This window comes from Lotus japonicus, chromosome 5 (genome assembly GCF_012489685.1).
Source record: "Lotus japonicus ecotype B-129 chromosome 5, LjGifu_v1.2".
NCBI lineage: Eukaryota > Viridiplantae > Streptophyta > Magnoliopsida > Fabales > Fabaceae > Lotus > Lotus japonicus.
In genome coordinates, this window is record NC_080045.1 from 63,245,385 (window position 1) to 63,306,332 (window position 60,948).

The 60,948-nt window shown below is 35.1% G+C and overlaps 8 protein-coding genes and 1 long non-coding RNA gene across 13 annotated transcripts in view; 4 read left to right on the forward strand and 5 right to left on the reverse strand.

Annotated features, from left to right (window-relative positions):
* The window catches only part of LOC130718300 (uncharacterized), a 6,104-nt gene extending 5,466 nt beyond the window's left edge, over positions 1-638 (reverse strand). For 2 of the 4 annotated variants that reach the window (XM_057568854.1, XM_057568852.1), the window contains exon 1: positions 430-636. The gene's annotated coding sequence lies outside the window, so the exon portion shown is untranslated. Of the gene's footprint in view, positions 1-429 lie in introns of all 4 variants that reach the window. The other 2 variants (XM_057568855.1, XM_057568856.1) reach the window with 2 other exon arrangements.
* Positions 639-4,000: 3,362 nt separating this feature from the next.
* LOC130718544 (uncharacterized) lies at positions 4,001-5,003 on the reverse strand. Its single transcript, XR_009012709.1, has 2 exons — positions 4,665-5,003; positions 4,001-4,268 (listed from the first exon to the last, which is right to left on the reverse strand). It is a non-coding gene; the product is annotated as an uncharacterized LOC130718544 (long non-coding RNA).
* An 8,883-nt stretch (positions 5,004-13,886) lies between these two features.
* Positions 13,887-17,593, forward strand: LOC130720983 (uncharacterized). The gene is made up of 7 exons (XM_057571699.1): positions 13,887-14,239; positions 14,354-14,471; positions 14,812-14,900; positions 14,988-15,034; positions 15,150-15,238; positions 15,697-15,830; positions 16,812-17,593. Exons 1-7 carry the CDS (start codon positions 14,123-14,125, stop codon positions 17,448-17,450), a joined length of 1,233 nt encoding a protein of 410 aa, XP_057427682.1. The 5' UTR covers positions 13,887-14,122; the 3' UTR covers positions 17,451-17,593.
* Positions 17,594-20,568: 2,975 nt separating this feature from the next.
* LOC130717354 (primary amine oxidase 1) lies at positions 20,569-24,334 on the forward strand. Its single transcript, XM_057567557.1, has 4 exons — positions 20,569-21,924; positions 22,320-22,830; positions 23,078-23,191; positions 23,406-24,334. The coding sequence occupies exons 1-4, from the start codon at positions 21,293-21,295 to the stop codon at positions 24,096-24,098; spliced, it is 1,950 nt and encodes a 649-aa protein (XP_057423540.1). The 5' UTR covers positions 20,569-21,292; the 3' UTR covers positions 24,099-24,334.
* A 273-nt stretch (positions 24,335-24,607) lies between these two features.
* Positions 24,608-29,000, reverse strand: LOC130717353 (amine oxidase [copper-containing] alpha 2, peroxisomal-like). Its single transcript, XM_057567556.1, is given in 6 exon segments — positions 24,608-24,996; positions 25,129-25,667; positions 26,136-26,249; positions 26,336-26,720; positions 28,211-28,827; positions 28,829-29,000. Coding segments are annotated over 6 exon segments (2,013 nt in total). The 5' UTR covers positions 28,982-29,000; the 3' UTR covers positions 24,608-24,791.
* Positions 29,001-33,164: 4,164 nt separating this feature from the next.
* LOC130717355 (thermospermine synthase ACAULIS5-like) lies at positions 33,165-36,174 on the forward strand. Its single transcript, XM_057567558.1, has 10 exons — positions 33,165-33,558; positions 34,214-34,280; positions 34,393-34,487; positions 34,585-34,687; positions 34,787-34,875; positions 34,967-35,123; positions 35,224-35,299; positions 35,395-35,453; positions 35,611-35,747; positions 35,832-36,174. The coding sequence occupies exons 1-10, from the start codon at positions 33,407-33,409 to the stop codon at positions 35,902-35,904; spliced, it is 1,008 nt and encodes a 335-aa protein (XP_057423541.1). The 5' UTR covers positions 33,165-33,406; the 3' UTR covers positions 35,905-36,174.
* An 8,497-nt stretch (positions 36,175-44,671) lies between these two features.
* LOC130718605 (uncharacterized protein C24B11.05) lies at positions 44,672-46,473 on the forward strand. The gene is made up of 6 exons (XM_057569223.1): positions 44,672-44,836; positions 45,058-45,221; positions 45,327-45,452; positions 45,545-45,754; positions 45,898-45,963; positions 46,051-46,473. Exons 1-6 carry the CDS (start codon positions 44,788-44,790, stop codon positions 46,228-46,230), a joined length of 795 nt encoding a protein of 264 aa, XP_057425206.1. The 5' UTR covers positions 44,672-44,787; the 3' UTR covers positions 46,231-46,473.
* A 1,995-nt stretch (positions 46,474-48,468) lies between these two features.
* On the reverse strand, positions 48,469-49,292 carry LOC130718066 (photosystem I reaction center subunit II, chloroplastic-like). The gene has a single exon (XM_057568523.1). The coding sequence runs from the start codon at positions 49,219-49,221 to the stop codon at positions 48,586-48,588; it is 636 nt and encodes a 211-aa protein (XP_057424506.1). The 5' UTR covers positions 49,222-49,292; the 3' UTR covers positions 48,469-48,585.
* Positions 49,293-50,125: 833 nt separating this feature from the next.
* Positions 50,126-58,338, reverse strand: LOC130718065 (linoleate 9S-lipoxygenase 5-like). 2 transcript variants are annotated; one of them, XM_057568521.1, is made up of 10 exons: positions 58,181-58,338; positions 57,876-58,066; positions 56,798-57,093; positions 52,956-53,196; positions 52,496-52,834; positions 52,311-52,396; positions 52,097-52,204; positions 51,612-51,916; positions 51,254-51,517; positions 50,126-51,058 (listed from the first exon to the last, which is right to left on the reverse strand). In XM_057568521.1, the coding sequence occupies exons 2-10, from the start codon at positions 58,039-58,041 to the stop codon at positions 50,290-50,292; spliced, it is 2,574 nt and encodes an 857-aa protein (XP_057424504.1). In that variant the 5' UTR covers positions 58,042-58,066; positions 58,181-58,338; the 3' UTR covers positions 50,126-50,289. The 2 variants fall into 2 exon arrangements, with proteins under 2 accessions (XP_057424504.1, XP_057424505.1); XM_057568522.1 differs by having other exon boundaries at positions 57,876-58,063; positions 58,181-58,329.
* Positions 58,339-60,948: the final 2,610 nt, after the last annotated feature.

A 60,948-nucleotide genomic window follows, 5' to 3' on the forward strand; every position in this document is an offset into this window, starting at 1 on the left:
ACCATAGGTTACAAAAGACAAAACACCCTGTAAGATATAGCAAGCGATCCATCACATGTTGGGGCTCACCATGCCATTATTTATAAATCAACAAAACCATAATGCTTGCAGCTCAACACAATCAAATAGTCCATGTATTTTCAGTTCTAACTCAATTTCTCATGTGCATTGCCAATTGATGCTATTTGGTCATTATATCATTGCTGAGGATGAATGTAGTTTGTGTTTGGGATAAGTTACATTCAACGTCAATGGAAAAGAATGAAACAAGTTGTTGATTCAAAAAAAGAAAATATAAATTTGAACTTGGAATTGAAGGGGAAAATCTTGAAAACAAGAAACTAGGATAAACAAATTGAACAGGTGAGAAGAATTAGAAGATTATAACTTTAGAAATTAGGGTTAGGAAAAAATCAGCCATGCCCATACCTGTAGAAATTAGAACCGCAGAGGCACAGCCAAAGGCAGGGGCGCACGGCTGGAGAGTGGCACGTGGTGGTGCGGCGGCGGCGGCCGGCGTGGTGGTGGCCGGTGGTGGTGCTTGGCCAGCTTGGGAAATCAGAGAATGAGAGCGTGAGTGCAGTGTGTGCGTGGTGACTGTGAGAGGAGAGAGATCTGACTAGTAGTGACTATAGTGTGAGAGAGAGAGGAGTTGGGGTCTAGGGTGCAATATTAAATTTTCAGGGGTTCAAAAAAAATATATTATAGGGGGTAGGTTAAACTTTTTTTCTTTCAGGGGGTTCAGTTGAACCCCCTGGGCCCTACGTGGGTCCGCCCCTGAACACAACCAACCATTAAATTGAAAAGTAAAGGGAACAAACCATGAAGGGAGAAATGGAGTGGTGGACAACCTTCTCGACGTGTGGCGCCAGCGGTAAAGGAGTTCAACGTCGCCGGAGATTTGGCTGGAAGGAGCTAGATGAGGGAAGGACGGACACAGCGGCACTACGATGAGGGAGTAGGAATCATCTATTCAGGAGGTCTATTGTATGATAATACGACGTCGTTTGTACATTGAATGATTAATTTTTAAAATTATGATCATACACATAAGATTTTTTTTAACCAAACAGGCAAACATACACATAAGATTAATCTCATTGAATTTGAATTGTTTAGTCAAAGATCGGACGACTATAAAGTCGTGAATGTAGTTAGTGATTTTAGTATTTTTTTCCAAGCCATCCAAATCAGGTGACTTCCTCCATAAACTCGTCGAAACATTTATTCAACTATAAAATCAGCCGATTCGAACCTGTACTATTACATGTTTGACCCAACTATAGGCTTGGATTGAACAAGTAATCGGTTTTAGGTTGGACAAATCAATCTATATGTCCAAGCCGAGTTTTAGAATATTGAGTCAAATATGATAAAGTGTATAAGTATGTAAATAAAATTTTAAGAGGTTGATTTAATTTAATTGATAAAAGGAATTGTTTCTGATATAAATTAAAAGCGAACTTCAAATTTAAATTTTTAACATTTATTTTAAGTATTAGCTTAATAGATCAATACTCCTCAAGATTATTCTTTTTTTTTTAAATGGTCCTTAAGATTATTCCTAAGTGCATGATATTTGCGGATGATATAGTTCTAACTGAAGAAATAAGAGAAACAGATATGCTAAACTTATGATTTGGAGAAAAACTATGAAATCAATGTTTTCGGTTAGCGCAAGTAAGAGAAAGTATATGCATTGCATATTTATGTAAGAAGTAAAAATTGAAAATGACATTATACCACAAATTTTACACTTTAAGCACCTGTGACCTAATATGCAGAACAATGAGGAAATTGAGAAAGAGGTTACACACAAAGTTCAAGCTGACATTACTCAGTGAGATACTGCTTTTCTTCTTGTTGTTCTGGTATTAATTTGATTGATAAAGACATTACATAAAGCCTCTGTTCTCTCCCTCTTCTAATTCCTTTCTGGTGATATGATCAATATAATGCTTCCCATGCAATGGCTTAGAATTGATTTGTGGGTCTTCTGTGCTTCACAAAAAGGGTACAAGCTAAGCAGTGAAGAAGTATCATTAAAATGGGATAGAAGCAAGTCACTTCTGAGACAGAAAATGTTATCTGATATGACCGATACAAACACAGCGGCACCTACAGATTCTGACATGCCATCTATAGGATTTTAAACTGGGGGTGACAGTCGCGTTGCGAATTGCGAACAAATACGAGTTGATGCGCCAACAATTGCGGCCATAGTGTCTCGACTCCAATTATTTTACTTGCAAGAGTTAGGTTCTTTCTCTTACTTGAAAACTAACCCATTTTTGTGTATGGTTGAAAACTCTGTTTTCTGGGAGAATAGCTTATATAGGTAGATTGTACTAACTGTTTTCTGGATTGGCTGCAAATTGTCTCTGAATGCCCCTCATCATCGGCATTATAAGGTTGTAAGTTGTAACACCTTACATTACAAGTCTGTAATGCCCCTATTTATGATGCTTCTGAGATGAATGAAAATTTTGAGGCAAGCTTACACATATCATCATCAAATGACAACATTACCATTTTTTTTTGGTCCTAGCCAATGGATTGAACTCACTTTATGGCTTGCATATCTTAGGTGTGAGACTCAGGGTTAAAGTCACATTAATTAGAGATAAATTAAGTCCTCATGAAGTATAGAACTATCTTCATCCTTATATGAGATTCTGTCACACTCCTACATCTGTTTATTTTTCTTGTCCAACCCTAGGTATGCTAAAGTCTCGCATTAACTAGGTATAAAACTAAATAATGCTTATTTGACCTAGGAAGATATCAGTTTAGTCCTATAAATTGTAGGTCTCTCTTAATGGTTGCCATTTGCCAACTAAAGAAACCACGAGGTCTCTTCTTACTTTTTCTTAGCCCAAGATACATATTCATAAATGATAATATATACAAATAGTCTTCTTCTTAATCAATAGTATCCTTCTTAATGTAAACTTTACGCACAGACCCACACTTTCTATATCAGAAAATCAATAAATTATAGCACTTGATTTCAACGCCTAGAATAGATGGCCTTGTGAAATTATTAATGACCTTTTGAAGCCATAACCAATAACTGTATCTCAAGCACAATTATGGTAGTATAACAATAGCTCAATTCTTCAATTTGTCTGGTCTACAAATCATCAAAAGTAGCTGTATTTTGGCCATAAGCAAAATGAGCCTACTTACATTATTACTACAAGATATTATATTTTCAGTATTAAGACAAGGAAAAAAAGGGGAAAGGAAAACCAAGAAAAAACTAAAAGAATGATGATAAAAACAGACATGTCATTTTAATTAAAAAATGTATTGAATTATCCCCTTATGATATAATTGTTGCCTTGCCCTTTAGTGACTCTAACTTAAAGTCAAATTTCATATTGTCAAATGATTAATTACAATATCACACCACCACCTCCTCTTCCTCATCTTTTTTATAATTTGTGAATGCCCTTTCTCTGCAGATTACTCTAGTTAGCTGAAAATGATTTCAACTCAATAAGCTACTAAAGAAATTATTTAGGTCCCAAGAGATTGGTACAATATGCATGTCAATGTCACTATTCGCTACACCATTATTGTCAAGGGGATTGAATGACTTTTCCATAAAGCTTGTTATATGATTTGATTTGAGTGAGGAGGCCTATTTTCTGTAACCTAATAACTTGCTACTGATTTTTAGATTGACTAGGTTTAAATGCCTATATGCCTTTACAGGTCAACTTCAAAGAGGGAAATTAAAGGAAGAAACTACCTTCTCAACAGCTTAAAATAGACACCTTAACAACACAAAACCTTACTGAAAAAATTAAATTCATAATTTCCTCTTGAAATTTCAGTTTAAAATATGATGATGTAAGTAGTTTTTAAGTGACAAAGTTGATTCTGAGGAAAATTAAGTTAATCCAAACATGATATAAAAGATGGTAAAAAACTTGTGGAGGAAACCTCGAGCATTCATGAAAAAAGGAAGATTTTTAAGTAAGAACTTAGCAGATGCTTTGAAAACAAAATTTGAGATTCATTCTATGTTTGCTGGTGCTACAAAAGTCAAAAGAAAATAAAACACTCTGGTATGGACATTATAAATATTTTATATATTTACATTACAATCCTCTTCTTCTCAATCCTGTAGTGTGCCCATGGCCCTCAATGTTTGGATGGTAAAGAAGTTGAATGTGATTCCACTAGTATAGACCAGAGGACATGAACATCTTCATAGGGGCAAGACTTGACATCTTCATACAGAATGTAAAGCCCTCTTCCTGAAAAGAAATGTTGGGCAAAAAAATGAGAAAAATCAAGTGGGAGTGTGAGGAAGTGTAGCAAAGGGAGTAGTGTGTGTACATGTAAAAAAAAACACTTTTTTTCCATAATTCAAATAGGAGTGCAGAAAGAAAAGGACATGCAATTGGTCTTTTCTTTACTTGGTTTCAAATCCCAATGAACTGGTGTGTGTGGAAGAGATGGAAGTGAAAGAAGGAATTGCAGAATACTTTTGGTTGATTGGTTCAATTCAAGAATAAAAGCTTTATGCAAAGTACTACTCAAACAATACAAAAAAGAGTACTCAAGACAAGCATTGTTCTATAAAAACTAGCTAGTATGCATAACAGAGAACAATGAGAATGCAGATATGAACAGAGAGTTATGGAACATACTCTTCTTCTGAGTAGAATTCAATCTGAACCAAAGCTTCTTCAGTGGAGAGAAGAGGGATTGCAGCCACCCCATGTGTTGAATTGGGTGTGGCTCATGCAAATGAAGTAAAGTGGATTGAAATAACTATAGCCTAGAGGGTAGGGGAGAGATAAAGAGGAAAGAAACCACCACTAGGCTTTGCTTAGACAAGGGTGAACAATTTTTCAATTTCACTTCACATTTTTAGACATTTTAAACTCCCTTGTAGGCCATTCATGAATATAAATTTGTTGCTGGTACAGTGCCCTTTTCAACCCCTTTTCTCTCTTGTGGAAGAAGAAGCCACTCCACCAATCACATGTCCACATTCACCACAAAATAGAAGCGTCTCTTGTTAGCTATTTTACCTTTCCTTTATAGTGTCGTATTCTTGAAGATGCATTTGCTTGTTTTCACCATCATCATTAAGCACATAACTTGGTGGTACTAAAAGGCACACGTTGGATGATTTCTTATTGTGACACGTAGGTGAGTCCTCTTGCATTTCAAGCAAGTACATGCCTCCTTTTTTAGGGTATCCCACAAGGCTTTGTCTCATACATGGCCACCTGTTGCCATAGGGTGACTTACAAGAGTGAAAATTTCTGGATGTCTTGCTGACTCAGATTTGACATGTCAATCCCATTAATTACTTTTTTTTTTTTGTTTAACACATATATCCCCACGCGCGATAATTTTGTTCGAACCACTCATCATCTTGGTGGAGCTAGCCAGCCATATGCAAAAATTGAACTTAAAACATAACTTAAGGAGAATTACTGATATATCATTTGAACCAATCATGTGTATTACTAAATTGAATTTGAATAATTAAGAAAATTGTTAATACTTGGAAAGCTATTAGAGTAAAAGTATATGATTATCAATTCAGCATTCAGGTACCCCTTTATCTTTAGCTCAGTCACTTTTTTGCAGCATATGAAAGTTTAGAGGGAGCGGTTGTTGTTCCATTCTCAAATTAAAATAAAACATGTTACACGCTTCCATTTCCATACTCACATATGCACTAATAAAAGTGTATTGCTTAGATTAATATAGTCCAATTCGTTTACCATAATATTAGTATAATATAAAAATAAAAAAACCTAAACTTATATCAATGCTCTACCAATTGAACTGAATCCCACCTAACTCTCATTGTTGGACAAAAATTGAAAAATCGATGCAGAAAGAAGCATTCCATCCTAAAATTGAAGCATGGAATTTTTTTAATAATTTAAAAAGAAAAAGGTCAAATGCATACGCATTTCTTTTATTTGAAAAAACTTGGGACCATGTTGTTTTTATTTCACGTTGCAGGGAGCTCCATCACATGTTCCCTGGACGAAAGTATTTGTTACTTCTCTGTTAATTAATTTAACATTGCAATTAAGGTGAACTGATCATATCCAAACATGCAGGTGACAATATGTCTTCTCGTGCAGTTACCAAGAGTGTGTCACAATCAATAGTTGTGAGATTAATTTTTGGCCTCATTGTCAGTGCACTAAGTTGTAATAGGCCAACTGAGATTTTCGTTCGTAAAATTGAGAATCGAATCTTCAACCACTTAAGGGTGAAAGGATGAACCACTATATCAACCATGACATGAGTTTAGTTGGACTTATTTTATGAGAACATTTAAATTCTGGCACTCAGTTCTTTTCATTGCTAGGTTTTTTTTTGTTTTGCTAATCTCGACATAAAGAGAACCAAAAAAACTGAACCGGAACTCATTTATGAGAACATCACTGTGAACTAATTGCCCTCAATACCTTACAAGCCTAATGGGCTTAGTTCACAGAGTCAACTTATATGAGAGACTAATATTTTTTGTGTCCAAAAAGCCAACAGAACTCTTTTTTGTTTGGTCTTTTTTTGTAAGCCTGGTTTATGTGGATTTTTGAGTAAGCCTGATCTGTTTGGGTAGTGGTTTTTGTTATAGCATTTAGGAATGGAACTACTAGCCTTTGACCAAAAAAAAAAGGAATGGGATTAGTTTCCTTCTTTATTCTAGCAATAATTTTCACCTTTTCTACCACAAGTACAACCTCATCACCTCCCCATTTCCTAGAGTTGACATACATGGAGGAAGCAATAGCAGGGACAAAAGTGAAGCTATAGCCTCAAATACCCAAACAAGCACAACATTTTGAAGAGAGTGAAGTCAAAATATGTAAGTGAAGCTAAAGAGGGGCTATTGACTCCTATTCCTATATGACATTAATGAATGCATAGGTGCAATGCTACAACCAATCTGACATAATTTTTAAAACCAGACCGGGCCGGTTCTCTTCCTGCAGCGAGATCTCATGCTCCTCAACCATTTGCGACCAAAACCTGACAATGCAGCCTTTCCACATATCAAGTTGTGGCTACGAGATTTCTTTCAAATGAATAAGAGTATATTTGGATAAATGTTGAAATTTGGTTTAAATCTATTTGTGAGTTCCAATACTAAATAATTGTTCTGTTAGCCTAAAAGGGTATGTTTGTTTAGGGAAAAAAGTAAGAGAAAAAAAAAAAGAGAATGGAAAAGAAGAGAAAGGAAGGTGAAATGATTTTGTTGTTGTTGTTTGGTTCAAAAGAGAAATGAAAGAAAAGAGAGATATATATATTGGTGAAATGACATAAATATTCCAAATAAAATGATATATTATAAAGTAATGGAGGAGTTGATAGTAAATTTGAAAACAATAGAGTGAATAGAATCACCACTTTCTTTATTTTTTCGTCCACAAGTGGTGAGAAAACTATAATTGGACTGAACTCACATTTTCTCTTCTTTCCATCTAGAGTGACATGACAACCTAACAACTAATGCACATTTTCCATAATGTTTTCCATCCCTTGCAATATTTTCCCTTCGTTTCATACATTCCAAGCACACCTTTTTTTTTGAAATAAAGCACACCTTAATTAAAACTCATTTTAAGTTGATTGGTTTCAACTTCTTTCTAAAATAAGTTTTTTTTGGTAAGTTGAGAGGGGAATGCCCTGAAAAAAAACTATAGAGCACTAAGGCTACGAGAGGGCATAGCCTCGACCAAATTTTGATCTAAAAGGTTGTGACACCGCTGTTAAGGGAGAATCCATAATATGAACATCAAACTCTGAATTGTGCACAGTACTCTAGGCCAATGAGTCAAACACTATTAAACTAATGAGGGATAAATCTCGAAGATGATCTCCTCAGGAGGCAAAGTAAGACGCTGAATACTTTCCACCATCTCTTTATACGGTTTCGCGGTTCTACTGCCCCCTATCCCCAAGCAATATTAAGTCAATGACAAGTAAGTCTAAGTTAGTGGCGGTTAAAAACTGCTGCTAAGTATGATCTCGATTGGATGATTGCGAAATTAAAACTGTATATAGCCATGATATTTTTGTTTTTCTTTTTAACCAACCTAATCTAATTATCCTCTAGATCTATATATGTACTATTGAACAACCTTAATTGACACATTTGCACAATAATTTTAGATTTTCAAAATGGAAATTGAAAAACAAGGGATTTTCAAGGCTGGTCCATGTTTTCAGATGCATTATAGCATAAAGATCACATGGGACCAGTGATCACCCTCTCACGTTAAGAATCCAGTCCACACTTTGCTGTATTGCTGCATAAGCATCAAGGTCAAGTTCAAACAGTTCTTCACAGCATCATCGATTCATTTCTTGGGACAAAATAATAGCCTGCTCCAATTACATTACCACTACATTAAAATGCAAAAAGGTTGATTCCAACAAATGATATTGGTGGGTTCTTGATACTAATTACCCTTTTCTTTCTTTTCTCTTTTTTTTTAGCTTTTGCAACGGTTGGCTACGAACCAAGCTTTCAGCTGTAAGCTGTAAGCATGACAAAATGTTCATAAATTAAGAAACTAACTTAGGAAAAGTTATATGATGTCAACTTCAGTTCATCCGTTAGAAAAACCCACCAATGTCCACGTCAGACAGCTACTGTTTTACTTTATGCAACGATCAATATCAGCATATATGCCATGCTTATGAATAAAGGTAATTAACAGATCAACGTAGTAGTTAATTAAATTAGTCAATGTTTTTTGTTTTGGAAAAAGAAAATATATCAAGGGATATATATGGCCGTTTAGGTTCAAAATGTAGGAAATAACTGGTTGACGTGAGTTCAAGTTTCTTAATTATAAAAAAAGTTTAACAAGCATGACAACCTTTTGACTTTTAATAATAGTCTAGTAGTAACCGTTGATCAATGATTATTTGGTGCTTTTGCGGTCGTTAAATTTTATTTTTACTTAAACATAAAAAATTTGCTTCAGATAATTAATTTTCACCATGCGAAAAAGTCACATTAAATCAAGTGGAAGTGTGGAACTCCATCATATTCCTTGGCAAGGAAATAACGCAGCCAATGACTTTATGTAATGTTACCAAGTTTATGTGACCTCATCATTTGACTTGGAGGCGATTCTTCTTTTCTCTCCTACTTGTATTGGGTTGAAGTACCCCTTATACTTCACTTCAATATATTCATTTTGCTTATAAAAAAAAAAAAATGTTAATTTCAAATATTTCTGTTTAGTTTTGCTTATTATTTTCCAGTGTAAAAAAAATCAAATCAAGTAGAGTGGACTCACTTAATTAGATATAGATTTTTCTCTATGAATAAGACTTAATCCCAGATCTTAATTAATTATACTAAAAGAATAATTATGACTATAGATTTGTACGTAGCTCAATTAATCAACATGGATTCAAGTTACAATGTTTAGACTTTAGAATATGATAAAGTTGTCATCAAAGACTAATTTGATCAGTAAGTTACTTGTAATTTCCTCTTTTGACCTAAGTACTTGCCTGTCTCTATTGATGAAAAAAAAATAGTATAACTTGTAGATTGATTGTCGGCCAGTAACAAAGCATCAAACGAAAATCCTTAATTAGAGCTCTCATTAACACAAAATCATCACTACAATAAAGAATCATCATATAGTAAAAAAAATAGTGTAGTCTTTGATGCTAATACGATATTTTTTTCACTTTTTAGGGTCGTCAAAACCAATGAAAAGCTAACGTAAAATGTAAAAAAAAGTTAATTATAGTATTGGTTAAGTTGACGTTAAGCACTAGCCAGACCAACACTATTCTGCATTGGTCATGACCGATGCGAAAATCACTAATCATCTTAGCATACAACCATTGACTGAAGCTAATCTTTGATGATTTCTCTACCAAATCGTTCTTATAACTCTGACCCCTTCATTCCCTCAAACCTCAAATCCCATCCATCTCCCTTCGCCACCCTCCCTCCACAACCTCATCCGTCGTGACACCACCTTCCCGACGCCACCTCCACCGGCGCCGCACTCCTCGATTGATTCATTCAACACCAATTCACTTTCTCCCTAATCCTTACCCTCTCCTTCTAACGCCCCTCCCCCTTAAGCCACTATATATGCCATGGCACCACCTCCGCCCCTCCCCCTCCACCAGCAACTCTCTTTCTCTCTTCCCAACCCACCTTCCCCCTCCACTAGTTCCACTGTGACGCCACCTCTGCCTCCGCCACCGGGGGCGGAGGAAAGGGGACATTGCCCATCCAAGTTTTTGAATTTTGTTTTGGACATATCATATACAAATATGTGAGTTGTATAAATCATTATAGACATGTTATATTCTTTGTTTTTGTCCCTCCTTGTTAAAGTAGTCGACCCCTAATATCAAATTTATGCATGTGTATATGTGTATTAATCTCAAGTCTATTAATAAAGTTTTGCAGTATGATAGTTGGAAATTGGTACAAATTGTATGTGTTGTAGGTGTCTCTTAAAATTTGGTGCATGTACACAACCGCTAGTGTCCGCTACCAATTCCAATATAAATGTGATCTTTTTGTACCCGAATGAAATCCTTTTTACACTTCCATAATTTTTGTCCATTTCCGGTTATAAAATCAGACACCAGGCCGTGCCCCCCCCACCCCCCTCTCAAAATTCCTGTCAAGTTGACTTGGTCACCTCTATTATTTTAGCAAATATTCACTGTCCCTTTGATCTTCAACACAGTGAATAGTACTGTTTAGAGGGAGATAGTAAAAGGAACATGTACACTTTGAATTTAAAGGGTGTAATGATTCAATCATTATGTGGTTCTAGTTTAAAAAGTGGAGTGTGTGCTGTGCAATATTATGAATCTCTCATTATGTTCACAAGTAAAACAGGGAGGGAGAGAGGTGGCGTTTCAAATTTTCAAATCAGAGAAAGTGATCACAAGATTTTTCTCAAATAGGGTAGGTGGGTGCCAAGAAAAAAAAATCCACTTTAGTAAACTTTGGCCACGTGGGAATGATTTCAAGCAACTAGTAGAAAATCATATGAATAAAGAATAATTAAGAGTCACCAGTTAGCTCAACTAAGCCAAACTGACCCCAGAGGAATATTGTATTGAAATTACTAAACTTAGCTAAAACTTCAAATAATAGTTTAATTACTTGTACAATCCAAGTGTCAATTTCTTATAGTTTGTTTTAAAAGTATAACATTTTTAGAGAGAGAGAACAGAATCTCTGAGATATTTGAATGAGGACAAATGAAACAAATGTCACACTAAATTCCACCTTTGTAAGGAGTATAGTATTAATTTAACTAAGCAGAACGATAAAGCTTACAGATTTAGCTTTGGAAAGCCCAACTTAGCAGCCTAAATACCGCTTTAGCTTGGTTAATTGCTTTCCCTTATCCCCACAAAATGCACTGTTTTCTTTCACTTCACAGACGAGTATATGCTCAATTTCATTTGCTTCCTTTTATACCTTTTTTTCCCCTGTTTCTATAAATTAATCTATTCTATTACAACAAATATTGACTTTGGCTTTCGAAATTGTCAAATTGGGCTACATACTTCTAGGCTCCCAATTAATTAACTAAACAATGTAAAAGGAGGTTACTACTAAACAATGTAAAAGAAGTAAATGTTCATTTAAAAAAATGAACATATGTAGAGAATGTTTGGGGCATCAATTAATCTCTCTTAATTTCTTTAACTAGTTATTTGGTGGGTCAGCTCCGTGAGGACAACGGAGCTTGAAGTTCTATGAACATGGGGGTTATTTAGTGTTTCATTTATTATGTGTTCGTGTGGAATGACAAGTATCAAAGTTTTGACTTATGGAACCAAGTTACTAATTTTTTTGTGAGCTTGAATACAATGTTCTCTGTGCGTGTCTGGCAACACAGTTTTCATAGGCGTTTACTATAGTATAGTATATTCCAAGCAAAGTATAATAAGGTTTGCATGAGAACGAGTGATTTATTGATGTGATCATGCATTAATACTTTCTACGTCCAAGTTTAAATCATATCACGAGGCAGGGTTTTTATTTTATTTTTTCCAAGTAGAAAATTAACTAGAAAAGTCTAAACTTGATCGATCGATGTTTCTATGACTCCATTGGTGATGTATGCATGCACGATACATCAATCAATAACGAATTGAAGGAAACAAATTTAGGTTCATATGTTCGAGGATGTATTCTTGTAGCTAGCATTTGGTGCAGAGGAAAAAAGGGGATAGGGGGTTTCGAAAAGAAGAATCTTGTATCAAATCTAAACAGTGAATGGTGATGGCAAATGAATATTCCCTTTAACCATCTATGCAATAAGAACAATATGAGACTAGAAAAGTGGAATTCACCGTTTTCCACTTCTATATGCCATTGCCAACACTATACACGCAAAGTAACACAAAAATACAATAATGGGGGAATTGAGTAGCTCATTGTCATAGGCGTATATAGGGGAAGGAAACATGAGACTATAGCTCCATTATTCCAATGATCGACTACTATTTCTACAATTACAAACAAAATCATCATCCACTCTTTCTGTGGAACACATGAATGCTAATTTTTTTAAATGAATACAAATTTAGGTGGGTTCAACTCCGATCATCATGAATTAGCTGATTAGAACATGCTTTAGGGATCACATGTCACTTCAAAAATTACTTAACTTATTTTCATATCAACACTCGAAATCAAACACACAATATTTTGAAAAGAAGTGATTGGTCTCTACCAACTAGACCAACAAATGTGTTGGTATATACATGCTAATTATATACATGCATCTACTTATCCCGCAATATCCGTTCACGTGCCTTGGTTGTTTTTGCTCTTACTCAGTTACACTTATGAGCTTCATGTATGTCAACTCATTTTCCAAAAAATGGTGATAATGTACTTGTTCCTGTAATTACTCTCCCCAGTCCCACTCATATATATTCAGCTGCCTAATCCATCACTGCCCCTGTGCAGCAGCACATGTACAACAACCAAACCCTTCTTCATGATCTTGCACCATTATTGAACTGTCACCATGAAAATTCAATGCTAGTTTGCCGCTATCTGCTGTACCAGGAATGGAATATATGTGTGTCCTATTGTGATAATAATTTCCCAACCCTAAGTTGCTAAGCAGGGTCCAGAGGAAGCAAATAAAACAGAGCGCCAAAATTGGTTAGCAAAAATTATGTAGTATTTTTTTTGGATTAAGTCCTTTTATGATGACCATAAGACTGCCCTTCTCATATTAGGAATTTTTTTTTTTGAATTGGAGTGAGAATAAAAATAGTTGTTGTACAATTAAGTGAGATCATAAACAGAAATCAAATATAAGACTTCTAAATTAAATTTTGAGTGATTCAACCTCAATTACTATTATTTTTTTGCCAATTGACTCACTTTACCTAGTGTTATCACCAGTTGAAAGAAGTAGTGAGTTGAGAGAGACCAAGTAAAGAACTTAGAGTAAGTTTCAACTCACTACTGCCCCTTCATTTTAAAACAAAAATTGATGGTAAAATGAGAGGTTTGGGCCTATTTTGAAGTAATTAACTTAAAGTGAAATCATTTAATCATTTATTTATACCAAAAAAGATCTAGAGTTAATGAAACACAGGTAATGAAAGTGGGGCGTTATCCGTTACGGATCCCTGTCGGAGGTATGATTGCGGTGGTGACCGGTGAGTGGGGACCTCCCACGTTTTGACGGACAAACACCATTGACCACTGTAGAGTCTCAAGGGTAACATTAACATAACCAAAGTTGACGTGTTCAAAACCAAATAAATAAAAAGTAATTTTTGGCATAAGTGTGTGTTTGAACGTAACGGCGTCATCTTCCGTCGTTTGGCTATAAATAATAAACCCCTCTCCAATCCATCACATTCAAATGTTCATTTCAATTCAACCAACACCCTCTTCTCTCTCTCTCTCTAACACTTCTCCACTGATCTCAGCACCTACAACAATAACAACAAGCAAGCAAGGTCTTTATAATTTATGGTAGCGTGAACCTGAAGTTTGGAATTTTAGTTCTCTTGCCGGAGTGAGATCCATTACACAATCATTGCTACAACCGCATCACTTCCTAAGTTACCTAAACAGTTTCTTGAAATGGGGAAGAAACAACTGCAAGAGCTCAAAGATAACAACAATATTCACAAAGAGACTGCAAGAGTTGAAGCTGTTCTTCAACTCATCAGAAAACAAACCCCTCTCACTGTCAAACAGGTTTCTTCATTACTATATATTCTGTACTCACTATACTATTACTTTCAGTTATTTCAAATAGTGAAGAGTCATGAATATTGAATAGTTTTGTTCTTGTTTTTGTGTGTACTGTAGGAGAAGTTCTGCAACTATGCTTGTGTGAAGCGGTTTCTCAAAGCCAAAGGAGATAATGTGAAGAAAGCTGCTAAACAACTAAGAACTTGCCTTTCATGGAGAGAGACTATCGTAAATGGTACTATATATTCTACCTCCATTTCTTCTTCTTCTTCTTCTTCTCCTTCTAGCTAGTTCATCCACTTGTTTTTTTTATTTTTTTTCATATGAACTGCAAAAGTTTTAACCCGTTGTGAAAAACAGCAACCACGCCGGCTTCTCTTTTTGTTTTTCTCTCCCCTGAGAATCTTGCTTTGCTTTTCTTATCCCTTCCTTTGAACTAGTACTATATGTTACTGGTAAAGTAAAAGCACTACTCCCTAGTAATCATTACAGTACACACACACTCTTTTTCTCACTCTCCATCTCCTTTACACTATTTTAAGTTTTTCTAATTTTTGAAATCACCAAATTTTCAGATCATTTGATAGCGGATGATTTCTCAGCTGAACTAGCTGATGGGTTGGCCTATGTAGCTGGTCATGACGATGAATCCAGACCCGTTTTGGTAATTTCACTACCCTTGATTTGGATTTCAGTCTTTTTTTTTTGTGTCTTGTTCTAATGTTTGTGACTTAAATTTTGATGTTTACAGATTTTCCGGATGAAGCAAGACTACCAGAAGTTACATTCACAGAAACTGTAAGTTACCAAACAGTAGTGAAGAAAAGTTCAAGCCTTTTCAAATTTTCATTTTTGCAAGTATATATAGTGGAACTAAACCATGTTTGTTTTTTTTCCTTTTGTAATTTTGAAGGCTCACTCGTTTGCTAGCATTCACAATGGAAGTGGCTATTTCAACCATGCCAAAAAATGTTGAACAATTTGTCCTGCTTTTTGACGCTAGTAAGTCCACCATGCCATTTCAAACACCAACATTATTGACAAAAAAACAAACTAGAAAAAAATCAGGGGAACTTTGAAACAGAAAAGATTGAGGGATCAGAGCAATAAATGAGATACAAAACTGTTAGGATAGGCAGGGTCTGATGAACTTGTCCGGAGTGCCCCTGATATGTCACAGGCTATGTTCTAGGTTCTAATTAATTGCCATGTGAGAAAGGGTATTATCGGGAATTGGAGTCATTATTGATATTCTCCATCAGAAACATTGGTCCATTTCACTCTTTTATGCTTCCTTAAATAATGCTATTGTAGCAGCAGAATAGGAACAAGAACCTATTATTCCCCTTTTTCACCTTTTGCTTTTGCCAGAACTAGCTTTATTAAGCATGTTAAGAACTTAATTAATTAGCATGTTTATTAAGCATGCATTAACCATGTTTATGGTTTGGTTTATGCAGGCTTTTACAGGTCAGCATCTGCTTTTATGAACTTGTTGCTGGCAGCGCTGAAAATTGTGGCTGAATACTACCCAGGTCGGCTATGCAAAGCATTTGTAATAGACCCTCCCTCACTTTTTTCTTACTTGTGGAAGGTACTTCACAAATTCAAATTTCTTCACCTACTAATTTTGGCACTCTACACTGTACTATTTGTTTGTTTAGCCAGCACTGCCAGTTAAACTACAACACTGTTTGTTTGTTTGACTTTGCACATTTTGAGTTTAGTCTCTCACTCTGTATTGTGTTGGGAGCATGTAAATGTACCCTTTCTAGCCTAGTGTATCATCATATCATGATCATGGGTTTATTTTCTACTATGTTTGACCATCGACAAGGAAATTGAATGGACCACTTGCTCTGTTTTTTAAGTGGTCCACCCTCTTATCATATGTTTATCCAATTAAACCCAAGTCCATGTAATTAAAAATGTCCCCCATGCATAAAAAGCATCCCTTAATCCAGACATTTTTCTTTAGTAATCCTTTTTTTAATTATGAAAAGATTTGGTTCAGTAGAATACCTTAAAATTCAAATTTAACCAACCTTAAGCTTACTTTGTAGCTCACGAGCTATATATTTGACTATTGAAGATAAAAACCTATTTTACTTGTGACTTATACTGTTGATTAGTAGATTACCTTAAATTCAAACATAACCAACCATATACTATATAGTTGAAAATATAAACCTACGTTATTTGTTTGGATGTTAGACTTTTTAGGCTTATAGGGTGTGGGTACTCTGTTCTTTTGCTTTGCGGCAAGGGGTTAGAAAATGACAATTGTACCCATTCAATTCACTTTAATTCTTGTTTCTTTCGAACCTGTTTGATAAAACAAAACAAAAATTATCTTAAAAATTTCAGTTGTTAAACATAAGCTTGAAGTGTAGAGAAATGCAAATGTCCATCTACCAAATGCTTTGATTCATTTTTTACGCATGATAAGGGTTAAACTCTAACATATTAAACAATCAATTATCTCAAAAGATTAGGGAGGAATCACACAATACATAATTTGTGATATAAAATTAATTATGTTAATTAATAAATTGTGTTAATTGTGAATGTGCAGGGTGTTAGGCCATTCGTTGAGCTATCATCATGCACGACGGTGGTATCATCGTTGGATTTCGAAGAATCACTACACTTCAACGACTTCACATCCTACCCACGAGCCTCATCCCTCCGATTCGACCCTTCCACGGTGAAATCAACGGCCAAGATCGGCTCCTGCTCCTCCTCACGCTTCGCCTTCACAGTCTCCCACCAGCTGGACTCTCTCAAACCATGGTACCTCAGCCTCTCCGACACCTCAGGATCCAAGGTGGGCCCCACGACCCCCTCTCCGGCGCTCATCTCACCGCTCAACGCCCGCTCCTTCTCCTTCGCGTCTCCGGTGGCGCGAAACCCGCTCGGCCCTCCAGCCTCCCGGAAAGGCCTCTTCCCCACCACCCCGCTGCCGCAACGCGTCACGGCGCCTCACAAGACTTCCTTCCTCCAGTCCCCAGCTACATTCTTCCGGCGCGAAAGCGTCGGAGGAGGAAAAACAGAGAGGTGCCGGGAATCATTCTCGCCGTACGTCAAATTCTACCGAAGGCCGTACAACGAGATGATTTACCGGTCAAAGATGAGGCCACCACTCGGCGGCCTCATCTCCATCGTCTCCCCACACATTAGAAGACGCCACATTTCAGTTTCTCAGCGTTACTAAATTCTCAAATACCATTGTTGTTATATTTTTTGTTTTCTATAAATCTCTATCTTGCTAATTTACTTGTTTTTCATTCTCAGTACATAAATTATATATTCCAATGAAATTTGAATGAATTAACTAGACATTAATTCGTTACATTACATTGTTTTTCTAATCATATAGTTTCCAACTTTCAAGTTCCCTCGTGCATGGTTGAATTCAATTCAATTTCAATGTCAACACACCACGTTGCTTAGTTCAATTTGCTAAGAGTGAAAAAACTAGTAAATAAACGACGACGTGTGAAGCGGGGTGTGAAACGGTGTGCAGTTTGTTGTTTGATTTTTAGAGAGTCGTTTATGGGAAGAAGGGTGCGTGGTCGAAACGGAGAGCAACTCCACTTCACATTGGAAATCTTTGTTGTTGTGGTGGTGGGAAAGAGAAGAAAATGGAAATCAATGAAACCATGATCTTTGTTATTTATTTTACTTGAATTCAATCGAATCTTTGTGTACAAGCTTGTTGGACTTTGTTTATAATAAGGAAAAATAGGAACAAGTTTGAACACTTTGAATATAGTAATAGTTTATGTTTTGAGTTGGGTTCTATATACGATGAGAGAGTAGGTTAGGAATATGTGTCGGATTTGTTTGTCTCGGTGAGAAGTCAAAGCCTGCTAAGTTGGAATAGTGATGGAGTTAGCTTCTTGTTGCATGTCTTTGTGTGCGTTGGGAAATGAGAAGTGAATTGAAGTAAGAAATAGAAGGGAAATGAATAGATGATATGATATGATACGGTGTCGTATATGGGGGGATTGTTGTTTATTGTCAAATAGCATGTGTCGTTTATGAATCAAGGTTGCTGTTACTCAAAGTGAGATGATGTTAGCAAAATTGGTAGAGTGTGTTTTTGCTTACACATGTATTCTGCTGCTTTCACATCTCCCTAATCTGGCATTTGTAGTTTAGCCCGAGAATCTGGATCAATGGAGACAAAAACTCTACTTGTGCTTTTGTGCTTCTGCAAGTATTTGGATTGTACTCTTTGTTTTTGGATTTCCTTGGGTTTTTGGAGCCCTCCAGTAATGTATACAACGAGGATAGAGAGGAAAGTTGTGCTGAATCAAACTCTGATCTGAGCTTGCTAGTAGTAATCATTCAACATGACTCATGTAAGGTGCAATATTGAAACAGATCTAGTGTCCAGGATCTGAAAAAACAGAGCTAGAGTCCTCAAGTTCTAAACCTGGGTTTACGGATGTTTGATGTTAGCTTTAAGATGTACGAGCAAGAGTTTTGCTTTGCTTTGAGTGCATATTATTTATTGAAGCAGTTGTTTGTACAGTTAATAGATCAAGAGGGTATGCTGCAGTTCTGCCTATTCTTTTCAACTAAATAAATATGATTTTCCAATGTGAAAAAGAAAAGAGTTTATGATTGATTATAACCAATTTTCAATTTACTTTACTGAAATATTAAATTAACAATGAACACTGCGCATAACCACTTAGTTAAATTGTTTTCCAACCACTTTCTAAGTTTTAGTTTTCACTTTTTTTTTGTTAAGTAAGATATATTTGCAAGCGATAAACGTGAGACTAATCTTACTTCTTATGATCAGCGCACTAAATGACAAGATGTTGGAGTCTTTTTCATTATTGGTAATCAAACCCTCAATCAATTGAAACAAAGTGATGAACCATTATATTACCTCTTTGCTTACTTTTGAAAGTGGATCAAATTAAACGAAATCAATGAGGCACATAGGCAGTTACATCACTCTAAACAAAAGAAGCGCAATTTGACGAAACCTCTTCAACCCAAACAAAATTAGGGAACAACTACATAGGGAAGGTAAGAAGAGTTTATTATAGTTACTGTACATGTTTTTGGTGCTAATAGTATTTTCTATACTTAAATAAAGATGTCTTGTCATAGTTACCAATAAATAAATAAAATAGTTATCTATAAAATGATCATGATTTGATGATCTCATCTCTCACAATAAATATTGCTCTCACTTAATACGCTCTCATATTTCCAATGTACCAAAAGTATTACTAATAATTAAACACTTTTTCAGGCCGAACCAATAAATAAACATGTCCAAGTCCAAATCAAATTTTGGACTCTATCGGGCCGAACCGAACGGAAGTGTATCGAGTGAAATTGGTTTGGATTGGCCCATACGTGTTTACTCACGAGTTTAGCTGTGTTTGGTTTGGATTGGTCTACTTGTAGCTCTAAGTATGTGTTATATATCATGTTTATTGATGCAAATGTGAATTTTAATCTAAGCATCTTAGATGAACTAATGGTATTTTACCATCTCCAAAAAAATGTGTAAAATCTATGTGTTCATTTTCACTCTTACTTCTGTTTGATCTGGCCATTTTCTTCTAATATTTGCTTTGAGAACAATCCAGTATTGTGTATGTATAAGACGATACCAAACGTATAGACCTTTCTAAGTTATCTTTGCAAATAATCTAAACTATACTAATATTTATTGTGTGTTTTACTTAGAAGAAATAGAAATTAAAAACATATCTGACAATATAACTATGAACTCCAAATTTAAAACAATTTATTCAAATTGTTAGAAACAATTGAAATGTAATCAAACCAATTGATTTGTTTATGCCTTATTGTTTGTTTCTTGGGACTTATGATAATCCATTATTATATATATTTAGATTATTAATAAACTAGGAATTGAAGCTTCATAGTCATATAGCCCATTCATCATCATATTGGTATTGCTATTTCAAATTATATATTAGATGAAAAGCGCGTATCATATCAAAATTTCATTATCTATATCCATTGTCATGAACATTACATAGTCCTCTTTGACCAAAAAGAAAAGTATATTTTATCCTTATCTTTTTATTAACCATTCATTAAATGGACAGAATCAAGTCATTTTTTTTATCCATACGAAATTTTAATCCATTAATCTTTGGCAATTTGAAAGTCAAAATCTCAACTCAATGTGTCTCAGCCGGCTTGGCTAGAACCCAAATATTGAACAACACTCTTCTGTTATTTCCACCTGTAACCAATTAACCATTTGTCAAAATTCTATTAATTTGGTTTCAGAATAATGTTTCAGATAAAGGTTTCTTACACATTGAGTCAAATAAAAACTAAACACTTTAATTGGGTCATATAAAGATTTAAAAAACATCAAGTTTTTTTTTTTGAAATTAAAAAAATATCAAGTTGATCTTACTGAAGTTTGAAACTGTAATTTGATCTTTCAATATAATTAATAAAATGTGAATTTAGTTCTTTACTTTACCTTCAGACATCAATTTGTTTACATGGTCCCAGTAATATGGTCATTTTATATTAAAAGACCAAATTAAAGTGACACTTCTTATTTATTGGGGCCACGAATTTGAGTACTTTCCATCAAATAACTAAAGGCCTAACAATGCAACTAAAAATTGTAAGAATCATATGGGGATTAAGATAATACATAACTTGACAAACTATAAAGTGATTCTTAAAGCAATGAAACATAAAATGGAGCTTCATCCCTATTTGCTGTGAATGCAAGGATATACAGACTGTGCTATTTCCTGTTTTAAGTTTCTTTAACAATGAAAAACAAATCATTTCATTCCCTCTGCTTAAATCATTTCCATTTCAATTCTCTTAGCTAAGCATGATGACTTCTTTAAGGAACTTTCATAAATTATTTATCTTAGTTGTTAAACTAATGCAATCCACATGAAGCATGTATTAGTATATACACTTCAAAAGTCAGCATTTTCCTCATGTGACACAAAATTGGTACTATAAATAGAACATGGAGCCCATAATGTTTTATATCTCCACAGTTCTGTGGAAAACATGATTCCTCAATGTCTAATCCTAGCTTTTTTTCTGAGATTCAGCTTCATTAATAGTTTGCCTCACCCTTTAGACCCTCTCTCACCGGCTGAAATCAACAAAACAAGACACATTGTTCACGAGTCTTACCTTGGTGCTATTCCTAACCTCACCTACCATTTTGTGGATGTTGAAGAACCAGACAAAAACAATGTCCTAAACTGGTTATCTTCAAATTCAAACACAAAAGAAAAGCCTTTCATTCCTCGTCAAGCTAAGGTAGTTGTTAGAGCCAAGGGTGATGAGACACATGAGCTTGTAGTGGACTTAACCAAAGGGTCCATTGTATCAGATAAAATCTACACAGGTCATGGATACCCTCCTATGACATTCAGTGAGCTTTTTAGAGCAAGCAAATTGCCTCTTAAGTACCCCAAATTCCAAGAGTCAATAACCAAAAGGGGCTTGAACTTGTCTGAAGTTTCTTGTGTGCCACTCACAGTTGGTTGGTATGGAGAAAAAAGCACAAGAAGAGCCCTCAAAGTGGTGTCCTATTATAGGGGAGGATCAGTTAATGTTTGGGCAAGGCCTATTGAAGGAATCACAGTGCTAGTTGATGTTGATTCAATGAAGATTACCATGTACAATGACAGGTATTTGTAGATAAGCTCACAAATTAGTTTTAGAATTTGGGTTAGGCCTAACCTAATTTTAAAATGGTATCGAAAGCCTATTTTGGACTTGTTTATAGGGTCACCCATAAAAAATGGGTCACTCACATATGTCTACTCCTACAAACTTCACGCTTCAGACTTCATGCCTTGGGCGCGAGAATGTGTATTGAGAAGTCTCACATTAACTAAATATATGACTAAATAAGTACTTATAAAGGATAGAGTGATCCTCACTCCTAATTTAACTTTAGGGTAGAGTTAGGCAGAGCCTCATCTATCATATTAGTTAGAAACTACTCTTACTGATCAATTAGTTAGGAATTTACTCTATATAATGTTATAAAATACACAATTCAGTTCTTTCTCTACAACAGGTACAGGGCCCCTATGCCTAAAGCTGAAGGCACAAATTATCAATCTTCAAGCAGCAAGAAAAAAACATCTGCTTCCTGTAATGTTTCAGATATTGGGTTCACCATCAAGGACCATGAGGTGAAATGGGCTAACTGGGCTTTCCATGTTGGGTTCAATGCTCGGGCTGGGCTGATCATATCAGCTGCTTCTATATTTGATGCTAGAAAAAACAAGTATAGGAGAGTGCTGTATGGGGGTCATGTGTCAGAGACATTTGTTCCTTACATGGATCCTACAGAGGAATGGTATTTCAAGACTTTCTTGGATGCTGGGGAATTTGGGTTTGGACGTGCAGCTGATAGCTTGAAGCCCGAGGTTGATTGCCCGGGCAATGCAGTTTATATGGATGGGTACATGGCTGGGCCTAAAGGAGAGGTGCAGCAGGTGCCTAGGGCTATTTGCATTTTTGAGAGGAGGTCTGGCAATGTGGCCTGGAGGCACTTTGAAATCAACAATCCCACCAAAAAAGTGGTAATGTATTGTACTTCTATGTTATAGTCATGTTTGGACTTTGGATACGCGGTGAAGTCAAAATCACAGTGAACAACCACAAAAGATAAGAAAAGTTGCTTCTGTCCATGGTGATTTTGGTTCACGGTGGTCTGACACAGTGTATCCAAACATGCATATAGCAGTTTTAGTTGTAGTTTTGCATATAGCAGTTTTAGTTGTAGTTATTTCCAATTTGTTGTTACACACTTGCTGTGTTTTTCTGCAGATAAGAGAAGGAGAGCCTGAGATTACTTTGGTGGTCAGAATGGTTTCTACTGTGGGTAACTATGATTATGTTCTTGACTGGGAATTCTCGCGAAGTGGCAGTATCAAAGTTGGGGTAAGGTTCTTTGAATATATGACCATTTTACCTTAGAGGTGATCAATAGTTTGAAATAGGGAAGAAATAAGAGCCTGATTTGAGTAACTGTATAGATAATCAGTCTCTAGACCTTAGTGCATGATTGGATCAGCATTCTCGAAATTGATTTTGGATAGAAGTGATTTTAGAAAAATTAATTAAGCCCTTAAATAGTTTATTGTCTCATGCATAGGTGGACCTGACAGGCGTACTACAGATGAAAGCAGTCCCATATACACACAACAGCCAGATAAAAGAAAGAGTGTTTGGAACCTTGGTGTCAGAAAACACCATTGCCAACAACCATGACCACTACATAACCTACTATCTTGACCTTGACATTGATGACAACCACAACTCCTTCATCAATGCCAAAATGCAAAGGGCAAGAGCAACTGGCTTTGGAACACCAAGGAAGAGTTACTGGACTGTTGTTAGAGAATCTGCCAAGAGGGAAGCCGAGGCGAGAATTCAGCTTGGCTTGGAGCCAGCTGACCTATTAATAGTCAACCCCAATATAAGAACAAGGCTAGGGAATCAAGTTGGTTACCGGCTGATCGGTGCACAGCCGGTAACTTCTCTGTTGTCTGATGATGATTACCCAGAAAGAAGAGTGTCTTACACAAAGTATCAGGTGTGGGTCACTGCCTATAACAAGTCAGAAAGATGGGCTGGAGGGTTCTATGCTGATAGGAGCCATGGAGATGATGGCTTAGCCATTTGGAGCCAGAGGAATAGAGAGATTGAGAATAGAGACATAGTGCTATGGCACACAATTGGGATCCATCACATTCCGTACCAAGAAGATTTTCCAGCAATGCCAGCAGTCCATGGAGGATTTGAACTCAGGCCAGCTAACTTTTTCGAAAGTTGTCCGCTTCTTTGAATGAAAGTACTGTTCTACCTTAATGCAAGCATGTTCAGCTAATTAACCAAACCAATAATAATCCAACATGGATATAGATACACAAGATGAAAGGTTCTATAGAAATATTTTTCTGTTATCAAGTGATATGTTGTTAAATAATATTTTCACTTAGGTATCTTAAATGATTTGAAATTGAATGAAAAATATGTTCAAAGTACTAATGGCGTAGTAAACAGTATCTTTAAAAACTCCACCGAAAGATCTAGTCTCACCCAGATGTTCCCAACTCAGAACAAAAGTTTATCCCGTGAGTATACATGTGTTCATCAAAAAACCTTTCAATTGAGCCATCAGTATGCCTTTATATCTTGAGAACCCAATTATTACCAATGGGAATAAATCCCTGGTGGAAGATATACAATTATGTAGGTATGGTTCATCTCAAAGGGCCTCTATCTTAGCAACCATTGCCTTGTAACAACATTCTATTTGATTTGCTTCATGAAAGGAACTAGGCAAGAGAAGAATGAAACAAAGGGATGCCCTCATTCAATTCAATTTGATTAAGTTGAAAGAGAAAAAGGGTATGTAAAGAACATCAAATAAAATCCAATCAGTGCAAAGGTACCCTACCTGCTAATTCAGCAATGACCTTAAATTACATTAATCCTTCAAATTTTGTTGAGTTGGTTCAGTCAAATGCATACCTTGCTAATGTTGAGAAGTGCAATTAGGCCAGTACACAAGCTTTGGTGATTTTGCTTTAAGGACCGGGTTGCTCTCGAAAAAATTGGTTGGCCTCAGCTCAAACCCACCACTCAAGGTTGGCATAACCGGAAAATCTTCCTGGGAAGGAACATGATGAAATCCCATCGTGTACCATAGTACTATATCCTCGTTCTCAATCTTCCTATCCCTACACATTCAATTCACAAACACCAAAACATGAACCATTTTTCACACTTGTGTTTATGCATATTATGAAGAGTGTGTCCAAAATTTGAATTGAAACACATAGATGTTAGAATGAATTCAAGAAGTGACTCACCTCATGCTCCAAACAGCTAAAGTATCATCGCCTTGGCTACGGTCAACAAATAATCCTCCAACCCATTTTTCAGATTTGTTGTAAGGTGTGACCCATACATTATAATTAGTGAAAGCAGCTCTGATTTGTGGATAATCATCATTAAGCAAAAGTGGATGCACCACTGAGCCTGGAAGCAAACGGTACCCAATTTTATTCCCTAGCTTTGTCTTCTTATTAGCATTTACTACTTGTAGCTCATAAGGTTTCAACCCCAGGTTGAGTCTGGCATCAGCTTCTGTCTTAGCAGTTTCACTTACAACTGTCCAGTAACTTTTCCTAGGTGAGGTGTGATCTTTCACTCTTTCAGTTTTCAAACTGGTCTTGACAAAGGAATTGGCTTCACCATCAATGTCAAGGTCAAGATAATAGGTCAAGAAGTGGTCATGATAGACACCAATGGTATTCTCTGCCAGCAATGTGCCATAAATGTCTTCTTTGATTTGATCTCTGTTGGTAACTGTCCCTCCCTTAATCCCTAATATTCCAGTAAGCCCAACCTATATAAAATATAACATGGAGTTAGCTTCTAAACAACAGGCACATACTATTTCAAGGTAAAATGAAAATTGTAAATGTGTACATAACTTAGACCTCTGCTTCATTTGTTCCAATTTCTATTTGAAAGAGAAGTTAAGCTTGAGAATAATGTGCACAATAATAACACACATGGTAAATCATTTTCAAGAACTTTTATTTGAATGTTACCATTAACAAAGTACAAAATAACAAAACTAAAGCAAGTCTCACAAGATATAGTGAGTCTACTGCTAGCATGTCTGGATTGACTTATTTTATCCCAGAATCAATTATGACACTCACAATCTACTACTATGAGCTTCTTACCAAAATTGATATTGGCGTTACAATCAATAGTAAAACTATTTGCAAACATGTACGTTATTCACATGTATCTCCAAAATTTGGCATTACAAGTTTGAATAAAGAAATGGTGCATGAATCCATACCCCAAGTTTGATGCTACCACTGGGCTTAAATTCCCAATCAATTACATAGTCATAGTTGCCTACAGTTGAAACCACTCTCACCACTAGGCTTACATCTGACCTGACCTCAGTTATCTGCCAAAAACACAATGAACATTTTATAAACTGTGAAAAAACAATGAACAAGAATGTTAAAATAAAGCTGAAAGTAAAAAACACACCACTTGATTTGGGATTCCAATTTCTGTGTGCCGCCACATGATATCGCCAGCATGCCTCTCAAATATGCAGAAGGCATTAACTATCTTTACAGGGGTTCCATCTGAACTAGCATAGTATGCGTCTAAGAAGGCAGCATTGGCAGGACAATCTTTGAAAGGTTGCAATGAAGACATGGATTGTCCAAAGCCATATTCACCACAATCAAAGTAGGTTGTGTAATACCATTCCTCTGTTGGGTCTTGGTATGGCACAAACACCTCTGATATGAACCCTTTATATAGCACCTGGCGATATTCTTGCTTTTCAAGATCATAAATTGATGCAAGAGAAACTATGGGACCAACCTCAATGTCGAACCCCAAATGGAAATTCCAGTTGGCCCAGCTGATTACATGAATGGAAAAAAAAGGGTCACAATCTAAGTAATATAATGTTTGTGATGAACTTATATTTTCTGAACTACAGGTAAAAGATATTCAATGGATGCTTGCTGTTCATAAAATCTCTTTGGTATCATTATTTGACAGATGCCGAATTGGTGATGAGCAAATTATTATACCTTTATTTATGAGTTTAATTTATAATTCCTACATAACTAATTTTGTTAAACAATTTTCTTTCAAAAGAAAAATTTGTTAAACAATTTCATGAGCCACATGAAAGCGAAAGAAAAAAAAACTAAAAAAATGAGAAAGAAAAATCCGAAAGAGAAAGATAAACATAAAATCTTAACATAAGGGAACATGAGAGAATTTAATTTTAATATGAGTGGATCCATTCATATATGAAAGATTGAAAAATAATTAATATAATAAAATATTTTAATTCATTCTCACCTAATTTTCTTTTTCATCTTATTTTTATTCACATTCTTCACATGTCTCAATTCTTATGACTATTTTTTATCTCTTCTATTTATTTCTCATGTGAGTGAAAGGAATGTCAACCAAACTTTATTATATTTAGTACTCCAGATATCCCTGATTATATATAAATATATAAATAATCTTTACAAACATGCTTGGTATCTCTTAATATAACACACCATAATTTTGGAAACAATTTTTTTCCCCATATGATAAGAATAAGTGATAAAAGAAGAAGAATGGTATAAAGATTAGTTTTTTTTAATTTTTATACGTTCAGCTTCTACTACTTTTTAATGACATGGAATAAAATAATTAGGTGACAGATTTTGGATATAATGGAGGTAAGAACTTGAGGTAAGTTTTGTCTTTTTGAAAAAATGGGGTTTTTAAATTAGATGTACATTCATTTTTTTTCATATAAAATTAATGGAGTATCTATAAACATGGAGTATCCAGGGCGGACCTATGTATAAGTGAGGGGTTCAGGTGAACCCCTTGAACAAAAAAATTGCACTTAATTTTCTATATAATTTTTTTTAATCCTTTGAAAATTTTAAATTATATTAGTAGACTAAGTTTTACACCTATTTGCACCTCTATCTGCACAACTATGACTTGTATAATTTCTCATGTATAAACATATTAAAGTTGTTCTTCATTATATTTTTACCGATGTGTTCATTTGAAAAATTTGAACCCTGACCCGAGGTCGATCCGCCGCCACTGGAGTATCTATTATATTTTTTAATTACTTATTTCTTTTCCATTTTGGCATACACTTTTCAAATATACACTTTAGCGACAGCTTTAGCCACAGTAAATTTTAGTTGCAATTAAAAACTGTTGAAAAACATGTTGGAAGATGATCAAAACGTATGTAAACTTATCATTAATATATTTTCATAATTATAGCTCAAATTTCTTCTTCATAATTATATTGACCAGATTAAACTAGGAATAGAATTTTAATTTCCAATAAATAATTACTATAACCAATAATGTTACCTCACAGAATGGCCATCAATGGTGAATCCAGGTCCCTCATCTTGCTTCACAGCCACACCCTTAAGCTCGGGACCGAACGGTGGTTTCATCTTCGAAGCTCGATACTCAGTCCCCTCTGCTTTCGCCACCGGAATCACACCTCTATCAGAGTACCCAACAATCTTCATCTCATCCAAGTCAACCACCGCCGCCACACCCTCCACCGGCCTCGCATACAAATTAGCACTCCCCTCCGTATAATAGCACTTCACCTTCACCTTCCTCTCGCTCTTCCCTTCTCCAAACCAACCAATAGTGAAAGCAGCACAAACAACATAAGACACGTTGAGACTCCTCTTCTTCAACGACTCCTTAAACGGTTCGTAGCTGAACGGAAGCTGAGACGCCATGAACTGCTCCCCGAAGGTGAGCATAGGGAAGCCGTGAGGGTCCTTGTGAGTTTTGGTGGAGATGATGGAGCGGGTTGAGAGGTCGACAGTGATCTCCAGGGACTGTTTTTGGAACCGGGCTATGACGGAGGCTCGGCGAGGTGGAAGATGATGGGGTTTGTTGGGTGATAGCCATGATTGGATGGAAGGCTTGTCAGGCTCGTCGAGGCCTATGTAGTTGAAGGTGAGGTTTGTGGGTGGTGGTTGAGGTTGGGTGTGATTTTAGGACTATGGTTCGGACTAGGTTGAGCTCAGAAGGGGTTAGAGGGTCAAGTGGGTGAGGGTGGCTGCATTTTCCTGAGCTCCAGAAGAGCATGAAGACAAACACAAACAGGGTCTTCATTGCTGTTTTTGTATGTATAAGGTAATGTGTACATACCAAAGCTCCATTTTATTCTTATACCATATTTTGTTTTGATTAAAATATATATGCTTAAAATAAGTAAAATAACTCATAAGCTATTTGAATAAATTTTTCCAAATACTAACATGAGCATATTATGTTACTATAAGATAAATTCAAATAAATTTTTATAAACAGGTCGATAAACTCTTACATGGAGGTTGATTTTCCTGATTCAATATAGTTTTTTTTTTACTACTAAAACAAGACACGTACCTCTACAAAAAAAAATTAATTGGACTTAAGATTACTCGGCAGGATATATTTTCAGTTCAGTAAAAATGCGTTGGGGATAATTTAACTATATAAAAAAGCTGTTGGATTTATTTTTGGACAGGAGAAAACAAAAAAAAAGTACTGTTGGTTCAAACTTCAAAACAAGCATAACGAGATTGCTCACTTGGGTGATGAAAAATACGTGGAATGTTAGGAAGCATAAATTAAACTGGACAGTGTTTGACCAAAAAAACACTAGACTGATAGTAGTTGTATTGGGCCTTTATCAACTACACCTGTTAGGCCCAAAAGAAAGACAAACAAACTAATTTGGATGAAGAATTGGATTCTTTTTTTTTTTTGGTCAATAATGTTTGGAATTAAAATCCGAAGGATTGCCAAACGGCACTTACAACATGTGAGACTAAATCTCAGGGAGTGCTATTAGCAATGTACAAAAACATAAGACCATGAAGATCAAACATGCACACTCTGCTGAATCAATCAGCATAAGTCATGAAGTAAAAACCCTTAAGGTCATACAAAAGCTCCTAATCACCCTAAATTAACATAAAGCTAAAAGGCTTCTGAGCAGAGAAAGTAAAACCGTTTTTAACCAGTGCTTCCTGAGAAACAACACCATCGACTCTGCCGGGGTTGCAAACGTGCTGCTATCCGAGAAGCCCAACATGAGAGACTTCAACAGCATCCATAGGGGCCAAACTAGCTATCTGAAAACAGGGGAGAAGAGCAAACTTTTGCAGATCCCAAACATAACAGCAATAAGAGCTGCAGGGACAGAGGAAGCGGCAGGGGCAGAAAAGGATGGAGGTGACAACAGCGGTGCAATCCGGCCAAGGTCGCAAGGGGATCGGCAGCAGGACAGAGGAAGGCGGCGGTGGAGGTTGGAGGTTGGGACAAAGGCAGGATATGGTGATGAAACGTCAAGGAGGAAGAGGCTCATAACCGTGGAGGAATGATGCTCGGATCTGGAGGGGGAGAGTGTTGCATAACGGTGGCCGGATCTGGAGGAGGAGTACGGCGCAGAGGAAGCTCACAGTGATGGAGGTGAAGGCTAGAAGCAAAGGAGAGAACACAAACACACCAAAAAAACCCACTTATTTGGGTAATAAAACCACCTAATGTGGTAAGAGCCCACCATTTTGTGGGAAAACACCTACCTAAAGTAGGAAAAGGACCTCCCTAGAGGAGGAGGGGAACTCCCCAAGGGGGAGAAGCCCCCAAGGGGAGTGGAAGCATAGATCTGTAAAAAACCCTAGCAGAGGATGTGCGGCTATATTAACTGAGCCAACAATAGTAGTATCTTGTATCTTTATATTTTTACTTCTAGACTATTGTAAGAGATTAAGGCAGAGAGTCAAGCCAAGCGGCATCTTGGAGCTTAATCTTACAGACACTTTTGACCCAAAAAAATAAAAGAATATTCTACATAGTAGAATTTAGTCACTTGTGTTGTTATCACTAGTTCAAGAGTTTTATTGGAAAAAACTACTTGTGTTTAAGGCCTCAAATTGAGCAGAGTCGTCGTAAGGATCTCCATTAGCGGGTGAAAATTGTGATAGCTAGCATCTTGTTATATTGTCTTTAAACATACTAGCGGACTAGACCAAGCTTTAAAAAAAGTTTATGCAAACCAAATTTCCATTTTCTCCGATAATGTGAACATATCTTTTGTTTGGTTTATTGGAAAAAAATTATAGTGAATATATTAGAGTTGGATATCAAATTTAATTGCTCAACAATCATCCATAAATTCCAACCAAATATAAAGTATATTAACCCAAAATTTCAAGTTTTCCAACTTGCATGTCTCAATCTTTCTAATTCATTGTGTAGTCATTCTTCACCTATTTAATTTATTTATTTTCCATCGAACACATGTTTCAATTTTTTTGACGTTTCATGTTCTAATTTAGTTTGTAATAAGTTTGAATGATTATCTTGTTCATTTTGAGATTTACAAGTAGAACACGCTGGAGTCGTTCAATTTTAAAATTTTGAAGCATAATAACTTTAACACTCGATGACACTGAGTTCATCATAGCTTCTCCATAATCCCCAACCATGGATGATTTCTTTGAATTCAAGGTTGGCCAGCATGAGCGACTGCATCTCCTCTAATGTCCCCCCTTGTCCTCATTAATGTCTATGTGGACAGCATCATGCTGATGCCAACCTTACATCAACACAAAATCAGCCACTAAGAGCATCTCCAATGGTGAGATCTTATTTTAGGACTTAATTCACTTTTTGTAGGCTCAGATTGCCACATAGGATTTAAGACACTCATAAGGTCCCTATGCACATTTCACTCTAGTGGTTGAGATCTTATTTTACTTTTGACTGGACCCACAGTACCAAATATATTTATATTATTTATTTCCCTCCCTATTTTTCACTTTGGTTTTTGTATTGAAGGAGAGAGAAAAAAAAATATTATTTTATTTAAGATCCCACATTTGAGAGTACATGAGCTAAGGCACGGATCTTAGCAAAAACTAAGATCTCATGCCACCTAGGATAGCTCAAATGGTGGGATCTAATAAGATCCGGATCTTATTTTAAGATCCCAAAATAAGGTATCCATTGGAGATGCTGTAAGTATGTACATGTAACCCTCCCCACTTTTCCTGCTCCCACAAAGTAGATATCTTTTGAACGCACAAAGTAGATATCATTGTAGAGAAATACTCGACTATTTTGATAATACAAAAAATCTCACTTTCTTTAGTGAAATTTTACAACCATAGTATAATTATCTCATGCCTTAACTATATTTTTTTATTTGTTAATGTGATTTGTATATATTCAAAGACAAAAAAAAAAAGTTGGACAAAACCAACCATATTTAGACATCCACAACCGCGACAATTTTTTTTACTGTCACAAAGTAAAAAAAAAATGTATTTATCTTTCTATAGGAAGTCTTGTAGATGGTTTTCCAAGAGCTACTAGCTCTTGGGCAAGCAATGTTGATTGGTTGTTAATAAGTGGATCGTCGTGCGACATGTGAATTTTAGCTGAGGCAAGTAATTTCTTAACTCAGTCATCTTATTTGCCGGTTAATTAGGTACTCTCTTATTCAATGCCACATAATAATGGGGGATCATATGATACGTACCAATGGTGAGAAGGGAATAGTGGAATGGTTAATTTTTGTTTGTAATGGTGGGGTTGAAATTTAATTTCATTAGTTTGGAGGATTGGCTTGGATGGTGACAGTGATGATGAGTACTTATGGAACGGCACGCGCAGTTCTCTTCCATGCTTTTGAAGCAACAAAGAGAATATATATGATGGTCTCCACTGCACGCTTTCTTTCTTCCTCTCACAAACCCAAGATTTTTGCACACATTTCTGAAGCAAAAGGAATTACCAGAATTTTCGGTAATTGTCACTCCCACAATCATCACTCTTTTATCCTTTTCTATAATATTTATGCAAAAACCAACTCCTACACGACAACTTTGTAGCATTAACATCATCAATTACCATCATGCATGCCATCTCTTTGATATATGCTTTGAGAAATTCTCATGTGTCCTTTAACCAATGAGAAATTTTTAGTTCTATTTCATTCAATACGTGTTACATTTAATTTACTAAGGACTAGATTTACATTTGCTTCATTCAATATTGTGATCATTTGAAAAACAAAATCTTAAAAATAATAATGTGAAGAAATCGACAATGCCTATAACATGTTTGTGGTAATTATGATTTAGATATTTTTCCCCATAGACATGGGGAAAAGCTAGCAACTTTTACATATCTTTATAATTTTACTATGAGTTGGCATTACTGTACATTAGCATGCATATGCACAAAATATAGGTAGAAGAAACTTATTGGCCTAACTATGGTATCAAATCAACCTCAGAAATCCCCCTAGAGCTTATATGTATTCAACTTTACGGAACCCCAGGAAGATATTGCTCTTTTCAGCCATTGAGCACATCCACTTGCTATATTTCTTGGTTTTCGCATTCCCAACCCGAATCATTGTCCCTTTTGATTTCCCTACCATTTTCACCTCCTTATATTCCCCTCCCATTCTCACATTCTATCCACAACACACTTCTCTCTTCCTATCTTTTCTCTTTCAATAGCTCTGAGTTGCAAGATAAGATGGGTGAGGTAGCTTTCTCAAATGGAATTAGCAATGGCAGTGTTAATAATGGAGTCAATGGCCAAAGCCATTCCCTGAATGGTTATAGGAAGAGTTGCTGGTATGAAGAAGAGATTGAAGAGGACTTAAGATGGTGCTTTGCTCTCAATAGGTACATTACTTATATCTAGATATATATAGTTTTTATGTTCTTTAGGCAACCCAAAGTATCATATCTGATATAATATCTAGTTGTAATGTAGTAACACATTACTACCATCTTGCGTAAATTTCCAAATAAAATAGTTTCCTCTGTCAGATCGTTCAAATTTATGTTCTGCATAATTAGTTCTCCATGTTGATTTTATAATCAATTATTATTTCTTTTAGAAGATTCAAGAATAAAGGCACAAAACAAGAAGGTAAAAGGTGAAAGAAGCAAGTGCTTTTGAGTGAGACAAAAATACAGCACTAGTTGTCTAGTTTTGTTGGCAGATCACGGCCAATTTGGCGATTTCAGCTTCTCATGCTGGGAAAAAGTAAAGGGATACTAAAAAGTCATGAACTCTTTTTGCCTGTGGCCATAAAAAAGGCAGACAACATATAACCAAAATGAAAATAAGACTATAGCTTTGTCCAACAATGTCATCTGGTTTATTGATGTAGATAGTGTACTATTAGAACACAAACTTTATACATCTGAATTTTTTAATACTGTTGGCAGCATTTTTCAAGTGAGAAAAATAGCTTTGAATGAAACTTGTACGTATCATTCATATATATCGTTTATCCTTTCTTTTCCTTTACTATCTTTGGTATGGTTGCAGTATATTGCACACAGGAGCTAGCCAGTACCAGGACATTGCATTGTTGGATACAAAGCCCTTTGGAAAGGTGCACATGTTCTGCAATTAGTGCTTATACAACAGATAGTAGTTATCTTTGCTTATCTGGAAGCTAAATTAAACTAGCCTCTTACCTGTTATTTTCTTGTGTCCTCTTGCAGGCTTTGGTAATTGATGGAAAGCTTCAGAGTGCAGAGACAGATGAATTTATCTACCATGAATGTCTTGTTCATCCAGCTCTGCTTCACCATCCTAAGTACTACCTCCTTTACTCTTTAAAGATTAAAGATCTTATGAGATATACATAGCATTTTAAAATTTGTTTCAATCATGTTTTGTGTGCCATGTTATAGCCCAAAGAATGTTTTTATTATGGGAGGAGGAGAAGGGTCTACTGCAAGGGAATTACTCAGGCATAAGACCATAGACAAAGTTCTAATGTGTGACATAGATGAGGTGAAATTTCCTATGTACAAAGTTAGCTCTTAATTGTACATTTATATATACCATGGAATAATCTGATTAAAATCTCTGTCTCTGTGCTTGCTGGAGCAGGAGGTGGTGAACTTCTGCAAATCATACTTAGTTGTGAACAAGGAAGCATTCTGTGATCTGAGACTTGAAGTCATCATCAATGATGCCAGGTTTGATAATCGTATAATATCCTGTTCTTGCTGGATCATAGTGTTCATTATCTTTGCCACCAAGTTCCAATTATTATGTGTCATGTTGCAGGAGTGAGCTAGAAGCCAGAGAGGAAAACTATGATGTGATAGTTGGTGACTTAGCAGACCCAATTGATGGTGGCCCTTGCTATAAACTGTACACCAAGTCCTTCTATGAGTTCACTGTTAAGCCTAAACTGAAGCAGGGTGGCATCTTTGTCACACAGGTATATGGGTACTAGGAGTCTAGGACCATTGTCTATATGTATCAAATACTTAGAAAATGAAACATAAATTAACTTACCCATGTTTTGTTACTATGTTAAGGCTGGGCCAGCTGGAATATTTAGCCACAAAGAAGTATTCTCTTGTATCTACAACACCTTGAGACAAGTTTTCAAGTGTAAGTGATCTTCCAAGGGAAAAGAGAACATTTATGTGATGCTCTCTATCTAGATATCTGAATACATCAAATTAACATTTTGCTTTTGTTTGCAGATGTTGTGCCTTATTCAGCTCATATCCCATCCTATGCTGATATCTGGGGATGGGTCATGGTAAATATAACTTAAAATAAATTTCAAGTTGTTTTGTATTATTTGTTTTGTATGCTATATAGTCTGTCCTTAGAAAATACCCCAAGTATAAAAAAACAGTTGTTCAACTATTGGAAAGATCTTAATAAGACTTTTTTTGTCTCTTGGAATATAATAGGCTTCAGATTCTCCAATAGACCTTAGTGCAGAAGAGCTAGACCTCAGAATGAAGCAGAGAATTCTGGGGGAAAATAGATATCTAGATGGAAAAACATTCTCATCATCCTCAACTTTGAGCAAAACTGTTCGCAATTCGTAAGCGAAAATCGCACTTATCCTCTTATATTTGTTCCCGTGCAACATTCTGTTCTTGACACACTTTTGACACTTTTATAACAGGCTAGACAATGAAACTCATGTGTACACTGAGGAAGCTGCCAGGTTCATACACGGGCATGGCAAGCATGCATGATAAAGCTTGAGAAGTGAAACAGAGAAGTAATGCTAGAAGACACAAAGCAAGTGAAAAGGCTTTCAAGTTTTTCTTTCATCTTATCTTATGTATTTCCCTTGTTCTTTTCTTTTTTTCTTTTGGTGTGTAGTTCACCTGAAAAAGGCTTACATGTTATATGAATGGGCAACAAGCGGGTCCTATTTTGTGCTACTTTATGAATATGCTTACAGTATCTATGTAAAACTAAGTCAACAACTTAATGAATGGAAAAGGATCACTTTTCATGAAGTGTTTTCTTAAGCCTTTTGTTTTAGATAGGTCCTATACTAGAATTGAATCCAAGACATGGTGAATTGCATAACAACAATTACCATATGGGCCAATATTGCTAGTAGAATGGCTTAACGGCAATGATATTTGGAGATCATGTCTTCTCATATCTTCTTTATTTGTAAAAATCACTTTTAAAACTATTAAATCAAAATGATCCCACGGTAAAGGCAGCCTTTGATTGTTCTGTTTCCAATGAGGCAGACTCAATCATGATGGCGAGTGTTCCATATACATAAAGTCATTCATTTTAATTATATTTAGTCAATAAAGTTATATTCCATTTATATGTATTAGCCGAGAAAATTGTGGTTCCCCATTTTAAGTAAGAGGTTAAAAGTTTGATTTTTAATTCTTGTAAATGGAGAAAAAAACTCTTTGATCAGCGCCCTCGCACGAGTGAGATTGATTTGAATTGTGGGCATTAAATCTGACTAGTTTGAATTGGTGGGGAGAAGGATTCTGAAACAAAACATACCATTTGGATACCTTAAAGATGCTCACCATGTCTGTGAAACCAAAAGTAACCCAAACAATCAAAACATGAATCTTTCACTTCAATCCACAACACCAATTTTGTTTTAAAAAAAGATGGACCTTGTCAAGGGGAAAAGTACAATAAAAACATTTCAAACAGTTCTACTTATGCTTAAATAATCTGACTTGATTAATTAACATAGTAAAAGAAGCTTAATACAGAGATTAATCCACATGAAGCAGAAAAAGACATAAGAATGAGATAGAAGAGGAAATGCACCAAAATCATCGTAATATAGTAGTGTTACATCCAAAATCTTTGGTTGTAACACTACTATATGTCGTCAAGGGGTTTGTTAGAAGGACACAAAATTTATTTATAACAAATGAAATAATATGGTCATTATATGTATATTTACATAGAATTTTATGAATTGATTACCTGAAGCATTCTTCCAACGTTACTGCCACCATAGATTCTGTGAACTGTCAAATATCTTTGAGAATCATTGGGAAGTAAGGAGAGAAATGCAATCTGAAAGGCACTTCCTTCCCTGGTTCTTGCAAGCTGCACAACGACCTGATATCATGGTCCAAATAAATAATCCTCAAAAAATTGAAAACAGATCCAATAAGTGAATATTCTGCACCCCAGAAGATTTTCTTTTCCTCAATCCTTTTGCTTTTGATTAAGAGAAAAACAGGAATCCTTGAAGTATATGACGTCTTACAATTAGTTGAAGAACAAAATCAATTCATGAAGAAGATTGAAACAGAAACCCAAAATGAAGTCTTGAAGAACAAAAAACCCTCATTCACCAATTTGAAATGACTGTGGTGAAAGAATTGTATCTAGTGTATTTGTGAATCTTGGGGTGGAACCCTTGTGAAACAAAAAATCAAAGGCACATTTCAGTGGAGAGAAACAAAAAATGGTGCAATGCCCCACATGTGCACACCCCAACAAATTATCTATATATGTGAGAAAAAAACAAAATAATTCTCCCACCCAAAATAATTGTGGTTACTTCACCAATGAACTTATACTAACAATCAATTTAAATTGAACTTAAGGAAATATATAGAGCAAAGTAAGATAAGTCACCCAATTGACATACTAAAACATGATTATATGCAAAACTGATGAGTTTGAGGAAAACATGAACCAACCTTAAGAATGGGCTAAACATACTCATGAAGATTAAATATGAGCTCTTCATATGCTTTCATCAATTTGACTGACCTGTGCATCATAAAAAAAAAATTAGTAAGTTGTGCATCATTCACATACAGTGCAAATAGTATGCTTATACACACAACTCAAACATGATGAATAAAAAGGAGCAAAATTTGAGAAATGAATATAAATTCAGGCTATCATAAGTTTCGTGAATTTCTACAAATTATACCAAAATCTGGTTTAGAATGGCTTCACACGCATGGATTTCTACAAACTATACCAAAATCTGGTTTAAAAAAATACGAAAGTGAAAGGAGAACAATAGAAAAAATATTACATCAGAATCAAAACATTACGTCTTCAATAATAATTCGTTAAAGGGTCCCTTGCATATGCAAAATTTTTGTAAACTTTTGAATCGAAACACACAAAATATGTGAAATTTAAGAATCCAGGATTAAATTACGAACAAAGGATAAACTGAAATGACACAAACTATCAATCACAACATGATAAACTCTACTTCACGTAACATCATCTTATGACATACCTCTGTCCTGATCGCGACATGTGGCAGAGGTAGAAATAGCAGCTATCAAATCTCTACGTGTCCATAGTAGCTTTGTGGACCCTCAGCACCAAATCAACTCCCTTTTCTTAGAATTAGCATTAAATTAATAATAAGATAAATTAAGATAAAATCAAGAAATAAACAACCTAAATCCTAATCAAATCTAAACTTTAAAAAGGTACTAAATAAAGATAGATAAAAACTACCAAAATCTAGCAAATCACAATAAAAACTCATAAAATCCTGAATTAAATAAAAATATAAAAATTCAATAAAAATACCAAAAAATTCATTTATACTCTAAAAATAACTCTAAAATAAAATAAAATATTTCACGAAATTAAAATTAAATAAATAATAAGATAAAATTAAGAAATAAACAACCTAAATCCTAATCAAATCTAAAATTTAAAAAGGTACTAAATAAAGATAGATAAAAACTATCAAATCTAGCAACTCACAATAAAAACTCATAAAATCATGAATTAATTAAAAAACCGAAAATTCAAGAAAAATTAATTAATATAACTAAAAATAAATCTAAAATAAAATAAAATATTTTATGGAATTAAAATTAAATAAATAATAAGATAAATTAAGAAATAAACAACCTAAATCCCAATCAAATCTAATATTAAAAAAGGTACTAAATAAAGATAGATAAAAACTAACAAAATCTAGCAAATCACAATAAAAACTCATAAAATCCCGAATTAATAAAAAATTCGAAAATTCAATAAAAATTAATTAATATATTCTAAAAAAAATTTAAAATAAATTAAAAGACAAAATCTTATCTTTTAAAATAATATCAATCAATTATTTTAGAATATATAAAATTAAAAGATATATCAATTGAAAATTATATCTTCTAAAATAATATCAATCAATTAGTTTAGAATATATAAATTAAAACATATATCAATTGAAAATTCTACCCTCTAACAAATTGACACGTGGAATAATTTTTATGAGAATTACTCTGCTGCTGACACGTCACTAAGAATTAATCTGGTGCTGACACGTCACTATGGAAGTTCTTTTTTCTAATATATATTGATTGATTGATTTCTATTTATTTTATAGATGTTAGTCAAGAAAATATGATCTCTTGTTTTTTGTACATCGGAAAAATAAATTGCATCATCTAGGGATTGATCCATGAACCTCTCTCACCCAACCTATATATATCTCTTACCACTTGAACTATCATTCAGAAAAAAAAAAATAGAAATTGAGAGAACGACCATTTGTGATCAATATTAAAAGTAGAAATGCTTTATTAGCTCGATAAATTAATCAAGGAAAAAAAATGTAACTAGAAATTTGCTCTAACCAACTTGTAACTAGCATTTTGATGTTGTTTCCTTTCCTCTTCCAAACCATAATTAGAGAAAACGCAATTTATAAAAAATAGAGAACATTTTATGTGCAACAAGAATGATATACCCACACCTCATTTTTTTTCCACTTCATTTTCACCATATTTTTATTTCTATCTCTCTCATTTTATCATTTATCACATCTTAGACCATATACAATGATTTTTAACACTCAACACCACTTTTTCTCTTCCCAACACTCCACATCATCTTCTCTCTCTAATTCAACACTCATTCAACTTTTACCCACTCCAATAGTTTTTCATTCAACACCCTACCCCACCACTTTTTTATTTCATATTTTTATTTAATTTTATATTTTTGTTTTTATGATTACATAAAATTACAATTATCGATTTAAATTAAATTAAAACAATAAACATTTAACAATTTTTTTGTTAAATATATAGAAAATAATATATTTTATTTTCTTAATGATAATTGTTGTGATAGAAAAATAATGAGATGGTAAGAAAGATAATAAGATGGTGAAAAACTTGGATTTTTTTTCTGTGTCCAAATCTAACAAACCAAGTCTCTATTTTGTATTTATAGAGGAAAAAAATCATGAATTTTGGTATAAAAATTTTTTCCGGAAATTATTTTTTTTTAAATGAAATAATTGAGTTCAAAAGATTAAGAAGATAAAAATCCAACGAACCAATCAGAGCTCGCCACGTGGCCTGGCGGACCCACTCTCAACATGTTGAGTTTACTCAACACCTCTCTCCTCAAACTCAACTACCCCCTCAACACCACTACACTACTCTCTCAACACTCAACTACCCACTCAACACACCCATTGCATATGATCTTATATTTTCTCTCATACTTTTTTTCTTCTTCTTATCTCTCTCCTCCTTCACCTTTTTCCACCTCATCCTCAATATGAGGTGTGAAAGAATGATTATTCTTTTACGTGTGTTTGATTTTTCTCTACATGACATTTTTAGTTTTTTTCTTTTCTGTCGGCACTCTGCTCCTTATAATTGAAAAACAAGAGAGCATATTTTCTATGATTTGTGCACATATAGTAAAGCAAAGTTCACAAAATGCACCAAAGAAACTAAGAGATTTATTTTTGTATTAGTGATCATCATTTGTTTATCTCAAATTGATTGTGTCATCGAATTAGCTGTGTGTGTTGGTTCAGACAAAACATGGTATATCCTTGCGTTGTCAAAACCCAATTATCAAATACAAGAATAAAGAATTATTGCTCTTGTCATATTTTGTATATAATTGCCCATCATATTCTTTGGTGCATAATTGGAGCCACATTTTCGTCATCAATCAATAATCACATTCGGTATCGTTGTTGATGTAATTGTATATAACACCCTTTCGTTTTTTAGCTCATTGATATATTGGAATGGTTAATCCAAGAGAAACATCTCACAAATTTTTGTGTGTGTTCATTCCTTGGTGTTCAATGAGGCCCGAGTAGCTGCATCTGTTACATGGCTCCCCGTGAGTGGAATGGAGGCACATGAGGTAGGTACTTGATCATCCTAACACGGCCAATCATTGACGACGATGCGATAGCCCACAAAAAGGATTTGCGTGTGGTCAGTCCTGATGGGATCCATGGGTGGTGCATTGGCCCGTCTGACCGGGATGGTTGGGTATTACACCATGTGGTCGGCGACTAATAGAGTCAAAAAGTAACTGTCAGCCGGATTCAAAAGCTCTTAACTCTAGCCGTTACAACGAGTGAGAGCTGAGAGCTAATTTTTAATTAGTCGAATAACGAGTCAAACTTAATTTGATTAATTATAATTGTGAGTGAGAGTCGTGATCGATATAACTTACAAAAAAAATTAAATATCATACATGTTATAAAAAAAAATGAAAGGTTACGTCTATATAACTGGTGGGGGCATTTGCCCCACATGATTTAAAAAAATCTAGCATTTGCCCCCACATTTGCCCCTATATAAGTGTTATGTTTACCCTATACAGTAGAAAATGCCCCACAAAGTAAAAAGAGCCCCACAATATGATGTATTTTTTAATTTATAGATTTATGTGTGTTATATTGCTCCCATCATAATAAATTTTTGGATCGTGAATGGATTAGAAAAAGATATCTTCTGTTATAACAAGGTGTAATATTGCATATTACTTGGGGAAAATTTAGATCCTATCCTGAAGAGCAGTGTTTTAAGACTCGGCTCAGTCATCGACTCGGTGGGGGTACTGAGTTAATGGGTCACTGGTCAGACCAGTGAATCATTGGTTTAAATGCTTGACTCGGTCTATATTAAAAAATTATAAAAAAAATTAAATGCAGTATGAAATTAAACATATAAGCAATAAAAGTCGTGTATAATCACAAAGCAATTGGTGGTGCAGTGGTAAAACCTTCTCTTTCCTTGCCTCAGGTCCTGTGTTCGACTCTCCACTGCACCAATTTTTTAACCAGTTAGGTAACCGAGTCTCGGTCCAACCGGTCGGACCGGCCGGTCCGAGCCGAGTTTTAAAACACTGCTGAAGAGTTATTGTGCCCTTAAATTTAAGAAACGATTCCTTGATTATATTTGTTTGGCTAAAATTCCTGACATAGATTATTAACTTCAGAACAAAACCAAGGCCACGTGTTGGCTTTTAATCTAACAAACATGAAATATGCATGGGCATCAAACCCAACATTATTCGAGCTAGAGACATAAGAGTTGGGTGAGATGAAGGGTGAAGGGTTCAAGTTCGAATCCGGATGATGATTAATTTACTAATATTTAATTAATTTGCTTATAAAAAAACAAAATCAAACCCAACTTTATACAGTCCAAATGGTACTACAGTACTACAGCACAAGAATCGCGTGCTTGTTCTCATCCAAAAACCTTATCTACTTTTAAACTTTAACCTTCTATTTTAATGCTTGAGTCATCCTTTTTTTTTTGGAGTATTTAATGGAGTTATCTTTTCTGGTTATTATTTTTTGAAGTTCTTTTCTGGTTATTAAACCGGGAGGAAAGTAGAGAAAATGTGTTCAACGAGTCACATTTTTCGCATGCCCGTATTGAACAATGCCAAGCTTAAAGTATTTAATTTGAAATATACTCGGTTTTTTTTTTCATGTTGGAAATATAAATTGCGCCCTTTAATAATTTATCACTGGACCTTTTCCACCCAACCTTAAAATATACACGATTTTGTTTTTTGTTATATTGGAAAGATTAATTGCGCTCTCCAGGAATTGATCCATGAACCTCCCTCACCCAACTCATATCTTCTAACTCTTACCACTTGAGTTATTATTTGAAGACGTTTTTTTAAAACTATTTCTAATATCTTTTGAAAATATTAATTATTTCTATTGGATTTTTAAAGTGAAAATAATTTTTATATTTGAAAATAAACAAAAATTAATTTCTCTTCAAATATAATTAATTTTTTATTCAACCGTAAAATAACTTATTTTTAAGCAGACTTAAAAGATGCCGAACACATTCGAAGGTAGCTCAGTTGGCAACGCAGACTGAGTGTGTGGGCAGAGTTCTCGGGTTCAATCCCCACAATACACTCTAGGGGAGTGATGAAGAGCCTTAACTGTGACTAAATCCCGAATAAAGCTACATTCAAAGGGTGGCTGATTACTGGATGTAAATAAATAAATAAAACTAAGCTACCAAATATTCTTCCATCAATAGTGTATTCCTTATTCAGTTGCATTCTCGAATAAAATCATAAGACAAAGCAAAAAAGTTGAAGAGTATTATTTTGGTAACAGAGTGAACATGAATTATACATAATAGGATTCTCATTATATAGTCGGTGAGCCCAAAACCCTAGTCATAAATACATTAATAACGACTTATAAACAGTAGCATTTGACTAATCTTGAAGATCAAGTGTCGGCATGTACATAAGATATCCTTACAAGAATTAAATTGGTCAAACCCTTCCACTAATTAACATCCCAAAACAAAATTTCTTTACAAGGACAAAATTGAACAAAATATTTCACTAGCATATCGGTTGACATGACGTCTCAACTTGCTAAGTCTCTTGGTGGTTGATTGGATACGAGGGACATATTTGGCATGGTGATAAATGGTTTTAACATCATATAAACAGTAGTTAAAATCGAGTCACCACCAATTATTATTTCAACGATATGATTCAATAAAAATACTAAAATAAAATAAAGGGGAGAAATATAGAAAATATTAAAAGTTATTCATTACATCCCTTCGATGTGTGATAATAACAATAATAGGAGAGAAATATTAAGATGAGTTAATGTGTGAAACCACATAATGAGTGAAATCAATTGTTTTTTTTTTTCTTCTGCAAAGCCAACAAATATCCTTGCTGACTTACATCATTTTAGTCTTGTTTGGAAGAAGTTATTTGAGTCTATTCAATAACATAAGTGTTTATGTAGTTTTGTAAAACTAAAACACTTGTTTATGAAGAATTGACATATCTACTAGTAATTGCCTAAGTCATAGTAATATCTTTATAAATTGCTTAATGAGTTATTTAAAAATAGCAAACTAAATAATTGAATTTTAAATATGCATGTCTGAGTTGTAACACAAAGCTGTGACATGATTGGTAAGATACTACCTACTTCCGTTTTTGCCCCCTAATTTTCGTGACATAATCTTCGTGAGGCGGGTTAATATCGGCAATGTAGAAAGTTTCCCGCGGGCCATAGCAGTTAGTTATAGAAAAGAAGTAATTAGTACGCGGCTATCGTGTGGAGCCCACGCCTACTCGGCTTCCAACAATTTGGAAACGCTGACTCACCAATCCTAATCCTTCATCCATCCATCCCTTGTTGTATTGTGTCTGTTCCAATCCAAATCCTCTCTATTTAAATCAACACCCCATAGTCCCATACCCCTCTGCCCCTGCTCATTCACTATAAATTCTCATCTCTGTCAAAGCTTCATTCCGCTCTCGTCTCTCACATTTCACTACTCTCCTTCTTCTTAATTTTTTCAGTCATGGCTTTTGGTACCAGAGCAGCTTCTCCTTTCGACTGCATCATCTTCGGTAAGTTACTAATACCTCGGTTATGTTTTGTTTTCAGTTTAAAAGTTCGTTTGAGACATTGGAATTCGAGATCACATATTTCAATGTCTCAAACATTCTATGGAAGAAATATACTTTCAAATTGAAAACCAAAACCAAAGAGACGCTTCATCTTCATCCACGTCAAAACAAAACCATATATCACTTCTTGTAATTAACAACTCTTATAACTAATTAAACAGATTTAGACGACACCTTGTACCCTTCCACCACCGGAATCGGCGCCTCCGTCAAGAAAAACATCGACCTCTTCCTCATCGAGAAATGCGGCTTCTCACCGGCTAAAGCCTCCTCCCTCCGCGTTGAACTCTTCAAAACCTACGGCAGCACCCTCGCCGGTTTGCGAGTAATCACTCAACTATAACCAAATTCCATTTTCAAATTTCAATCAATCAACACTCTCTTCAAATTCAACAATAATCACTCACCTCAACTTGTTAATTACTTGCAGGCACTAGGCTATGATGTCAGCGCTGAAGATTACCACAGTTTCGTCCACGGAAGGCTACCTTACGATCAAATCAAACCTGATTTTCAGTTACGCAACCTCCTACGCTCCATCCAACAAAGAAAAATTGTATGTTATTTTCAAATTGAATTTTTCTTCCATTAACTTCAAATTAATTGTTATTTATGTATCTTCCTAATTTTGGAAAATTTCTTTTGAAGATTTTTACAAATTCAGATAGGATTCACGCGCTGAGATCGTTGGATCGTCTCGGAATCCAGGACTGTTTTGAGCAAATCATATGCTTCGAGACCATGAACCCGAATCTCCCTCACGCGACCCGACCCGATGAGTTCCCGGTTCTGCTGAAACCGTCGCTGGATGCTGTCAAGGTTGCTATCCACACTGCCAACGTGGATCCTCGTCGTACGGTGAGACGATGTTAACTACTCTTCGAGATGTCGTTTTCTTACACGAAATAAAAACAAATTGAAATTTTTATATGAATTTAATTAAAATGTTTTAAATAAATGGAGAATAAGAATACCTAACACGTTTCAATTTTTGATTGCAGCTGTTTTTGGATGACAGTGTTCACAATGTTGCTGCGGGAAAAGAAATGGGTCTTCACACAGTATTGGTAACTTTCTTTCTTAACCGACGTCGTATCATGATGATTAATAATTATGATTAATTATGACTAATTAATGGATTTAATTTTGTGAAGGTTGGGAAGACGGTGAAATGCAAAGGAGCAGATTATGCGGTGGAGAGTGTGCATAGTGTTGCTGAGGTGATTCCGGAGATCTGGGCAAATGGAATGGACGGTGGAGATGATGATCAGAGGATCAAACGGTCGAAGAGCGAATTGGATTCTGTTCTCTCAACTGCTGCAGTTGGAGCTTGAGGAGGTGTGAATGAATCTGATGCTGCTGTAAATACCCGACCAATAAAACAAACGATGATGTGATGTGACCAGCAAAATAAAAAATCATATGGATGATGACGAAGACTATGAGCTAATGTCACCCTCCATGGCCAGATTTATTGGCGTCATGTTAATCATGTGTGAATATTGTAAAGATGTCATCATGGTGTACAAATTAACCATCGTCCACGGAAATTAATAAAATATCCTAATTGTATCAAAGGCATCAAATCAAATGGATAACTAATGAAGTCAAGTTAGTACTAAATCTATTAGAAGCTTTCAGTTTCCACGTTGTTTGCACTATGATATGATAGCTGCAAAAATGTAATTTTATATGTTTTCGGTGGGTGGAGTATCGTTAAGCACAAATTCCATTTGAATTATGAAATTTAAACGAAACCATTGGTCGGTTTGGTTGGTTTGCCCATATTTAAAAGATGTTACATGACTTGACTCCATCGATTAAGCATTTTACAATGAAAGCCACTTGTTAGGACTTAGGATCATGTTCACATCGGAATCTTTAAGAGATTAAGATGGGCCGAATCAAACCCAAGCTAATTAGTGTTTCTGCAGAGAGTATGTGTGAAGCTGTTCCTTCCTGTCGCATGAAAAATCTTTCAATGGAATCACTCAAATAAGTTATATAATTAATTAATTAAATCGACAAAAAAGTTATAATTAATTAAATATGAGAGGGTTACGTGATATGTCAAAAAAAAGAGGGTCACCTGATATAGATGATCAACGACAATATATGGTTCTTCGTTAATGTAAACATAAGATAAGTCTATCAAAGAAAAGATTTTTTTGTCTTGGTATTCGAAGCGTAAAAAAAAATTGTAGATAAGATCACTAGATCAATCATATTGGCATCTTGAGGTTGGTTTTCAGCAATCAAGGAACTCATGTAAACCGTGATGAATTGATTACGGGGCCGCACGTAAATCTACTGAACGCTCCCGATAGGTGCAATGAACCAAAACCAACCCGCTTTTCGAAATCAAAATTTTACCAATTTTTCATACGAAATATAAGAAGAAATCTCATGGCATTCTCGAGAAGGGTTTCCCTTCCAATGAACAATGGAGGTCAGCTTCAACGCTAATCATCTGATTGATGTTAGGTTAGATGAACAAGTGAAAGTCATCTTGAAGTAGCATATGTGTCAGGCTTGCTTCATGCAGGAACCTAGTTCTTTGGAAAAGTCTTGAGCTTTGCAAGTACATTTGAATCGATTGGTAGCTAGAAGAACACATTGTAGAGATTGTTCTCAGCGAGTGTCATGATAAGAGATTTAGGAAAGAAGATATCAAAAATAGGACAAACTCAAACTCGAATCTCATAGCAAACTCTCAATTAAATGCTTAAGAAACTCAAGTATCTACTAACATTGCTGTAACTTGTTGGATTTTTTTGCCAATTTTTTATATTATGAGTTTTCTGTTTTGTCAATACTCAATACACTACGTTTAGTTTTTTGTCAATGAGTGGTGGAAGTAATCCATCAATGGGCTGCAGCCCACTAGCCCAGTCCATTTAAAACATTTTTAACCTGGCACCCAATCACCCATGTATAATCAGAAGAACTCAATACTAACATCAGGGAAGAAAAACAGAACACACTGCTAACAGTCTCGGAACACCTTTATTTGAAATTAATCTGCAATCACCTCAATTAGAGATGCTAAAACACTCCTTTTTACTAGGACTTCTGCAATTTATGCAGTGGAAATTAGACACATGGAGGGTGATTAAAGTTCCACAACTTTGAACTATTGCTTCACCTGGTACGTCAATCAACCCCTTTTTTCAGGATTTCATTTTAGCAAATAGGTTAGGGCATTTGAATTATAGCAGATCATTCATTGAAAAACAGGTATTTTGTTAGAGGCTCCTTCCATTCACATTTTCCGGCGTAGTTTGATTTCACATTGCAATGCTCTAGAATCACTTCTGATTAGTCTTAACTTACAAAGACGGAATCACTCCTAGTTAGTCTTCTAAGTAAACGTGACTAATATTGTGTGTAAATTGTAAAATCAAACATACAATTAATATCTTGCTCATTGTTTAAATTTTACTATTCAATTCATTCATAATATTGATCACAAAATTCTCACTTCACCCGAGTTCAGTCAGTAATTTTGGCATCACTAGTCTGACATAGGTTATAGATCAAGCTAAAGCAAATTAACATTCCAGCACATGATATATCAACACAATAATCATAAAAAACAGTAAAATTAAAGGTACAAGAGTTTGACATTTATCACATAAATTTGATCATAAGTACATCAGAACATCACTGAATAAACCATTTTCTGAATCTCATACATCATAGGGTTGTTTCCCAGTGAACTTAACCTCAATAGGACTCACATTCTTACCAATAGACCTGAAGTTCTGTCCAACCCCTTGGCGACCAGGGTTCACCTTCTCAGGGTACACACCATCCTTAGGGTGCAAATACTGAACCTCCCCATTAGGAAACACCCTGTAGAATTGGTACTTGATCTTGTACTTGGACCTCAACCTAGTCCCAAGAGCCAAACACTGCTCTTTCCTCGCCAATTTCAGCAGGTTGGGACCCTCCCTCATGATGGCGGCGCCGCCAGTGGGCATCTCAAAGATCTGTTCCTTCGGGGATTCCCATGTGATAACATAGAATTCCTCGACCTGGGCCTTGCGCAACAAGCCACCAGTGCTGCCTCCGAAGATTGGGGAGGGTGTGTTTGGGTCAAGTTCTGGTGGGGTGAACCCAACGGGTGCTGCTTCCTTTGTTGCTACTGGTGCCTCTGTTTTCTCATCAGCTGCTCTGATTGTTGTTGTTGTTGTTCTTGGGGATGTTGTGAACTTCAGGGGTTTGGTGTTGGTGAAGGACAAGGTGGGTGATTGTTTCCATGGGGCGGAGACACGGCCAGAGAGGGGTGGGCTGAAGAGGGAGGCTTGGGTTGCCATTGCCATGGAAGGACTTTGGATGAAGGTTGAGGTAAGAATGATGGGCTTGTGAGAGATCTGTTGAAACTAGTAAAGAAGTGGTTTGTAAGAGATTTTGGATGGATGGTGTAAGTGTGGATATGGATAAGGTGATAGAGCTTTGAGCCAATTAGAGTGGATGATTTTGATTCCATGTCACACAAGCCTCACACCTCAGAATAGTCAAATTCTAAAGGATTTTCAACAAAAATCTAAAATCTATTGTCTTAGTGCATTTTAGTTCTGGGTTAGAGACAATGCAAACATGATTTTTTGTATCTCAATGACTAATAAAAAAATAGAATTTCTCATTTAATGTGGATAGGAGAAATAAGATTTTAACATTAACGTGAATTCACTTAGTTCTAGAGAAATCCAAAAGCACACTTAATGAAAAGAATTGCCTATCAATCTAGAGAATACTACTGTGGACTTTTTTTTTTATTTTTCAGACATCAAATAAATCTTTGTTACTATTATGTACATAACTAATTTTCATTTACTAAAAAAGTGTTAAGAATGAGTATTTTAAAAAAGTAAACTCGATTTGATAATGAAAGATACCAAAATCATGCCTAATCTAGCCTAGCTCTACTAATTACAATCCTTATCATCCCAGTAAACATACTTATCTTCTGATTTAAGTGTGTAACTGTTTGTCACAAAGTGAACAAATTGAAAAGTGTTTTCTTCACACTAATTAGTAAAAATGGATTACTGATTCTTCATCTCTGCCTTGGTTCTTGTCCTGCCTTTGCTTACTCTAGGAATTTTCATCTGTCATGGCTTGTCTTCCTTTGCTTCTTCATTCTCAAAATTGCAATCAAAACAGTTTCAGAAGGCATTGTTGAATGAGCTTCAAGTTCAACTAATTAAAGCAATGCCAGCACGATAATTTGAAGGCAACTATTATTGTAAATTTCACACACTTTGTCTTGCATAACAAATCATGGTACATGTACTGAAACTGTTCATGTTTATTCACCTAAATTCCGTGGTGGTTCGATACATGAATGTCTAGAATTCAATAAGAGGATAGAACCTAGCAGAGTGGTTTTAGATAGATATACTATTGGGTATTCCCTTCCCAGAGAGTCCACCCTCCCTTGAATAATCTGAGGTGTTAGGATACAGAAGGGTATAAGGAAACTTCACTGGCCCGTTTCTGTTTTTCAACCTTGTGTCCTTGTTCCTTTTCATAATATTGCTCTCAATCTCCAACAGCCTCTTTGAGAATCGCTCGAACGCCGCCAATGCTTCAGCGTCTAAAGTCCATTCAGGATTGTCACTCTGCCCAAGGTAAACCTCTTCAGTTGAATGCCTGGACAGAACTTCTATCAGTGACACACCAAGGAGAGTTTGGAATTGGGCTGTGATTGTTTTCAGGAATGCTAAGTCAGGGTTTGACTCAAGCTCTTCATACTCTGGAGTACCTGGCTCTGGCATGAACCTGCGACTAACCGTTGGACGGTTGGGGAGGTAACCAGCATAAGGGTATTGTCCAAAATTCACAGCTGCATGCAATGCAGAAGCCACCCATATGATAATAGTGCATGATTGAATGAGCTCAATTTTAGTTCTCATCTCAGGCCACCAGGACCTGTCTTTTAAGTCGCCATGACCCTCATTGCGGAGTTCTTTCCACCAGAGCTGGAGTTCAGAGTCATTCTCAACCATGTCATCAGATGTGTAATAGAAGTTACAATATTCCCTCACCCAGATTTCAATTGCATCCCAGATTTCTAGGCCGTCAACTGCAAACGGGTAGTCCTCTATCAGAAGTTTTAGTCCATGAGGGCTGCTTGAATCTGGAACTGCCATTCCTCTGAAAATCATTGAAATAGAATCACAATTTGTTACTTTTGATAAATTAGAAATTTCCCTCATAATCTCGTTTTTATCAAGCTCAATGGCGTAGTGTGATTCATATAGCCAATATTATTTAGTAGGATAAGACTTTTGTCGTTGTTGTTTGATAGATTAGAAATTAGGATCTATATAATTAATTTTCTGGACTCACCTCTTAAGCAGATCAGCAGGAAGTGCCTGCTCTGGAAATACCCAGTTTTTGTATATAACAGCTGACATTTCCAAGGCAAATTTGCCAGGGAAAACGGTTTTCTCTAGTACTCCTCCAGCATTGATGAGTGTGTGCCGAGCTAAAGCGTTGATATGCATTGTATCCTTGAAGTGTGGCTTCAAGAGCTTGTGTATTGGGTGAAGAACACTCAATTGCCTGTGTGTAGCTATTACAAATGGTTCAATCACTGCATGAGTGTTTAACCTGCAGTAGAGTCACAGTTTTCTTGTTATCTATATTTTGTTTTCAAGTTTGAATAGCTTTGCTATTATTGAGATTAGTTTTGTTGATGTCATACCAATGGACAACCAGTTGATGATATCCTGAATCATTCACAGCAGCATATGCTTTAGCCAACTGCCAAACAGTAGCTGCTACTCCTTCTTGTGCCGGAGTAAAAACTTTGCTGACAGCTCCGCGTTGCTCCCCTTGTGGATGAGGTAAGCTTAATTCAATCGCTAGCGGCTTCAATGTGCCATCATCTTGTAGGAACAAGAGTGTTCTAGTGGCATAAGTCTTTGTATTGGTAGAGTTTATTCGACTTAAGTATGGCATCAATGCATCATGATGATCTAATATATACAGCTTGTTATTTTCAAGAGCCTGCAACATAAATATGCTTGATTGTGAGTGACATAGAGATTTAACAAGCTTAGCATGTTTTAATATGGATCTAGTTTCATTTTCATATAACCATAGTAACAGAATAAGTGAATCTTAATATGGATCTAGTTTCATTTTCATATAACCATAGTAACAGAAGAAGTGAATCCTACTTAGTACCTCATCTATTGTGAGCCCATCCAAATTATTTTCTATGTCCTTTGCTCTGATTGAGCTATTTTGGTCTCCATAGACTGTGGGGTCTAGCTTGCTGGCCGGGGGGAATTCCTGCGTGTAACATTGAGATACTGGTCATACAAAAGTCTTAGTTCACTAAGTGAGATCGGAATAATTAATAAAAGTCTAAACAGCCTTTTTTTTGTATAGTATTTACTTGGAGACGACGGATGATAACAGGATTAACCCCGGCAAGCATTTCTCTTGCAAATTCTTCGTCTGTCCTCCATGCAGTCTTACTTACTGCAATTATAACAATGTTAATGTTTCTTAAATGAAAAACCATAGCAATGAATCCATCAAAATAAAGTGAAATATGGGGAAAGCATTTTATTACTATACCTTTGATCACATCAGGTACTGGGAATTTGAGGAATCTCTCACCATCATTCCTAACAAGTTCTTTGAACAGTTCATATGGAACTAGTTCTCTAATTTTACTCTGTATAGGTCCACTTGGTAGCTTAAAAGTTCCCTCATAAATATCAAGTATGTCTTCAAAGGTGTCAAACTCATTAATAGTTTTGTCACACAGAGACCTAAGCTCTGGAAACAAAACCTGAGCAACGGATTTCAGTGCATAAGCCAGAAAATCTGAGAACTTGACATGGCCAAACCGTTCATCTCTCGGAACATAAATGCTTAGGTCTAGAAGGTGCAATCTTGACTCAGTTTTGGGATCTGCAACCATGACACAATCAAGTTACTCATTGTTAATATTGAAAGTATTTGCTAACGAATACTTGGCACACTTGTGAAGTAAAATGAAGAATCTAATTCCAATGTAGTTTTTCTTGCTAACCGGTTTTGGTATGTGGACGACTAGTTCTTCCTCTACGGGGATATGGAAACTTTTGTGATCCTCCAATAACAGGGCGAACATAATCTGAACCATCATCTGGAATTCCCAAATCATTGTAGTATGCATAGTCATAGACTCTATCCCATTCACTGAGTTTCCCGAACCCTTTTCCGCGGAGGACTAGTAGTTCTTCTTCCCTGAACTTGCGCAGTGGCTCGGGTGTTTGCCATGGAAGATAAGCCTGGATCACAATTCACAAATGCAGGTTGTCTCAACTTTCATCTATGTTTTATGCAGGTATTGTGCATGGCTAATAATGTGTTTGCATTGCAGTTAATAATATTGTTTTTTGGTGAATGAAGTTAATAGTATGTTTGAATGCAGGTTGTCTCAACTTTCATCTAAGTAAAAGTTCCCTCATAAATATCCTCAAATTAGTCCCTGTCTTTATCTCGCCGTCTGATATAAGTCCCTCACCGGAAAAATTTGTGCAAAAGGTCCTCATCATTGCAAAATGTATGGAGCCGGTCCTCGCCGGAGCCCGGAGCCCGGAGCTCCGACGAGTGATGATATGACCTGCTGACTGTGTTAATAAAACTTACGTGGATTTAAAATAAAAAATAAAAAATGAAAGAAGAAGATGGATTTGATTTTGTTAATTAATTTAGGGTTAGATTCTTAATTTATTTTATTTTTTGTTAAATTAATTTAATTTTCTGATGTGGTATTTTTTATTTTTTATTTTAAATCCACGTAAGTTTTATTAACACAGTCAGCAAGTCATATCATCACTCGTCGGAGCTTCGGGCTCCGGCGAGGACCGGCTCCATACATTTTGCAATGATGAGGACCTTTTGCACAAATTTTTCCGGCGAGGGACTTGGATCAGACGGCGAGACAAAGACAGGGACTAATTTGAGGATTAAGCCTTGTTTTTATTACAAATATTATCAGATTCGGAAGGGTTTTGATAGAATGTGATTTTATTTTAACTTTAACTACATAGATGAACCATTTTAACCTCACCAAAATAGCTGTTAGGAAATAACACAGCTGAAGAAGTAAAATAAACCATGCACGCAATCAAAAACACAAGAATATTATGTGGAAACTCCAAAAGTGAAGAAAAACCACGGTCGTTGTCAAAACCGACAACCAGAGAATAAACACTATGTGAAAATTGTTACAACACATAGACTTTACTCTCAACCAACTCATGACCCCAATACACCCACACTCTCCAAAGTGAATATTTGAACTACATCTCACAATGCTCTAAAACAAGAGCATAAGAGAAAAAGAAAACACAAATATAAACTGAAATTGTTTCACGTGCTACATCTTTAGTGTTTTGGTGTGTTGAAACAAGGAGCCTGAGATCCCTATATATAGTCTTGGACCCTCCCACCCCTCACTAATCTAAGCGATGTGAGACTTCTCCAAAATGCATAACTTAATCTTTTTTTCTCCTTCATTAGCAATGTGAGACTTACATTGCAATCAACCCCAACAATCTCCACCTTGATTGTAATGGTCTTCAATCTTCATTGTCTACACCGACAATCATTGTCTTCACCGACAAATTAAATTATCATACTCCACCATAAAAGAGTACACTGCACTTGGAACCAAACCATCCCAAGAATTTTCTTCACTTGGAACTAAACCATTCCAAGAATTTCCACTTGGAACTAAACCATTCCAAGAATTTCCAAATGTCGTGCTGAAAATTTATGGTGCAACTTCCATGTTGGCTTTCTCCGGAAGTTCATCAGCCATCGACATAACCACGTACCTTGCATCAATGCCAACCAATGCTCGCACGCTATCACCACACACCTCACATCTATTTCAACCAATGCCCGTGTGTCACCTGGACAATTTCATGCCCAGAACGCCTTGTGTAATCATGATTGCATCAACTCCTCCATTACAGCATCATCGCAGCTGCAGACCATACTTCTTCAGCACATTCACAATACCACACAAAGTGATATCCATTAAATCGGAAGATCTGATACCACTGTTAGGAAATAACACAGCTGAAGAAGTAAAATAAACCAGGAGCGCAATTAACAACACAAGAATATAACGTGGAAACTCCAAAACCGGAGAAAAAACCACGGGTGTTGTCAAAACCGACAACCAGAGAATAAACACTATGTGAAAATTGTTACAACACCCCCAGTACACCCACACTCTCCAGAGTAAATATTTGAACTACATCTCACAATGCTCTAAAACAAGAGCATTAGAGAAAAAAAAACACAAATATAAACTTAAAGTGTTTCCATGTACTACTACTTGGTGTTTTGGTGTGTTGAAACAAGAAGCTTAAGATCCCTATATATAGCATTGGACCCTCCCACCCCTCACTAATCTAAGCGATGTGTGACTTCTCCAAGGTACATAACTTGATATTTTTCTCCTTCAATAGTAATGTGGAACTTACATTGTAATCAACCCAACAATAGCCTACTAAAAAGTATAAGATACTTTCATTTCAAAAAAAATAAGAGATACTTTTGAGTTTTGAATCAATTCAAACCATAAAATTTTGTAATAGATGAATGAAATTTTTTTTTGACATAGGTGAATGGAAAGTTATTAAACGATTTGATTTATTAACAGTGAATGTTTATGATTTTGATTTCTAATTTTAAATTACAAAACTTTAATCTTCTTCTCGAATTTTTGTTCTGTTGTTTAAATTTTGTAAAGAAAAGTGAGAAAACAAAATGGGAACTCAAATAAACTTTTACACATGAAAGAAACTGAAAATAGAAATCTAAAGTAAACCAATTAGCTTTAGTTTTGGTTCGAATATGATAAAGTAAAATTGAATCTGAGGAATGTATTTATTTTATTATTTATTATTTCTAACACATTTATTTTTCTTCTTTTATTTTATTATAAAATATCTAAATAAATGTTATGCTATTTGTTTTTCATTCTATCTCAAAGAAAAAGAAGAAGGTTATGAATCTGTGAAGAACATTTATTGGGAAGACCTGCTACAACTTCATTGACGGGATCAAAATAAAAAAAAAAATTAATGGAACAATAATTGTACAAGGTACTAAATAAATTAAATACTTGTGGGGCTCCTTGGTCCAGCTCCCATGGGCCTTGAGACTACGACGTACTCCTCCTCCATATTAAGTCCATATACGCCAAAGGTTTATATAATTGTTAAACTCATATTATTAATATAGTGTGTCAAAAAACACACAAAAAAAAAGTGTGTGTTTTGACTTTTGACCATAGTTAAATGCAATACGAAAATACTTTCATCTAAATTCATGAAAGACTATGAATCATTTCGCCCGGTGGTCAATTTAACTCACATATAGAAAAAGCAATTAACTCATAATAAGCTTGGTCCCCTCTTAATAACTTATGAATGTGTCTCTTCAAAAAAAAAAATACTTATGAATGTGATTGTGTACCTGCTGCTATTATTTAATTAATTAATTGATGTAAGAGTACTTCGATTCGTAATTTTATAGAAGTACTAGAATTTATCTTCTTAACCAATGAAGTAATGTGCTTTAATCTTATGCTTTTATCCATAAAAAAATGTTTTAAAAACAACTTGGGTCAGTGTCTTTTAATTATCCTAAATTTTTTAATTGTGTGTGAGCTCACGCATCTCCAAGATGGCCTTGGGCCTAACCAAAAAGTGAAGGTATCATAGAAAAAAACAATTTATATAGCAGTAAATTAATTAAACTCTTTTTCATATGGAAGTCTATTACTTTCAAAAAAATTGTATAGCAGTTCATATTAAACTTTCAAAAAAAATAATTAAACTCAGATCAATGGAAGTCTATTATATTTACCTTATTTGCAAAGAAGACACGATCCTGAGTGTAACGATGAGCAGGGTAAACCCAAGAATTGCAGACAAAGTGAACAGAACCATGCCCTGGAATGTCTTCAATGGTCACTGTCTTGAGGTAGAACTGGCTATGGTGATTGTTTCTGATTATAAATGCCCCAGGAACTCCCATCCTCTCATGATCCCACTCAAATGTAGCACTGAACTCTGTGTCTGTTGCTGTTGTCAAAGATGAAATGCTTGAAATCCACCTCTCCAAGTGTGCAACTTTTCCATGCTTCCCTTGCAGCCCCTTTCCTAATTACATGATTCACAAACCATAACAAAAATTTATTTTTGCCTCTTCTATAAATCAATAAATTCAAACAGAAAAATACAACAATACCAGAAGTTTAACGAATTATAAATATGATTAGCTATTTTTTTCTTAAAATCAATCTAATTCGCAGAAACTACTCGATGCATGTTTAGATACAAAATGAAAAACATATGGTGACACCAAAATCACGGTAAACAATCACAAAATACTAAAGGAAGTTGTTTTTGTCCATCATGATTGTGATTTTGTGTATTCAAACAATGAATTATTCCCAAAATTTGATTTTAATTTAAGAATTAATTGTAGAAAGAATTTGAAAAAAATGTAACTAGTACTGTACTCTATTTGGATATAAACTAGTTTTAGCAAAAAAGAGAAAGTCAAACAAAAATAAACAAGTTTAATTATTTATTTTGGTTTTTTCCTTATTTTGTTTTAAACACCCTTTTTACCAAAAGAAAATGTTGCAAAACTTGGAAGAAATGTGACATTCTATCTGTTCAATTCAGATCCTTTGCTTCTTGCTTACTCTTCTTGTCATGAGCAACAGTGCCTCATGGCCAAAGTAAGAGGATCAAGTGTAGGTCTGCTGAAAACTCAATCAAAAATTACTCCGAGTCAAAATTATGATGAACAGAAATAAATTCTTTTAGTTTTTGCTTTTGCTATTTATAATTTTGACTTGACCATGATTTTTAAATGCGTTTCCAAACATGCAGCACTCTAAGAGATTGAGATCAGAGAAGGGGGAGAGAGGGACCTGGGTCAGGAATAGTGGCGCTAATGAGCTGAAGAGAGACACCCTTTCCCAGAAACTCATGGATTCGATCAAGAATGTTGGCTTTGATGTCATGGAAATCTAACAGACTCTTCTTCATCAGAACCACTCTCCCTCTAACACCCTTGTTGCTCCTCTCCATCTCCATGATTCTTCTTGCTATCTCTCAACTGCTACAAACCAAACACCAATATTGTCAACAGAATATTACATTAAAAGGAAAATAATTAAGAACAAACATTAGAGGTATATAGTACTGGGGGGAAAAGATTGCATTAAATATGTACCTGCCGTTTCTTGCAAATCTGGCAGAGGAAAGACGTACCGGTTGTTTACAATTGGACTTAGCACTTTATGGCTTCCTTCCTTGTGATATCCTGTTACTAGTCTTATAGGCTCTTGGCAGTTGGCACACACACATGTAAATGAATTTTGTTTCCTAATATTTATAAGGAAAAAAACAAATTATCATCCAATACACAGCTTCACCTGATAGCTAGGGTGATAGAAATAAAATAAAATAATAATGAAGAGAAAAATATGATGTAATAAAAAATAGAAAACGAGACAAAAAGATATATTACAGTTGAAAGATAGTTGAAATTCTTAAGCATCTAGTTCAAATTTTGTTATCTAAGCGATCCTTATGAAGAATGATTTGTTGAGAAAAATCTACTTACTTAATGTAATTTCTAAGACTTAAGAGTATTAGTCTCATAGCTGACATTAAAAAAATAAAAGAGAAAATGAGATTAATAGTTATAAGATGAGTTTAAAAAAAAATTAATGATTAGAGTGAAAGTGAAACTACATGAACCCCTTTTAAACAAAATTAAGAGGATTCACTCTTAGAGAAAATAAATTATGTGCAAATATGAAAGTTCCTTTAGAGTTTAGACAAATGATTTTCTCATGATTCAACCTTTAAATTAACTTGATTGGTTTTGGTTTGGACAAAGGAAAAGGTACCGAAAAAGAGTAATGATAGTTGGAGCTTGGGAGTTGGGACCCAGATGGAGTTATGATCTTTATCTCTTGACAAATGCATAATCAAAGAATCTGATTCTAGCTATAGCATGGCAATTGGAACCCATGATGTTTACATTTCAGTATTGTATTCCAAAATTGCTACTGTATCCACTAGCTTGCAAACGTCTAATTGTGTCTCGTGTTATACAATTATCATTATAATTAGTGCTGATACAATTGGTTTTACGACTATTTTGATTTTTTTTTAGATAAGCGACTATTTTGATGATATCATTCATTTTGTAATCTACAAATGACTTGTGTGAAAAAAATAAAAGTCCTGCATGATGGGTATAATTTTTAAATTGGAAAAAAAAAATACTCTTAGTTTCTTACACGCCGCCAGGTTATTTAATTTCAAAAAGGAGCTTAGAAAACCAATTTGGATTTTTTTATTTTATTTAGTTTGACATAGAGTGAGTGACTAATTGACTAATGGTTTAATATTATATATGTATGCCTGCCATACTATTTGTGAACCATTCTCTGTCTGAATTTATTAAAAAAGATTTGTGATGATAATTAAGAATGATTATGTGTTCAATTTCTTTTTATTGACGAATATCATCACCCGTTAACAATTAGATTTTTTTTTTTACTATACAAAATTGGAATTATGATATTATACCAAATACGAAACACACTGGAGTTTTTTTTTTTTTTTTGACAAAACATAGTGGAGTATTTTTTTTTTGAAAGGTACATAGGAGTTTTTTTTTGAAACTGGTACATAGGAGTTTAATTGGCCGTAACTTTTGCTTTTCAAAAAGGATTTATTCCAAACATGAACCTTCTTTTATCAAATCAAGTGAATCAGATAGGTCTGATAATATCTTCTGATGTACCAAAAAAAAAAGATAGGTTTGATAATATATTTTTGGTTTGATACTATTGTAATTCTTTATTTCTTGTTTTTATGCATGTGTGTGAGATTTTGTTTTAAATTCAAAAGTATGATTTTTTTTATTTGGAGATATCTTATCTTCACTAATTTGGTGTGAGAGCTGAGAATGATGTCTTTTATCAATATCCTTCTCTTTCATTTTTTTGCTTTCATCCTCATACAATGTCTTTCCGATTAATTTAGACATGTAAATTTGGATAAAATAGGCTTTTAACCATCGGTATTGGTAATCACCATTTTCCTTGTAGTGCACCATTTTTTTCACATTTAATTTTTATACTCATACTTCTTAAATTTTATTATCTATAACTCTTTTATAACTTTTTTTCTAAATCACTTTGACTTTGTATTTTTAGTTAGAGGAGTGCTACGTGGTACGATAAAAAAGGCATGAGAGTTATTTAGTGGCGGTTCTGAAGCGCCACAAAATTACAAACAAAATTACAATTATAAAAAAAAAAAGAACAACTACACTTTTTGACAGTTTAAAACCGCCAGAAAATGCTTCGTGCGTGGTACACGAGACTCCACGACGTGCCCACAGCATTTTCCTTTAGTTATCATAAAGGTAAAAACCAAAAACAAAGTTATCATAAATGTATAAGTGCAATGGTCTATGATATATACACGTCGCTATAATATACGAGTCGTTTTGAATTTGTGATGTTCTAAATTATTTAAATGAACAAATTTTAATAGCTTATATATGTTTATATACATTAAATTCGTGGCTGATTACAAATTATAACACTTTTTTTTTACACTCTCTTTTCACTTCTATTTTATTTTTATTTTTGTTTTTCTCGTATTTTTCAATATCATAGTAGCATATCACATCTTATATTATTTTTTCCCACTTTAAACTTTAGTGGGTCCAAATAATAGTAGTAATTGGGCTTATGCTTTCTTTATCGGGTGCACATGTGATACACGACGAATATAAGACTTCGTTTGGTTGGAGGGAGGGGAAAAGAAAGGGAAAGAAAACATGGAAATCGAGGAGTGAACTTGGATTAGACCTTAATCAAAGTTCACTCCTCAATTTCCGTATTTTCTTTCCCTTTTATTTCTCCTCCCTCCAACCAAACATAGCCTAAAGCTAGCCCACAAGAACATTATTAT

Coding starts and splice junctions, on each gene's coding strand:
- LOC130720983 (XM_057571699.1), top strand. CDS start 14,123: ATGGGGAAGAAACAACTGCAAGAGCTCAAAGATAACAACAATATTCAC. Junction 14,240..14,353: donor CCCCTCTCACTGTCAAACAG/GTTTCTTCATTA, acceptor TGTGTACTGTAG/GAGAAGTTCTGCAACTATGC. Junction 15,831..16,811: donor TTTTTTCTTACTTGTGGAAG/GTACTTCACAAA, acceptor GTGAATGTGCAG/GGTGTTAGGCCATTCGTTGA.
- LOC130717354 (XM_057567557.1), top strand. CDS start 21,293: ATGATTCCTCAATGTCTAATCCTAGCTTTTTTTCTGAGATTCAGCTTC. Junction 21,925..22,319: donor ATTACCATGTACAATGACAG/GTATTTGTAGAT, acceptor TCTCTACAACAG/GTACAGGGCCCCTATGCCTA. Junction 23,192..23,405: donor GTGGCAGTATCAAAGTTGGG/GTAAGGTTCTTT, acceptor TCTCATGCATAG/GTGGACCTGACAGGCGTACT.
- LOC130717355 (XM_057567558.1), top strand. CDS start 33,407: ATGGGTGAGGTAGCTTTCTCAAATGGAATTAGCAATGGCAGTGTTAAT. Junction 35,454..35,610: donor ATATCTGGGGATGGGTCATG/GTAAATATAACT, acceptor GGAATATAATAG/GCTTCAGATTCTCCAATAGA. Junction 35,748..35,831: donor AGCAAAACTGTTCGCAATTC/GTAAGCGAAAAT, acceptor CTTTTATAACAG/GCTAGACAATGAAACTCATG.
- LOC130718605 (XM_057569223.1), top strand. CDS start 44,788: ATGGCTTTTGGTACCAGAGCAGCTTCTCCTTTCGACTGCATCATCTTC. Junction 45,453..45,544: donor CCATCCAACAAAGAAAAATT/GTATGTTATTTT, acceptor TTTCTTTTGAAG/ATTTTTACAAATTCAGATAG. Junction 45,755..45,897: donor ACGTGGATCCTCGTCGTACG/GTGAGACGATGT, acceptor TTTTGATTGCAG/CTGTTTTTGGATGACAGTGT.
- LOC130718066 (XM_057568523.1), bottom strand. CDS start 49,221: ATGGCAATGGCAACCCAAGCCTCCCTCTTCAGCCCACCCCTCTCTGGC.
- LOC130718065 (XM_057568521.1), bottom strand. CDS start 58,041: ATGGAGATGGAGAGGAGCAACAAGGGTGTTAGAGGGAGAGTGGTTCTG. Junction 53,197..56,797: donor GTGTCTTCTTTGCAAATAAG/GTAAATATAATA, acceptor ATTGTGATCCAG/GCTTATCTTCCATGGCAAAC. Junction 51,059..51,253: donor CCTGCTGATCTGCTTAAGAG/GTGAGTCCAGAA, acceptor AATGATTTTCAG/AGGAATGGCAGTTCCAGATT.